General features: G+C 37.2%; 4 protein-coding genes across 5 annotated transcripts in view; 2 read left to right on the top strand and 2 right to left on the bottom strand.

The window, feature by feature from the left end:
* Positions 1 to 4,482, bottom strand: part of LOC140148000 (methylthioribose-1-phosphate isomerase-like) — a 9,671-nt gene extending 5,189 nt beyond the window's left edge. The window contains exons 1-4 of the mRNA XM_072169822.1: positions 4,331 to 4,482; positions 3,002 to 3,237; positions 2,423 to 2,601; positions 115 to 291 (exon numbers count right to left, since the gene is read on the bottom strand). Coding sequence (XP_072025923.1) covers positions 115 to 291; positions 2,423 to 2,601; positions 3,002 to 3,237; positions 4,331 to 4,462 — 724 coding nt within the window. The 5' untranslated portion in view covers positions 4,463 to 4,482. The remainder of the gene's footprint in view (positions 1 to 114; positions 292 to 2,422; positions 2,602 to 3,001; positions 3,238 to 4,330) is intronic.
* Positions 4,483 to 10,802: 6,320 nt separating this feature from the next.
* Positions 10,803 to 27,301, bottom strand: LOC140148001 (transmembrane emp24 domain-containing protein 1-like). 2 transcript variants are annotated; one of them, XM_072169824.1, is made up of 5 exons: positions 27,075 to 27,301; positions 21,145 to 21,242; positions 20,587 to 20,656; positions 19,569 to 19,688; positions 10,803 to 16,540 (listed from the first exon to the last, which is right to left on the bottom strand). In XM_072169824.1, exons 1-5 carry the CDS (start codon positions 27,234 to 27,236, stop codon positions 16,322 to 16,324), a joined length of 669 nt encoding a protein of 222 aa, XP_072025925.1. In that variant the 5' UTR covers positions 27,237 to 27,301; the 3' UTR covers positions 10,803 to 16,321. The 2 variants fall into 2 exon arrangements, with proteins under 2 accessions (XP_072025925.1, XP_072025926.1); XM_072169825.1 differs by lacking the exon at positions 19,569 to 19,688 and adding an exon at positions 19,766 to 19,885.
* A 686-nt stretch (positions 27,302 to 27,987) lies between these two features.
* Positions 27,988 to 54,274, top strand: LOC140147061 (uncharacterized). The gene is given in 15 exon segments (XM_072168833.1): positions 27,988 to 28,034; positions 34,584 to 35,270; positions 36,224 to 36,509; positions 37,448 to 37,616; positions 38,037 to 38,088; positions 38,923 to 39,144; positions 40,321 to 40,481; positions 40,897 to 41,002; positions 42,973 to 43,110; positions 43,801 to 43,989; positions 45,940 to 46,074; positions 46,998 to 48,023; positions 48,826 to 49,002; positions 49,993 to 50,889; positions 50,892 to 54,274. Coding segments are annotated over 14 exon segments (6,474 nt in total). The 5' UTR covers positions 27,988 to 28,034; positions 34,584 to 35,144; the 3' UTR covers positions 53,682 to 54,274.
* LOC140147060 (uncharacterized) lies at positions 33,375 to 33,908 on the top strand. Its single transcript, XM_072168832.1, has one exon. The coding sequence runs from the start codon at positions 33,375 to 33,377 to the stop codon at positions 33,906 to 33,908; it is 534 nt and encodes a 177-aa protein (XP_072024933.1).
* Positions 54,275 to 57,158: the final 2,884 nt, after the last annotated feature.

Below are 57,158 nucleotides of genomic sequence, written 5' to 3' on the forward strand. Positions count from 1 at the left end.
CAATAGGTGTTGGATCGACCAGCTTCCATGTGTATTACTTCCATGGTCTCATGCATGAAAATTGTGCAATTGGCAAGTACTTGTGAAATTTTCAAAATGTTTCCAGACACTCACCGGAAATTTCTTTTTTCTTCATAGCAAAGGACACCATGCTATCCGTGATTAGAGTTGATGGTATCTTCTCATGGACTAGCTCATACGCCGTAAGTCGTGCTCCCTGATTGTATGGTCTTGTTTCTGTGCAGAAGGCATGACTTAGCTGGCCTTTCTCATACATTGCACGGATCACACCTTGAAATGAAGAATGATAGAATAAAAAGGTTTGGTAAGATTAAATCCATTCTTTATGTGAGTTAAAGCAGTGACCCATTGACACGATAAAACTATAACAAGGATTGATATGATTTGGGTTTGACAACCCGAGATATAACAAGAAAACCTCTTGTGAAGCTTATTTCCACTGATCAGTGTCCATTTAACACCCTACTCTTCTCGAAACAGTGAGTTACATATACAGGTATGGCTCTTCTTTACACGGGACAGACGTCTTACCACCCCCTCCAAAGGACAGAATTATCTCATGGTTCATTTACCGAACACTACATGTAAATGCACTAAGGGGAGAGTGGAAGATGTTGCCAATCAAATCCAGACTTTTTTTGCAAGTCAATATCCCAGCAAGATTTTCACTGCCGGGAATCGAAACACCAGACGTCCTCAAGCACCAGATGTGAGAACTCAAACCACTGAACCACCTTTGGACTATCACAGAGCTCTCTAAATGCCAGTTTACAATTCTTACCTAATGCTGTACCATAGCCTGCAGTAGCCAGTGACCCCGTGTTACAGTGAGTCATCAATATATGTTTTCCATCACTCGTAGGTTTACAATTCTTACCTAAAGCTGTACCATAGCCTGCAGTAGCCAGTGACCCCGTGTTACAGTGAGTCATCAATATATGTTTTCCATCACTGTGGGTTTACAATTCTTACCTAAAGCTGTACCATAGCCTGTAGTAGCCAGTGACCCTGTGTTACAGTGAGTCATCAATATATGTTTTCCATCACTTTCGTGGGTTTACAATTCTTACCTAAAGCTGTACCATAGCCTGCAGTAGCCAGTGACCCTGTGTTACAGTGAGTCATCAATATATGTTTTCCATCACTCGTAGGTTTACAATTCTTACCTAATGCTGTACCATAGCCTGCAGTAGCCAGTGACCCCGTATTACAGTGAGTCATCAATATATGTTTTCCATCACTCGTAGGTTTACAATTCTTACCTAATGCTGTACCATAGCCTGCAGTAGCCAGTGACCCTGTGTTACAGTGAGTCATCAATATGTTTTCCATCACTGTGGTTTACAATTCTTACCTAATGCTGTACCATAGCCTGCAGTAGCCAGTGACCCTGTGTTACAGTGAGTCATCAATATATGTTTTCCATCACTCGTAGGTTAACAATTTTTACCTAATGCTGTACCATAGCCTGCAGTAGCCAGTGACCCTGTGTTACAGTGAGTCATCAATATATGTCTTCCATCACTGTAGGTTTACAATTCTTACCTAATGCTGTACCATAGCCTGCAGTAGCCAGTGACCCTGTGTTACAGTGAGTCATCAATATATGTTTCCCCACTCGTAGCGATATAGCTTTTACCTAATGCTGTACCATAGCCTGCAGTAGCCAGTGACCCCGTATTACAGTGAGTCATCAATATATGTTTTCCATCACTCGCTGTTTTACAATTCTTACCTAATGCTGTACCATAGCCTGCAGTAGCCAGTGACCCGTATTACAGTGAGTCATCAATATATGTTTTCCATCACTGTGGGTTTACAATTCTTACCTAATGCTGTACCATAGCCTGCAGTAGCCAGTGACCCTGTGTTACAGTGAGTCATCAATATGTTTTCCATCACTCGTGGGTTTACAATTCTTACCTAATGCTGTACCATAGCCTGCAGTAGCCAGTGACCCTGTGTTACAGTGAGTCATCAATATATGTTTTCCATCACTGTAGGTTAACAATTTTTACCTAATGCTGTACCATAGCCTGCAGTAGCCAGTGACCCTGTGTTACAGTGAGTCATCAATATATGTCTTCCATCACTGTGGGTTTACAATTCTTACCTAATGCTGTACCATAGCCTGCAGTAGCCAGTGACCCTGTGTTACAGTGAGTCATCAATATATGTTTTCCATCACTCGTAGGTTTACAATTCTTACCTAATGCTGTACCATAGCCTGCAGTAGCCAGTGACCCCGTATTACAGTGAGTCATCAATATATGTTTTCCATCCCTCGTAGGTTTACAATTCTTACCTAATGCTGTACCATAGCCTGCAGTAGCCAGTGACCCTGTGTTACAGTGAGTCATCAATATATGTCTTCCATCACTCGTAGGTTTACAATTCTTACCTAATGCTGTACCATAGCCTGCAGTAGCCAGTGACCCTGTGTTACAGTGAGTCATCAATATATGTTTTCCATCACTCGTAGGTTTACAATTCTTAAGGATATGTTCAGCACCAAATGCACCCATGTCCTTGTTGCCTTTGACGTCTTCATCTTGGATAATTTCTGCTTCTTTGATTATCCTGAATAATATTCAATACAAAGTGAACATATAGAATTTAGAACAAATGTGAAATTTTATGATGGCCACAGTATTACGTCTCATCCGAGATGCATCATCATGCCGAATGAGCTGGCCCTGAACTATTGATCCATGGGCTGTGACACAGTTGGAGTGATGCCATGGGAGAGTCGCTGAGGAACTTTTTTGATGGCTGCAAGTTCTTCTTTGCTGCTAAACATCTTGGTAAACATCCTGTGATGTAACAAAAAAAGTTCCTTGTCAACAGTTCAGCGCCAGCCTTTCCACCACATGATGCATCTAGGATGAGACATGATACTGTATCCAGCATAAATAGTAAGTCCAGATGAACAGTTTAAAATATTTAATTACTTTGTCATGGTAACATTTGAATAACCCACCTTTCTTTGATACTCTCCACAGTGCTACCAGAGTCCTCCAACTGATGTTTTAACAGGGCATTAATCCTTATGGCACAATCAGCCATATTCACCCCAGTTGGTCTTGCCGTCTTCAGATACTCCAGACTGTCAGTGATAAACTCTGCAAGTTCTTCTTTGCTGCTAAACGTTCTGTGATGTAACTCTACAGCGAGGGCAAGACTTCCTAGAACACCAATGGCAGGTGCACCACGAATCTGAAGGGGAAAATAATTTTGAATGAGTTAAAACTGACAAATCAGGAAATTTATAGCTGAATACCTGTTCCACCAAACTGAGTGGAAAGTTGCAAATCTTTATGTTTTAGTTATGGCCAGATCTCTGGATCATAAACTTCCAAAATAATTTGACTGGGTTGCGCCCTCTTTAATGTTCAAAAGTCAAAAGCTTAGAGAAGAATTCTTTAGTTTTTTTATTGTTTTTAGCATGTTCAATCAACCATATTTCCATTTCTTCCCTGTCGACTTTCTACTCATTTTGTGATAACAGGTCTCATATTCTAAGCTGGTCCTGTCAGGATCCAAGCGTGTGTCCGCTCAGACCTACAATGTACTAGTAATGTACTAGTTAAACTAACTAGTGAAACAAACAAACTACAAAATGAGTTGTTTACTGCACAGAGTCAATTTCCATTTTACATTTCTTTAAATTAATATGCAACAATATGCTGAAATGGAATACTGTCCCAGAGAGGAAGGGGGCATGTTGAGGACAGATGGATGAATGGAGGCACAAATGGTCAATTTTCATCAGGAGGCAGTTGCCCCATCAGGACCTCCCACTACTGCTGAATAATGACAACTTCTTATAAACATGACTCAAAATAAATTCTTTCAACCTACAACTTAACTTGGTTGATAGCATTGCATTCAGTCAGCCATGTTCTTATCACTGACTGTTGTATGTTGGGGTATGTTATTGGTGGCAAACATTTTCCATGAAGAGAAGCCAAATTGATTCTCTCATAGAATTTTAATCTTTTTCCATCCTGGTCGACAGTGGCAGCACCACATTTTTTTCCTGGGGGGTGGGGAGAGAACAGGGCTTGAAAAAATGTTAATTTCCGGGGAAGAAAGCTAAATTTCCCACACTTTATAGCATGTTTGTATATATGCAAAAAAGATACAATTTCCTCCAAATACCAGAATTTCCCTCCTAACACCAACATTTCCTGGGAATAGGCTTCCCAAATTCCCCACTTTTTCGAGCCTTGGGAGAGAATTTTCCCCATACCCCACCCACCACAGGACCCCACCCCCCTGGCATCTGATCAAGAATCAAGTGTGTTACCTTCATCTCTCTGATAACTCTCCATCCATCCTGGACATTCTTAACAGCTTCATATTGTGATGCTATTGGTAGCTGTAACTGATCCAGTATACTCAGCTCACCACGCTTGTAACGGATGGCTTCCAAAGACATGCTGATACGACTTACTTGACCACCTAATATACACACATAAAAAATTTACAAAATAATCAAAGTTACTATTTTAATGATATGTCACTCAGTAGTTCGAATAATCAGTCCCAGAACAAAATATTAATTTCTGACATGAGTGTTCTGGGTCCGAACTGTTTCCGTTTGAAATCTTGATGGCAAATTGGACAAAAGAAGCACACCCTTACCAAACATTCTGGTTAATTTAGCCTGAATCTAAACAGAAATTATTCTAAGACCAATAAATTAACCAGAATATCAATTTCTGGTTAACAAATTAACCAGAATATCAATTCTGGTTATTTAATAAACAGAAATCATAACCTGAATCCAATTTCAGGCTAAAATCTTAACTTGAAAAGTTTTCTGGCTAAGATATTTAGCCAGATTTTGTATTCTGGTTAAAACATTAACCAGAATCAAAAATATGTCTATATATTAGCCAGATTTGGTATTCTGGCTATATTTTCAGGTTAATTATGGTCACATGATATTAGGTCAGAGGTCACCAACTGTAAGGAAGCAGACTACTGATAAGGCTCAGAAACTGCCACAACTTTTTGAAAAATTAACAGTTTAAAGGGTATTTTAGGGTCTTTTAACATTGTGTAGTTGATGTGGAACATACCAGCTATGTCTGTGGAAGGAAGATCAGCTGTTCGTAAGTTTCAAAGCCTGAATTTTTTCATTCTTTTTCCCCAGGAAACATTGCCTAGAAACCGGTTGTTGAATTCAGCAGACATGCATGCATTATGCATGTATCATTTAATTATGTGGGTATACTGCAGGTTGATGCTGGCTGACCCAGGTGAAATGTGTTACTGATGTTGTTGGGGTGCTAATTATGCTGATGTCTTGGGGAGGTTGTACTTTGAAGCAGGGAGGGTTATTTAGCGAGTTCAAATATGGTGAGTTGTCATTGGGAGAGTTCAAATAAGGTTGTCACATCATAGTGGTATGTTTGTATTGGTTTTAAAGTTGGGATGATTTGGTGGGCAATGTTGATATATTGGGGATATTTCTACTTTGAAGTGGGGGGAGGGTCATTGGAGAGTTTAAATGTGGTGAGTTTTCACCTTCACCAAATTTGAAGTGTTGTATTTGGTAAACTTGGGGTGTGGTGTGTTCTGTTGATGCATAAATTGGGGAGTGTTTGTACTTTGAAGTGGGAGGAGGGTCATTTGGAGAATTCAATGCACCAGGATGAGCAATTTATCACCTACACCGAATTGAAAGAGGTATATCCGGGAGTTAGGCCAAGTAAAAAATAAAACATGTTTCACGTCCGGGTTTTCAAAAAAAGGAGGAAGAGGGGCTTTTTATTTTCTATTTTTATCGCCAAATTGGTGTAAATACCCATACTTGGAGCTGTTTTAGCGTGTACAATAATGCCTGGAAAAAGGAGGCGGCACTTTTTTATTTGTTGTTCTGAGAGTTACACCCCTCTAATGATCACAAAACCTTCCTAAAATGTTTGTTGTATCTTATCAAGGCTATAGAAAGCATCCCAACTTCCTAGACATGTTTTTTGAAAATTTATAACTGAATTTCAAAAATAAAAAAATATTTGAGGAAACCTCAAAAAAGGAAGCGAGAGGGGACGTGAAACATGTTTATTTTTTTATTTGGCCTTATATTTTGTAAAAGTTGCAATGTGGTATGTCATGTTGATGTCTTGGGGATGTTTGTACTTTAATGTGGGGGAAGGGTCATTTGGAGAGTTCAAATATGGTGAGTTGTCACCTTCTGCATATTGGGAGAGTTGTGTAGTACCGTTAGGATGTGCTTTGTAAACATAAACTCTTCCAATATGCTAAAGGTAGCTCTGAACATTTGAACTCTCTAAATTACCCTCCTCACTTCAAAATAGAAACTTCCCATTACATTGACATAGCACACCACATCCCAACTATACAAACAAAACTTTTCCAATATGCTCAAGGTGACAAATTGCCACTTTGGAACTCTCCAAATGACGACTCACCATAGTTGAACTCTGCAATTGACAACTCGCCATATCAGAACTCTCCAAATGACAACTCACCATATTTGAACTCTCCAAATAACCCTTCCCCACTTCATAACACCCCAAGAACATCAGTAACACTTTTCACCTGGGTTAAAGACTGAAAACAAAACTGACAAGGTTGTGACCAACATTTGAGAAAGGAGAGCATTAATTTGTAAAGAGGGTCAAGTGCACAGTATGAATATCAAACTTCTTTCAGGTTTGGAGTTCAAATAAACTGATGTTATCCAGCAAGTTCTGATAACACAATCCTATAAAAGGTGTATTCCAGTGGCGAAGCATGGGTCATCCGATTGGGGGGGCACCAACCATGATTGGGGGCCCCAGGTGTGCTGGGGGGGGGCACAAGCTGTTTTTTGGCAATTTTCCTATCGGATTTTCTAAATTTTGCAATCGATTGGGGGCACATGCCCCCCATGCCCGGCGCCCCTATGATGCTATGCCACTGGTGCATTCTGATCATGGCAATTGTGGGAATTTCAATCTACACATGTATGAGGCTGAAGTTGAGAAGAGTGAAGTCTGGTTAATATTTCTGGCTAATATTCTGTTTAATAATTCTAGCTAAAATTCTGGCTAATTTGTTCTGGCTAAAATTTCAGGCCTTATAAAATTTCTGCCTAATCTCATTTAAATATTTCGGCCCTTTTTCAGGTTAGAATCAGGCCTGATTTAATTTCTGGTTAATATTTCTGGCTAATAATTCTGTTTAATAATTCTAGCTAAAATTCTGGCTAATTTTTTTCTGTATAAATCTTTCTGGCTAAAATTTCAGCCCTAACATTTCTGGCTAATCTCATTTGTTCTAGCTAAAATTTCAGGCCTTATAAAATTTCTGGCTAATCTCATTTAAATATTTCGGCCCTTTTTCAGGTTAGAATCAGGCCTGATTTAATTTCTGGTTAATATTTCTGGCTAATAATTCTGTTTAATAATTCTAGCTAAAATTCTGGCTTATTATTTCTGGTTAAATTTTTCTGGCTAAAATTTCAGGCCTGACATTAAATTTCTGGCTTATCTCATTTAAATATTTCGGCCCTTTTTCAGGTTAGAATCAGGCCTGAATTTAGCCATTATTTCAGGCCTGATTTCTAGCTGAATTCAGGTTTAATTCAGGCCTGACACTTTGGTAATGCATGGTTCTACTTGACAGCTTTTTAATCCCTATTCATGTTACGTGAATCACGCTATTGTGGACCATCCTTCTGATACTTTGAGTGTTTGGTTGGACAAGCGGAACGGTCTTTTGTCTACCTCTCTGTTTGTAAACAGAGAGGTCGGGGGCATACATGTAGGGGGGAATGCCCCCCAGTCAGAACTCTTGCCCCCCAGCAGGGCCGGATTTACCTTTTTGAAGGCCCTGGGCCAAGCCAAAATTTGGAGGCCCCAATCGCACCGTAAGGAAGGCATGTGCACTCAAGTGGCCAAGTTTTTAGATTTTATTAGGACATTTGTGCGCGAAGCGGGCAAAAAAAATTCAATTTTAGACTATTTTAGCCCGAATTGAAGCTGAATATTGCTGTATAAAAGGCCAGTGCGCGCAAAATTTTGCAAGTTTTGTAGGCTATTTTGGTCCAAACGTGGTATTTTTGGCTAAAATGGAAGATGCACACTACACATGGCAAATCTGGGGGCCCTGGGCCTGGACCCATCTGGCCCTATGGTAAATCCGGCCCTGCCCCCCCAGAAAAAAACCAAAATTACAAAAATTTCCACTTTTTGCAGTAATTTTGCACAAAATTTGTTAATTTTGCCCCCCTGAAATTCACTTCTCCCCCCTAATGCCCCCCACAAAAAATTTCCTGGTGCCGCCACTGGATATCACTTGCAAGTGGTGTTCCTTAATAAAGCAGGCAAGCAGTGGTGTAGCATAGCAAATATTTTTTTCAGAAGGGGTCAAACGTGGGTTTAATAGGTCACTAGGGGGTGACAAAATGGCATAACATAAACTCAGTGTCATAGTACACCCATCGTATGTGTGAGTTACGGCTTTCGGCAATTGGACAACAAGCCTTTCAAGATCATAACATGTTAAACTATTAAAGGAGTATTTCGTGATCCTAGCATCATCTATTTATGTTATTTTAAATTAGATATCCACGAAAAAAACCTATTCCCAAAATTTCAGTTGATTCTGATTTTGCGTTCGCGAGTTATGCATGATTATGTGTATAACACTGCTCCATATAGACAATGCGTTGTAATGTAATTTCGTTCTGGTGCACCAGAACGAAATTCAAATTTGACAATATTTTTGCTAAACGAATTAATCTGCAAGAAATATTTTGTACATAAACATTATGTAGCCAGAGGTTTCCAGTGATATAAAAATCTCCACTTTTTTTTGAGAAAAGTGGGGGGATGAGGCTGTGGATCACGAAATGCCCCTTTAAATTATTGCATGACATGGATAAGTTTCCGAATTTGGCTTCCAACAATGACCAAATTCAACTGAGCTACCAAATGATATGTTTATATTGTACTTACCTCAAATGACAACTTATTTGCAAGTGTACTCCTGGGAGATGTCGAGATTATGCATGAATAAAAGACGAATAACTTCAGGTTTATATACAAATAGCAACGTGGATTCGTGAAATCAGAATTGTCCTACGGGCTGGAAATAGCAAGTGGCGCGAAATATACGGGCGAACACCACCAATAGAACGTCCCATTGAAACACAAAACGTTTCTAAAAATTTCTCGTACATGTATTTTACGTGTATTTCAATAGGACGTTTATTATAATAGGGATAACCATCAAAATTTCATGTTGCCCCTATTGCTACAAAAGATCGTTTTCTGGATAGAACTCATCAATAGAAGTATTTTGGTGGTTAAATGGTCAAAATCGGTCAAAAACTTTTCAATTATGAATTTTCAAAGTTTCCCATTCTGACCGGTCATTGGAGCGAAATGAAATGACAAGGTCCAAAAATAGCAATTGGCATAAGCATATATTTACCTTTATATATTTCTTTATTTTAACATATATGCAAACATACATGGTGATTTAATATGTAACTCGAGATCTACTTGTTCAATTTTTTAACCTTTTTACAGAGGGTATGATAGAGGTATTACTGGCAACTCTGCCAAATTACAGCTCAGTAGGCCACATTGTTCACCTGATCTTATTGACATTAATATTTTGTGCCATTCTTGAGCAGTGCTGAACTCAGCCACTGGCAATTAAGCGCACTGTGGCGATGGACCAATTTTGACTCGCACTTACAGGAAAATGAAATAAGTTATGTTGCTGTAATTTGCAAGATAGTTACAAAACATAATTGGCATTAACATCCCCAATTTTTACAGAAAAATCATGAAAAATAAAATAATGAGCTCAATTTAGAAATGTCTGTGCAAGCAGTGCACAGTTGAGCTCCCTGCATGTCTATGGGAGTGTTCTAATCAAGTTGATGGTTCATTGGTCATCCCTAATTATAATGATGTGCTCCCCAAAATATGAGGGAAATTCCCTAATCACTGCAGGGGTCGATGAAGCAGTAGCCCGACACATCATGGCCCTATTGGGTCCTTCCTCGCCATTGGGCCATGACTTCAGTTCTGTAGTATTGTAAGGGCTGTGCAAATAATTATGAGCCCTGGGGGAGGGTAAAATGGGGGAGGGGGGGGCAAGAAATTTTGGCAAGCGAAAGGGGGGGAAAGCAATTTTGGCAAGCGAAAGGGGGCCCATTCTACCCAAGTGATTTTTGGCACTTTCTTGGGGCGCCTTTTAAATAAAACGCTCTAAAAAGGCTTAGGGAAACCGTACGGAAACGCTGAAATATGCAAATTTTCATTGATGTATATTCTTGAGATGACGTCATTACATGACAATTTATATATTCATATTTTAATTTTGTTATTAGTAATAATTGCCAGAAAAGCTTTCTGTTAATTTCAAGCTGAAATAACAGGTGAAAGAAATCCCACTGTTTATTTTGGCCATTTAACATACAGTTCAATTCTATGGGGAACTTTTAAGTTAAAAAGTCATGTGACTTTATATCAAATGCTCTGTTGACCTACAAACACAACAAATTTGGCCGATTCCATTTAGGTGCAAGTTGGGTCATGTGTAAACATTATAAATATGCTAAAATATCAGGTTTTGTTGCAGATGGGATGGGACTATGAAATTAAAATGGTTGCATTTATAGAGCTTTTGATGTTTTCATCTCATACTGGATATTTAAAACCATTGTATTGTTATGACTTCAGCCAGGATTAAAATGCATGAAATAATTTCCACTGAAAAGAATCACACAAACAAAGACATTGCAAATATACAAATGGAACCCAACATTTTATTCAACCCTGTGTTTGCTATTCACAAATAAATTTAAAATAACAGAATGAATTTCAAACACATTTTAAGAGTTAACTTGTTACTTTTTAATGCTGCTAATAAACAATAATGAAATAATAATCAACCCAGAGGTGTGAGGACGGTTCTATAAAAGTATTATCAAACAATGTGTAAATTAATAAAATAAAATACTACATGATCAAACCAGCTGCATAACATGCAGATGTTCAAGTGAAAAAAGTCAGCCTTCTTTAAGAGCATACTGGATAATGTCATTCAGTAAAAACTAAAAGCATAGATTTGAAACAAAATAATAGTTTAAATACCTTTTAAATTCCAAAATCTTCTACTTGACTGAACTTCTATGGCTGCAAGATACCATATTCTAACAAATATGTTTTGGTTATAATCTTGCAACCCTCTTCAGCTAATCAAACAATTTTGCTGGTAACCTTCCCTTTATTTCTGCCCAACAAAAAGGAACCAACTGACATTTTGGCATCAGTTATTACCTTCGGGGTGTTTTTTAAGGCTAGTAATATTTATATCTTGCATGTCCAAGTAAACCAGTTTCTCACCCACAAACCCCACTCAAAATGGGTCTTCCTGTACAAGTCTATGAAGACTAGTCAGTTTGGCATCATCTCAAAACGTCAATACGTCAGTTGGCTCCTTTTGACATGGTGGGGCAAAATTTTGCTATCAATGTTTGAAATCATAAGCAGGGCATAACTAGAAACCTTCGCCTGCCTGGAGCTGCATGCCTAAAACATGCCCAAAATAGGATGAGTTTTCATGCTTTTCGTGTAAGCTGTCAACCAGGGGACTGGTCCACACCCAAAGCCCCCCCCCCTTGGGTATGCAGCTGTATCATACCATGTACCGTAATAAATATCCACTAGGGCATATATGCGACATGAAACACATTGGATTTTAGACATAATCTGAACAAACATGTATCATAAACACACTATCGATGACTCAGCGATACAGCTGATGGCTTAGCTGATGTGTGTACGATTAGCTGTAATATACTTTAGTTCACTCACCCCTACAGACTCGGACATGTACTCATTATACATGATATATAGGACAGACACTACGTAATGAGTGAATTAATGTACACCACATGTCATCATACACACAACAGCTAATGGAGTTGTTTTTATGCCGCTTAGTCATCTGTCTATTCTGCCCTATATTCACACCACCTGTTACCATGTCGAATCCTGACGAACATGTGTCAAACCAAACCATGAATTGTTTCAATTATTAATGTGTAATCAAACTCCCTACATCTAGTTAAAATGATTAAACTTCTGTTTCCCCTTCAGACAGTGCTTCAAAAAGCTAACTTAATAACCATTACTGCCCTGCTACATATAAATTTCACTTGCAATAAATAACACTATGTTTTAAACATTCAATATTTTGTCCCAACAAGGCACTTCCCTCTTTTCGGTAAACTTATAAAATGATAAAAGTCCTGAAATTCAAAGACTCCAGACTACTCCTGATTCCAGACAAAATATTTCCAAAAATTGTTCAAATAATTATTAAAATTTGACTTTTATCATTGCCAGTTCGAACTATGGATAACATTTTATTCATCCCAAAAAATTAGTGCTGGATTTGTTTTGGAATCAGGTATCAACATTGGCCTCAAGACAATTTCATATTATTCATATTATTCATTTTACAAGTAGAATGGAAGTATGTTGTTAGTATTAGATCAAAATTATTCTGACCCATGCTATTTCCAGGGTTCCCGCACCTTGAAGCCTGTAAAATTCAAGGGCTTTCAAGGTCCAAAACCATGATTTTCAAGGACTTACCACAACACAAAATCATGATACGGCTCTCCATGCGGCACATATTAACGAAAGTGACAGCTCCTCTCCACTCCCAAAGTTTTATCAAAATTATACTTACAATTTTCAAGGACTTTCAAGGACCTTGTGCAAATTTCCAGGACTTTCAAGGCCTTGACAAGGTGTTTCCAAATTCAAGGACCGCAGGAACCCTGTATTTCATTTATGGTTTGACATATCAAAATAAAATAATAATACATGTACAAAAACCAGCATTTGTATGCATGTATATAGTCAAATTAATAAACACAGAAACATCTATTTCTAATTTCTGTATAAATCTACAAATTTCTACAAAACCGCCCTAAAGTCAGTAATCAAATTTAGGGTGTACATGTATATGTGATGCGATATATTCAAGCAGAATGACTTCGTCTGCAGCTAAAGGGCTCGGATAGTGATGTTTTCACATATTTTTTTGTAGGACTGTTAAATGTCAAAAAACTATTTTTAATAATTTGCCATAAAATTTGTATTGTATCGCAAATCAGGACATTCCTCGTATTCAGAATGCAATTTTGTGTGTCTGATGTGCTCTCATGTCCCACAAAAATACTGTGCAAAGGTGGGTGACCGACCCCGAAATTAATTTTCACAAATTTCAGTGTATTTTATACTTTCAATATAATTTCAAGGGTCCAATATGAAGAAAAACAATAGAGGTTATCCGTGTTCTATAAGTTGCATATCCTATCAGCGACTGCTATACCTTGTTTAGGACTTTCAAAAGAAGTACCTGCATGTGCAACCATGACTGCTTCAAAATAGCCCGCCAAAGCCATGCAGGCCCGGGCATGCAGGTAACTCCGAAGTCGTGCATTGAATTGGTTTGAATGAGGAATACTACGGGAATCAGCGCCTTTTGTTAGAAGTCAGGCATAAGTAAAGTGGATAACCTCTAACTAATGTAAATCATATCCAAACTTACCGATTCCAGAGATATGTTCATTTTGATGGTGCATTTCAGTACAAGTGATTATTTTTGCATATATATTTTTGGATTTCCAACACAGAAGACTTTTGTGCATGCTAGTATTTTCATGAAATTCATGCCTTACCAATATTATTATATTAAAAAAAAATCATCATATTTTCATGTTGCTACGTTTGAGATATACCCTTTATTCAAGAAATTTGCGAAAATAAAACCCTCGCAAAAATTACCACTTATTATTATAATAGAATGTGATGCTGAACAATTCTTCTTGACTAGGGTTCAAATTAGGCACTTGAAATTGCAAAAGCCCTGGACATACCTAAAATTAATTTGAAAGAGCTCTTAATTTTTACTAACATTTGATTCATTTTGCTTGATCACATCGCATATATACACCGCTGCCATTTTCCATTGTTAACTATTTGTTGTTATAATTAGTAGCAAAATAATAAACCATGTAAAACGGTAAAAAAATGACTAAACAAAAATTGGGTTATTAACCAAAAGATAATATGCCACCATATTAAGTATAAAATCCTTGGGACTACTATATAGATTAAAGTAGTATATACCGGTATAATAGGAAACAAGACTACACAATAGATGAACCTTGCCAAACTCCTAAAACCTCTTATCAATTCCCTAAATATTGTCCGTAAGGCAACGGAAAAAACCCTGTTTTACGGGCAGATGGCCTTTTCAGGTAGGGTCTGTCGGTCAGGATTTTTTTCTCCTTTTTCTGGAGGCTAAAATATCACCACAAACTTAAATAATCTAGCAATAATTTGATGATTTTTTTTTTGCCAACATATTTTGAAAAATGTTCTGAATTTTTTCAAAAATTTCAGTCAAAACCAAAAACAGCAGATTTTACCAAAACTAAAAAAAAATCTCCCAAAATGCAAAATCTGGCTCGTAAAACAGAGATTTTTTTTGTCGCCTAATAATATGAAGAGATCAGATGCAAAATGAGACACGCCATTTTCAAACTTTTTGCGCTAAGGCCACCAATATAGATAATGCTCGCTTTAAATTGACAGCCTACATAAAGAAATTGAACATATACTTATCTTTAATCAAAAACAGCACATCTTTTCTTATAAGGTTCTTTATTAGATGAGTTACATTTGCCTATATCTCAATCAAGAAAAATGGATATGGCTTTTAGCATCTAAACTCTCCATATATACATGGACTTATTCACCTGAAGAGACGCTCAAAGTGCTGTTGTGAAGCGCATTTTATGCAGCTTCAACTTATAAAATATAATTATGGAAAAATAAAAACAAAACGGAACATAACAATAGGAAAGCTGCTTCAAATGCCATAGTGACAGACGATGGTAAAGCAATGAAGCATGCACATTCATTTTCTCCAATATGGAAAAATCAATCCCAGAACAAACAATCAATGTGGTATTCCAGTTTAAATCAATAAACCCTGTATGGAATACATAACCTGAATCTTCCACACAGGGAGCGTGAATTTCAAATGGGATTACCTAAATGGGCGACTCCATTTGAATTCTACACCCCTATGTGGGATAATAAGGTCATTACTTCTATAGGGGGTGGTGTATACCAATTCATTCTCTATAAACAATGCATAGGACCAGTGTAAAATCTACATCCATTTTTGTAAGTTATGTTTTCTTGCCTTGTTATGTAAGTAATGATGTAATTTTGACACCGTTGCTATGAAAGGACATTAATGAACAAATAGTGCATTATGTCATATGTTGGAAAATGATATATGAAGAATTCAGATGCAAAAACCGATATATCGACATTTCTCAATTTGAGATTTTGGCAAATTTAATTGGTCAAATATAAAGAAAATAACAAGCAAATATGCGCTACTTTTCATCACAAATTGACAAATTTGTAAGTAGAGTGTTAATTTTATATGGCACATGTAGTGGATATTGCATTTTGCATCAGTACTCTCCATATTTTACGAGGGGGTTTGCTTTAACCATCAATGTATAGTAATTGGCATTGAACTGATTAAAATAATACCAAAACTGCCACCAGGTTACTTTAACATTGTAAAAATGACACAATTCTTCAAAACCTTATTTCAAACCAGTTTGCTGTTAAAACTGGTTTTGTTTGTCCGACACTCTCCATTTCCACAGCAGCTGAATGGACTATCCCATCATGCATTCTGCTTGATCCACAGCAAATGTACACAAAAATAAGTAAGAGCTGCTTAAATATTTAAAGCTATGGAAAGTTTCACAGGGATAATATTTTTGTAAACAAAAGTCTAAGCACCCCTGATTTAAGTGAGTAATTGAAAGTTTAAGAGAAGGATTTCATTTTGAGTACATTTTCTATTTTGGTACTGCAAAGCGTAATGGGATAGCCCTTTCAGCTGCTGTGCTCTATTTCATAGAATAGGAATTAAGTACAACTATCAAACTTGCTGCCTAAGATACAAGCATCCCTGCTTTAATCTATATACCTTGTGTCGCTTACAGTTTGGTACTAACATCACTGCGTGTTTAAGGTTGACCAAGCATCAAACGAGGGCGCTGTTCTCACAATCATGTTCCCGTGTGAAGGCACCACAATCTGAACGCTCTCTCACATACAGAAGCTACGCATTTTGAAGTCACTACCAAACTGAAAGTGACACAAGGCATAGTGCGTTTATTTGTATTGCATAAACAGTTTAACGGCAAGTGCTATGTTCGCACTTTGCCAGTACCACTAAAAAGACTACGGATCATGAATACTTGAACAATAAATGTTGTTATCATGACCACGCATGTCAGTATTGACCAGAAGGCAACCCGTTCGTAATTACGCTCTGCGACGTAGCGATCACGGAATTCTATATTACGCCACATTCTCTGATGTTGCTGTGCTTTCCTAAGGTGTTCTTTGACTATATCTAGCGAAGTCTGCAAGAATGAAAATAGATGGAACATTATATTAGAATCATTGATCACCAAGTTTACATATGAATGAAAGTTGAACTTTTTGTTCACAATTAACTTTTTTACCCCCAAGTTTTTCAGTTTTACACAATCTTGCCATAGGAATTTGACAACAAGCCATGATAATAGGATAGGATTACGTCTCACACTACCCCAATCCCAATCAGAGATGGGCATTGGGCAGGTACCTGAGAGCCTACCTGAATATCCTTAACCTTAGTCAAATGCCCTTTTTGCATTAACACTGCGAAATCAAATAAATACACATAGTGCCAATACTTGGTCCTATTATTGGAATTGAGCGTCACTTGGAGATGGGAGTGGATGGGTGAAAAGTTATTTATTTGTGCACATCAAACGGCTGCATTTGTCTGCTGCTACATGCATCTCTTTTTACATAATAGCTAGGAATAAGTTATAACTACTTGACTCAACTGAAGTAGAGGTCACTTCAAATCATCCCCAAGTAACATGGTTTATGATTAGTCTACAGATATCATTCCTAAAAACCATATGGTTTGGGGATGAGTTGAAGTGGCCTCCACTTGAGATGCGCCTGGTATTTATTCCTATCTAATTATGTAATAAAAAATTGCTTTAAAAAGGAATTGGGCTGCCCAATGGGAGCTTTGATGTGATGTGCTGAAATAGCTTGAAATGTAACCATTTGGATAACATTTACTTCTTTTAAACAATTGTAACATTAGCATATACCATTTTTTCACCCTGATGTGGCAGTGGCGTCAATGTGCTGAGGCACCTGTTTTGTGTGCGCATCTATGCAGCGTCTTTAAGTGTGTGCGTGTGTAAACCTGCTCTTTGAGCGAATACTAGCAATAAATAGCAGCTGCATCCAATGAAATACGTACTGACATCACTGCCACATCAGGATGGAAAATGGTATAGTGAACAAAGAAAGATTATGAAATATATATAAACTCAACCAATAAAGTATCGAAACGATAATAGATGGTCAGATATATCGGGAACTGAAATATATAGCAAAACCTTATTTAATGTATATAAAGCGCAACTTTCTCCTGCGCATTTTGATACCTCTTTTGTTGCTCTATGATATCATTTGGTCGAGTTATGGGCGCTTGAGTGGCTTCAAGTCGGATTTTGAAAGTTGCACTTTAGCTCCTATTCAAGCCAAATGCGTTCGCCGTGTACACACACACCCCCACACACAATCAAGACAAAGATGTGCTCTGTTTACTTAACCATGAACTTTACTCCTTCGACTTCCAACTTCAATACTTGCTACCCTTTACTTATCTCTGACTTATTTCATGAACTCTTTCTGCTGACATATCAATACTTGGTGTGCCCACCATCACACACACTCATTTGAATTTGGCGGACAAAAGCAATGGGCTTGAATAGGAGCTAAGTGCAACTTTCAAAATCCGACTTGAAGCCACTCAAGCGCCCATAACTCAACCAAATGATATCGTAGAGCAACAAAAGAGGTATCAAAATGCGCAAGAGAAAGCTGTGCTTTATATACATTAAATAGGTGTTGCTATATATTTCATTTTCCGATATATCTGACCATCTATAATCGTTTCGATACTTTATTTGTTGAGTTTATATATATTGCAGTGGGAGATGTGTAAAATGGCACTGCATGGGATGGAAGAGGATTGGTTTCAAATAAAAGGAATAAAGCTCAGGTTACCATTTTGGTTACTATTGTTAGCTGTATGAATTCTAGAAACATGAAAATAATTTCAAAACAAAATTAAGCTTGTAGTAGATACCAGATTTGTTTTTCCCCAGATTATTTTATGTGCTGAATATTCATGAACTAAACGGAATATTCATGAATGAGAAACTCTAACCTCATTGGTCAATTTAGCTCTGCGAAGCATAAAGCAAGCCAAGCTCCACGTTAAGACGGTTTCGGCAGACGATATCAGGCCGACCATAGACGTGTCAGCATGAAAAACATGGTGCTCCTTTGAATGAGGGAATTAAACTACAACAATGGGATTTTGCATGTTTCTATAAATAGCATGGTTAATAGGCGTTAATTTTGTATTTCAAGTGTAAATTCCTGCTGTATATAGAACTTGAATTCACTGCATATTAGTAAACAATTGTAACATCAAAACCAAGCCAATTGTGTTATTTATTCTAAGCACATACTTTAAAAAAAAAAACATGCCAAGAAAATCTAGCAAAACTAAAAAAGGAAGCAAAAAGCAATTCCACGCCAATATTGGAAAAGGCACACATGTAGCAGCTGACAGGTGCATACATTTGATATGGGTATCATAAGGCTTAGAGAAAAAACACAATTTTTTGACCCAAAATGATAGTCAAATACAATGGCCATAACATTGTATGAGCCAACCTGATGCACGGACTGACCAAAAATACAAATATTTTAGTCATAAATCAACTTAAAAGGTCAATATACTGATTGGTTTAAGTAGTAAATATAAAATATCACTTGTATTGTTGCTTGGATAAACCAAAAATGACCCAAATTGCAAATTCAGGATGGAAAATCAGGTCAAACTTAGTAAGTTAAGCTAATCCAGTTGTAATGGCTGTTAAATTCTGCATACATCCAGCACAGAAACATTTTTTGTGGTAAAATTTTTTTTTTTAAAGCAAGAAAAGCACACACACACACACAAAAAAGAGATTCACTGCAAGAAATGTGAGATTGCGTTTTCTCTCTAAGTCTATGTTTCATGTACACATATCGTCAGCCTACTATGCTAATTCGTAATTGCTAACATCATTTTTTGTAATTTTCAGAATAAAGTACAAAATGTGGCTCAAGCAAGTATCATTATGTAATCACCCTAATTATTTCGGATTATTCCCTTTAATTTATATCATTATCATTCTTGTGCAAAGATTAGTGAATAAATATGTTTAAATGCATGCTTGAACCATATTTTGTACTTTGTTCTCAAAATTTTATTTAAAAAAAGACTTTGGCAATTAGCGTAGTAGGCCGATGATATTTGCTTGCCTGGATTTCATCTATTCTGATCTCAAATTCTTGTTGTGCTCCAGCCGTTTCAAACCACGCTGGTGATTTGACTTCCTCATCTTGGTCATCGTAATCTAATGCCAAGTCAAAGTACACAATCTAGAAAAAGAAACAGGGTTGATAGATAGATTTACATAGATAGATTTAATATCCCAAGTTATGTTTGATTTGCTTGCCTGAATTTCATCTATACTGATATCATATTCTTGTAGCGTCCCAGCCATATCAAACCACGCTGGTGAGTTCACTTCTTCGTCCTGGTCGTCATAGTCCAATTCTATGTCAAAATATACAATCTAAAAATAAACAAATACACACATCTGATGAATGATCATGAACCCTTCTGAACCTTCTAAATAATAAACAAATTTGAAAGTGCGCAGAGAAAAGGGCACAGGGGACTACCAAGCCTCCACCAGAAAGAAAGAAGTGTCACTCAAATGTTGGAAGATCTCGGATGGGACTCTGTCACTGTCAGAAAGGAGAGAAATTGTTTAGCCATGTTTTACAAAATGAGATGGTTGGAATCAACAAAGAAGTCTACATTCAAATCCGCCTCCAGATTGGGGAGAGAAGGGGAGAGAAGAACCAGGTTCACAGGACATTGTGCCAGGAGTGAGAAGCCAGGGTGTCCAAACTGGTCCACTAGATATTGAAGCATAGGAATAACAAGGGTGTGAGAGGCCTCAGACCAAAAAAGAGGAACACAGGGTAAAAATGCCAAATATGGGCTGAAAATAAAAGAAATACATTTTGGGAACAAGAGAGGAAAACAGCTGAAAAGAGGGTCTTTCACACCCCTGGGATAAAGAAACATCCACAAGGAGGATACCAGATTGGAGGCATCAAATTTCGAGACAGTTATGCATGACAGAAACCATTGGAAACCGATTGTGGTTTGGTGGAATAGGCAAGTAGAATCTAAGAATATTGTTTTAGAACAATATTTTACACAAATATTACATAACTTTTAAGTGAACTGTTTGTTTTGACCTACCTTTTCTGACATACGACTAAAAGAATTATCAAAGCAAAATAGATACTCCCCCGTTTCTTTGGTGTCATATCTGAAATTATACATATAATAAAATAAATTAAAAATGAATAATAATCATAGCATTTTGAAAACTGATTGAAAGCAAGTAGACTACATTACGGGGTTAAAAACCAAAATATTGGTAGTAAGACAACAGGGGCACATTTTAGGTGAAAATCTAAACATGGTAGGCCTGACTATTTGTTTTTAATCCTTATTAATACCATGAAAACATGTGAAGAGAAAGTAAACTATATTACCAAGAGGAACATGCTTTCGCCTCATTTAAATTATTATGTGATGACCAGTACTGTCAAATTATGACACATTTACAAACATTTGGACAAGAAGCAGGGATCTTTAACTGTAAAGCCTGAAACCTTATCAGCTCAATATTAAAACATATGGCAAGATTTACCTTTAGAAAACAGAACATGCAGTTCTACGGTACATACATTTGTATGAAGGCCCCGGAAAGTCAAAAAAGGCTTAGTCTTACTTTTAAAGACCAGTACTTACGTATAAATGCCTTCTTGTTTCCTAGCTTCTGTTGCCATGGCTCTATTGCTTGGTGTACGTAGAATGAAATTGATGTCCATGTCTCCTCCCTCTATCACCTGTACATTAGAAATATAAAATAGCACATAATTGTAGGCAGTGTCTGAAATAAGGAACAAATTGAGGTTTTCCCGAGGACAACTAAACCATAAATTCTGCTTGGCCTCAAAACATTTCAGTTGTCCTCAATATGTGTCATATTTTTGAGTGCAAAAAAATCAAATTTGTTGGTTGTTTTTTGCTTTGGAAAATCTGTAGCTACAAATTGGTAAACCTGTGCAAGCTTCAAAATCCGCCATTCTGTTCATGAGGATCTTGAGCAATTGGTTAACTCAGTGAAATGGTTAATTAAAAATATTCAGAATATGCTGAATAAGTGGACAGCGTAGCATATAATACTCTGTGCTAGCAGTGGTCCGTATATCTCTCTTAATGATACAAATTGCGATCAAACATGACAAGTCAAAACTTAAATTAAGTTAATGTCAACTTGTATTATTTATTTATAAATCATGATTTTGGAGGTAAAATATAGTGGTTATCCGGGGGACAAGTACATAGCTCATTATGGTTGTCCACAGTGAGTTTTGGACAAGAGGACAAGAGGATAAGTGCTTATTTCGAACACTTATTGTAGGCCAACTGTTTTAAAAGAATAGGACTGGACTAGCAGCAAAGGTCAATTTAAAAGTTTGTGTAGTCTGTTTTGATCTAGTAATCAATATTTTTTCACATTTTTAGCATACAGACTACTAATTTGTTCAATGCAATATCCGCAGTCCATATGCTGCCCAAAAGGCCAGGATGCTCAGTTCCCATATGCTGTATTTTTTTTTAATATCCTATTGCTTTTTGATATGTAGTACTTTTGAATTAGCATTGTGCAATACATACGTATTTTTAAATGTTTGCTGGCAAATAAAATTAAATGAAATTCTGAATATCAATGTATATTTCAGAATACAATAGTCCAGAAAATAAAGCATGTGCCAAAATTATGACAATTGTTGCAACTATTCAACAATTGAAGACTATTTGGAGGTCAAAATTTGAGTAAAAAATCGAAGTAACTTTCATGTTAAAAATGCACAAATCAGAAAGTTTCATAGAATGAATGATACAGGCAATATGTAACACAATCTGGTCCATGGAGGCCAAAGAAGGCGTTTTTGAAAACCGAGTTCATGTATAATTATTACTGCATACAAACATACTGAAAACACAAAATGTCTAGCATACTTTGTTGAAGTTGGTTATGAAGTTTTGTGAGGTCTATTTTCTTATGTATTTTATTGTTTATTACTCCATATTTTATCTCCATCCTTTATTTATCTCAATTTCAAATATTTGCAATTTGACTAGATACTTCACTTGACCCAAATATATAATCTATTTTTGTGATGTGAGAATCGCACATGGAATTTTAGAGGGATTTTAATAGCAGTTCTATAACGAAAAGCTGCTCTATCATGAGACTATGCTGTTTTGTTTTGCAATTGATGCATAAATGCTGGCTGAATGTTTATGACAAAAGTCAATCTTTGATAAGATGTAACTTTGTTATGGTTACGCACTATGGAGTGTGATTGTAAATTATGTAACATTTGGCCAAAAATTAAAATTGTTACAAATTTGTGCATGTGGTGCATAAATAATTATCTCAAAACACCATATTTTACTAATCCAAAAGAAAAAGCACAATTTTGTAATGCATCGCTGATCAATGCACTTGACAACAAGCTGGTTGACCATGGTCGCCGGCACGCACGTAGTAGGCGACCTTGTCAATTCTACGAACGCAATTCACCAGCACGCATTCCGGACGGTGCCGGACCACGAAGTAATACAAAATGGACAATTGCGTATGCATAAACACCTACCACACACGCTTTAGGTAGCGCTGCATTTCCTGTGCATGCAAAATCGATCGCGCTGTCGTGTCATTCCACTAAACTTGCGACCAGGCTTCCCGTTAGTGTGCGTCATTGCGTCCAGACGCATATTTGACAAATTTGGACGCAAGTTCACATGGCTAATCAAGTATTTTGCGTCCATGTCACATGCATGTGGACGCAAACAAAACTTCGAAATTTTATCATTAATTGATGATAAAAGCCAGAGGGTTTCTACACATTTTACACTGCAGGAGACACCATTTCTGAGGGTAAAATTACATTCAAATGGATTAAAAAATAAGGTTATTTTGAGAAAACAAGCCTAGACAACAGCCTTGAAGACTATCTAATATACATGTAATATTCTTCAAGGCTTGTTTTCTCAAAATTATACCATAAAATATGCAAATTAGGTACCTATTAAGCCCAGGCAATTTTAGCAGAATTAGCACCCCAAAAGGCCATTTTTAACATAAAAACCTGTTTTAGACTTTTTTGAAAAAATGCTTCCTTCATCCCAAAAAAGTGGTTTTAAATGTTCAGTTTCCTATACTTTTGTACAATGAGAGACATTCTCCAAAGTATTTTTTTGGCCTAATAACATGGCTGAAATGGATATATATAATGCGCAATATAATAACGATGATTCATCAAATTTTTGACCCCCTCCCCCTATTTTTTTTGTTAAATTTTCAAAAAATATTTTTGGCCAAAAAAGCAAGTTATATGCCCTAAATTACTTGTTATTTAATGTTGGAAACCATAGAATTACTGCTACTTAAAAAAAAAATTGCCAATTTATGTTTACAAAGTTGGATAAAGTTGTACATTTTAATTACTTTTACTTCTACTGAACAGCTAGCAATGTATACTCATTCAATGTGTTCCTGACTGTTCAATAGAAGCAAAAGTAATCAAAATGTACAACTTTATCCAACTAGGCCTGATGAAGCGTCAGAGATATGACGTGATACTGTAGTCAACAAAAAACAGTAAGTCCAGTTGCAAAGATTTATAACCTAATCTAACTTTATCCAACTTTGTAAAATAAAATTGGCAATTTTTTTTAAGTAGCAGTATTTCTATGGTTTCCAACTTTGATTAACAAGTAATTTAGGGCCTATATATTAAACTAAAAATATTTTTTTTATTTTTTTTTAGAAAATCTGATTTTTTTTGGGGAAAATACAAAAAAATCGGAATTCCGATTAAAATCGGAAGATTGGCATCTCTGGATCATTAAATCAATAACTACTTGCCTTGAGCTGCTGAATTTTCAGTGCAGTAGTTGTAGTCCTTGCCCCTATAATATACATATCTTACTTGTCACCAATGTGCTATGATTTTTGAGAAAAATGCAAAAATAGTACCCCCTTAAGATAATAAAAGCCCCAAAATTTTGACCCACCTGCTAAGAATTGAAGTAAATTCTGCAATATTTGTAAATGCAACGTCAGGAAATCATGCACTTTTTGCATGCTTTCCGAACGATCGCTGTTTGATGGGGAAGTCCCAATTGATTTGTTTACAAGCACGTGCGGTTAATGTTTATTTAATTATTTATCACAAGCTGACAATTAAGTTTATTTTCTCATAAATAATCTATGTTTCCTTTATTAGTATTATTGTTACGATGAATAAAAGCAATTTTAAAGACAAAATCCAAATGATATTAAGGGGGTACTACACCCCTGGCCAAATTTGTGCCTATTTTTGCATTTTTCTCAAAAATTATAGCGCATTGGTGACAAGTAAAATATGTATATTATAGGGGCAAGGACTACAAATACTGCTCTGAAAATTCAGCAACTCAAGGCAAGTAGTTATTGATTTATTGATCAAATAGTGGTTTTCCCTCATTTTTGACTGTAACTCCACAGCTGTTGTCTGTGCTGAAATAAAATTTTCAGTGCAGTAGTTGTAGTCCTTGCCCCTACATGTATAATATACATATCTTACTTGTCATCAATACGCAATAATTTTTGAGAAAAATGCAAAAATAGGCACAAAATTGGGCAGGGGTGTAGTACCCCCTTAACCTTTTTTTATTATTTGTGGCAGCGTGTGTTTTAGCTTAGCGGAAGTAAAAGTACGAACAAAAATTTGCTTAAAGGGTTAACAGCACAGCACACGTTTCGGACCAAAACTGACACAGATATAAGAACAATTATCATAGCGAATGGAGATGGAATATCACGGCGAAAATGCACAAGTTTTTATTATTTTTTAACAATCAACATTTGATGAGGGTAGACCTGGGGTACGTGTGTATCGTATATCGTGAATTTCAGATGGACGCACAAAAATCTGTCTGGACGCAAGTTTTTGCAACCTCGTCAGCAAACTTGCGTCACTACAGATGCACATTTTAAAAACCTTAACGGGAACCCTGCTTGCGACATTACGCAGTGCACACAGTACATTCATACTATCATAACTATGAATTAGGTATGCTAGGTGAATTCAAATTTGCCATCAAACTGCATCATTTTACATATCAAATTAAAGCCATTGAGTAAAGAAAGCCAAAACTGAAAACATTTTTTTCATAGCACTTTCGAGCTTTCCGTAACAAAGTTACATCTTGTCAAAGATTGACTTTCATTTAGGGGTGTTTCTAGATCTTAGTCTCATGGCGATAGCAGCTTTTTTTAATGGAACTGCTATCAAACTCCCTCTAAAATTCCATGTGCGACTTGATTAGCACCATAAAAAATCATATATTTGGGTCAAGTGAAGTATAGAAAACATATTTATGTAGGTTTCCTTCACCGGCCTATTCTCGAAAAAAATTCAAATTTCTATGTAAATATGCATTGTGTTTGGGCCCCGGTCTAGGCAAATTTCGCTGACTAGCAAATGTGTTAACTAAGGTTTGCCTGGGATACCTATATATGAATGATCGAGAAATTATTATTTTGGTCATGATAGTTATACTAGTAGCATTCCAAGTAATGATTGAAGTGCATGATTGATAATATTGTACAATAGGCAATAAATCCTAGGCTAGATTAGACTTGAAATGAACACACATTGAATGACAAAATTAGATAAATTGATGATTAATCAATGTTTTTGATGTTGTACAGATTCAATGCAATTGCCATTGCATGCCACTCATACATGCATATACTTAGTCCGAATAATCAGACCCAGAACAAAACATTAATTTCTGACATGATGCGTGTACTGGGTCTGAACTGTTTCCATATGAAATCTTGAGGGCAAATTGGACAATAGAAGCACATGGTTCTACGTGACAGCTTTTTAATCCCTATTCATGTTACGTGAATCACGCTATTGTGGACCATCCTTCTGATACTTGAGTGTTTGGACAAGCGGAACGGTCTTTTGTCTACCTCTCTGTTTGTAAACAAACCAGGAGGTCGAAATCGTCCTCCTCGCCGAATACGAAAGTCAGCGTAATATACTAAAATGCAGCAAACCTTTTACGAGCGCGACTACCGTGATGTTGCAAATTCGGCGCTAACAACGCGTACGGCGCACAGTTCATTCATAAATTTCCACTCAGCAACAATATATCGCCTTAGCAGCCAATCAGAGACAAGTGCGTTCAACGCAGTATATACGCTATGTATCCTTACGATTCGCGCTCGTTTAAGGTTTTCTGCATTTTAGTATAGTACGGCACTAGCATATACTCACCTAGACTGCGGAACTCAGTCCTCAATGATAGTCAGTCATTTATCTTTTGGTCGTTATATGACTATCATTTGAGGGACTGAGTTGTTATAATATATCTTCCGAGGTGCAATTTCAGACAATAGCTGGGGATTAGTGGGGCAGAGGTTATCTATTGAATCCTTTCATGACCACTGAAGCATAGTCAAGTCTGCCAAGGACACTCGGCACAAATTGAAAGAGAATGCATGCATGTCAGGTCATAGACACCAATTTGGTGTTTGTTATGACACCAATTTGGTGTTTGTTATGCACCTCGAAATATGTACCTTAAAGTCTGTGTCTAATACTCACCTGGAATTCGAAGTCGAAGGTTTGGCCTTCCCTAATGTGCTGATTGAAACATTCCCTTCTACCAGCAGGAACAATTATTGTTAAATCATGTTCAATACTTAAACAAAAACCTAATAATAAAGTCAAAATAATGACTATATTTGATATTAATGTAATAACCATGATTTTACGTTTGTCAAGTGGGCATGAAGTTCACTAAACAACACGTCGAGTTCACCAGAAACCGGAAATTCATTGCTCTGAACTTAATCATCACAGGGCTTTGCTTCTCCCAATTAATTAGTAGTCTCATTTCCAGGATTTCCTATTTTGAGGCGATAAAAATATAAGGCCAGGTAAAATAAAAAACATGTTTCACGTCCGGATTTTTGAAAAAAAGGAGGAGGAGGGGGCTTTTTATTTTTTAATTTTTTATCGCAAAATTGGTGTAAATACCCATAATTAGAGCTGTTTTAGCGTACACAATAATGCCTGAAAAAAGGAGGAGGCCTCTTTTTATTTGATGTTCTGAGAGGTAGGCCCCCTTTAATTATCTCAAAACCTTCCAAAAGTGTTTCTTGTATATTATCAAGCCTATAGAAAGCATCTCCACTTCCTAGACATATTTTATGAAATGTTATAACTGAATTTCAAAAAATAAAAAAATAATTGAAGAAACCTCAAAAAAGGAAGCGGGAGGGGACGTGAAACATGTTTATTTTTTTATTTGGCCTAACACGATTTTAATAAAATCATTATCTTTTCCACAAATATACTCATAATAATATTCAAAAAAACGTTTATTTTCTAAAAATACTTGATTTAGATATACAAAGAACTTTTTTTAGAATTCAGGAGTTATTTTTTTACGATGGGTGCTGAAAATAAGACTACGAGATTTGGTGACGATCAAGGAGCTTAGAAGCCTTGTGAAGAACAAATTGATCAAACAATTTTCGATGGCTTTTGTGAGCGAGTTTGGTAGGTAATTTGAACAAGAAAACAACAAATTGTGTTTACATTTTGTAAGTGATTGAATACAAAAATATGCGGAGGAAACTTTCCGCATGTTGTATACAATAAAAGAAGTCCTTTGTGGATGTTTCTCTAGGTGTAAACTATGATTTATATTTGTATTGTCTCACGAATGTAGAAATTACATGGGAGCGCTGTATCTCGCATTTGTTGAATTCAGCTGAAAATCAGCTGTTTACTTCTGTAGCAGTAGACGGACCTGTCGTGCCGAATTCGACAGGCACGATCGCTGGGAATACACCTCTTTTACTTTTTTAATACACCTAAATTTATTGTGTTTGTACTGATGATTTAGTTTGTTGCTGAAAAAGCTTGATAAACATGATAAAAAGTAAAAAACAACTCCCTCTGTGAATTTTGAAAAAAAAAATTAAGTTTCTTATTTTTTTAACTATTGGTGGTGGTCAATACACATGTCACAGTGATACATGATGAAGTAGCATCTATGATAGGGATGATCATCAAATTTTCAAGTAGGATATTTCACATGGAAATTGTTTTATTTAGAAAGGTGATTATTTAAGGTAAAAAAGTGAATCGCACACATGATGATGATCTGATCACACTGTAAGTCTCAAAATTGATGTCGTATTTGCATGTTTACGTCATACTGATGAGCGTGCCCTTTTCCCCTCCAAAAGCGTCTGAGTATAGACTGACCTTAGTTGGTAAATGTTCGCTAATAATACGTACCGTAACACACATTACTACAGGTAAATTTTAAAAGTATATTGGCCAAACTGGAACATGTGTGTTGCGTCCATGTAGCATACACCGTACATGTACTGTTACGCGTGTACGCAATGTAAGGCATGTGTATGCTTTCTTCTGTACCACGCTATGTGCACATTTGTTTTTCGCGGAGCCATTGAGTTAGCGTTCATAGTTTTCGATCTTGGTCAAGAATTACTTAATTTACCTGTACTGTAGCTAATGAAAGTTTCCCGTCACCCATCGGAATTCGGAATTACTTTGTCTTTTTCATTTTGGCCAAAACTTATATTTTCAATCAAAGTCAATTACAGTATTTAAATTTTCATGTATGAAAATTGAGAGGTAATAAACAAAAATTTCATAAAACATTCAAAATGTCAGACTCTCATGCAACATGATGCCCTGCTGATGATTTCAGCAGATTTGTGTTAGATGTAGGGGTGGTGGATGCAAACAAAATGTAAGTACCCTCCTATCCCTGTTCATTAGAAAAATTGCAAATTTTTATTCATCACAATAAAACAAACTCAAATCTTTTCTCAATCTGTTGCAAAATATCAGTATAGATGGTCTAAGATTTGAGTACTGTACTGATCTTAATTCTGCCAAAGTAATGCCCCGGGGTAATGCCTCATTTCAAATGTTTAGTTTTAGTTTTGGTTTTGGTTTTGGTCATATGGTTTCCTATTATCCTGCCTAACCACTTGAATCATAAGATATCGAACTCATTCTTTCTACCTTTTGTTAAAAAGTGAACATTTGTGTCAGTCAGTTTCGGTTTTGGTTTCAGTTTCTTATAAGTGGTGTGAAGAAAAAAATTATTTGGTTCGAAGTTACCTACTCTAAGTATACAAAAGAAATGTTTAAATTTCGCAGTGCAATATTCACGAGGAGAGAAATCGAGCATGGTAATCTACATTGAAAGGCGTGGTTTACAAAATCGAATAAGCCTAGGCTATTTCACCTGTGAAAAATATAGACCATCGAAATATTTGCATTCGACATTACAAAAGGGCCACTATTGTAATTGTATAGGTGCTATAAACAAAATCAATTCATGTCCTTAATCCCATGTACCAGAATCGATGGAAGGCCATTATACGACCTCTAATAACCTAATGACTTTTACTGAAGCAATTTTTACTGCAAAAAGTAGAAGATAGAGGGGAGAAGAGATTGTGTGCAGGGATTGAGTTTTAAATGGTTTTTTTTTTTTTTTTTTTTTTTTTTTAAGTTTTTTTTTTGGATTTTGGAACTTAAGAATGTCCCTGAAATATTTTAAAATTAAAAAAAAAAAATTACAAAAAGATTTAAAAAAATTATAAATTCATGTTCAAAATAGGCAAATTTATATTAATTGATGTTCACATTACAACCTATTTGTGAAGTAAAGAAGCATACAAAACAAATGCATTTTAAAATCATTCATAGATTATTATGTGAACATAAGTTACAAATTTGCCCATTTTAAACAAGAATTTATAATTTTTAAATCTTTTGTAATTTTTTTTTTTTTTAATTTATAAAAAAAATCCAGGGACATTCTAAAGTTCCAGGGACATTCTAGGGACATTCTAAATCCAAAACAAAAAAAACCTTAAAAAAAGAAATAATTAATTACAAATGACACTAGCAATAAGTCCAAAGTCCAGGGACATCTATGCAGTATACACCATTCATTACCCCAGAGCTTAACCATGGCCAGTTAAAAAAGGACATGTATGTTGTCACAAAATTTTGCTAAGTTTTAGCTGAAAATGAAATCATAGTCATACACCAGTTTTGAAAAAAGCACACCTTGGTTTATTTAGGTGTGCGATTTGCAGCACACCTAAAAGCACACCTCGGGTTATCCAGGCGTGCGATTTACAGCACACCTGTCACATTGCAAAACTCAATGTGTGTGGTGTGGGGGGGGAGGGTAAGGGGGGTATGGGCCGGGAGAAAGAGAAACAGATGGGAGATAGCATTGGAAGCAGTATTCGAAATAAGCACTTATCCTCTTGTCCTCTTGTCCAAAAATCACTGGGGACAACCATATTGAGGTATGTACTTATCCTCTGGACAACCACTATATTTTACCTCTTAAATATAGGACACATTTTGGGGACAACCAAAATGTTTTGAGGATAAGCAGAATTTATGCTTTAGTTGTCCTCGGGACAACCTCCATATTTTCCTTATTTCGGTCACTGATTGGAAGTGAAAGAGAAGGGGGAGGAGAGCTCGCGATGAAGATATCGAATGTAGGGGAGGAGGAGGGGGGATAAGGAGTAACTTAGGGAGGAGGTGGTAATATAGGGAGGCCCTCTCTTAAAGAGGTATGGGTTGTGCTTCCCGGGGATAATAAACTAATTCATAATCGAATCATCTCCATGCATCGTTTATGTTTCATACAAACAAACAAAGCCCCCACCCCATCCTTCAATATACGCGCATGTACAGGGTGTCCCAGAATGATCTGTACCGGGAAAGATGGAATTTTTTAGGTATGAAGGGCATGTTGAATGGTCATATTGTTTTGCATTTTAAGTTCTACATATATTTAGCTTTCTCAGATTTTTTAGATTTTAAAAATTGGACGTTTTAGTAGAAGTTATAGAAGATTGCGTAAAATGGTGAATTCTAAGTTTTGACAACGCAACCTATTTTGAAAATCTGTAACATTACTAACCGCTTCAGCACAAAGTTATTTGGAAAAAGTTATGCAGGTATTTTAGTTGTGCCCTGTTCATATTTCCACTAAATAGCGAAATCCATCTATTATTTATGACGTTATTTAATCAATCATTATATGGAATTAAGGATTTGTGGCCTAATCCCATTCTCTCTTTGGCGGTAGTTTTAAATATAGTTATTGTGGTCCATGTCATTTGAAATGCTTGCAGAGATCGAACTGTTTGTGGTACAGAAAAGACGGCTCCTTAATTTACTGTACAGCAGCGTGGATTTCTTTCAAAAACCTACTGGCAAACCGGCAGCTGTTGAGACGCAAAGAAGATTCATTATAGACGATAGTGTATAACGTAAAGAAGTTTGACGAGCACGGAACTGTCAGGAATCGGCAGAGTGAAGCTTCAGGTACTGTAAGACTGTAAGAACTAGAGCGAACATTGCAGCTGTCCGGCAAGCTTTAAGGCGCAACCCCAACAGTAGTCGTCGTCGAAATGCTGTGCCAAACATCCCACGCTCTTCATTTAATCGTATCGTGCCATTTTTCAAAGGTATGCGAGTCGCTTTTCATTGATTTTACATTATTGCATGCCACGCCAAAACAAATGAAGGTAGCGTGCTGAAATTAACAGAATAAGTAGGAGACATGTCCAACATTATAATGCTGATATCAAAAATAGACACACTGCCCGTCTTCTAATTTTAGTTATTTTTGCAAACACGGTACAAATCATTCTGGGACACCCTGTATATGATTTCTATGCCTAGAACTCGTGAGTGTAATATGCAGGGTCTTAGCTAGAAATTGAGGGTTGCCCGTCATTTGAATAAAATTACCTGTCCTAATTTGACCTTTAAAATATTTACCAGACCTCAATAGCCCATTGGGGGTTCAAAGAGTTCAAATAGGTGCTGATATGGCCTTGTTCTACAAATTGGGTCTACTAAAAAGGTCAATGAGCTTCTCAAAACATACATTTTATAATATAACACCTGTCAAAGGCATTAATTTTGCCCGTCCCAGGAGCAAACTCCCCGTCTAGAATGACGGCCTGACGGGTGGCTAGCTAAGACCCTGGTAATATGCCACCTTCGACAGAGAGCATCAACTGTCGTCCATGGGATAGATTTCGATATCAATCATGATAATAATTATGTTAGCACAATAGGCTATTGTATACTTCTGGTTATATACCCTATACTGTGTCCTCCCAGCATAATAGTGTTATGATTGCAGACCAGATCTGCTCTACTTTTTAATCCCTTGATTTTTGGTTTCTGAACAAAAGAGAAACCAAAACTAAAGATTTGAAATGTGGGAATATGAAACTTGGGCTTAATCAAGTTTTGCATGAAAAAAAAATAGCATGGTATTCACAACGCATAAATAAGGACTACTATTCTATTCTTACCTAAAATGAGATTTTTAGCACCTCTCAAAGGTCCAAGCCCACCAAATGGCTCACCTGCATAGTGTTTCAGTCTTTTTCAAAGGCTGTTCACAGGCCTGAATTAAAAGTGCTAATTATTTTCCAAGGTCATCAGGAGCCAAATTACCTAAGATTGTTGCATTTTCATGAAACTTGGTACAAAAATAGTTCACAAAATGTCATCTGAGGTCAACATGAGGTCAGTTTGGACACTTTGGTACAACAGCTTGTTTATGTTACTTGGTGAACGTGAAAGTGCTATACAAAATGTGCCATTTATTACGAGTATTTCAAGGTTATTGAAGAGATTTATCAGGAATACAGTTATCAGATTTCAAAGTTTTCATAGTAAAAATTCCAAGAAAAAACTCACGTTTTCCATACAGTTTCGGCAATCCTGTCTGTTGCCTTTCTCAATTGTATATGCCAATTGATCCCTTGTTGGATGGTATAACGTCATCGGAAGATGATGACGCCCTCAAGATCAATTGGTCATAGACGTGACTCAGTTGGAAGTCTCTCAGTTGATGATGACATGAATTTGCTTGAGTTCATTCTGACAACCACGTATATGACATATCGGGGTCAGTTATACAGCCAAAAATTTGGAGCGGCTATGGCCAGCCCAGTTTCCCTGATTATTGCTAACATTGTCATGGAACACTTAGAACAGATAGCGTTAGTAACGGCTCCCCTTAATTGTAAACCGAGACTGTTCAAAAGATATGTTGATGATATTTTAGAAATCGTCAAGAAAGACACTGAACATCAGTTAACTGAGCATCTGAATAAAGTGGATGATACGGGCAACCTAAAATTCACTTATGAAACGGAGGAAAGCGGATCAATACCATTTTTGGACACGCTCATAGTGCGTAAACCAGGTGGTAGTGTCAAACTTCTGGTATATAGAAAAGCGACGCACACAGATCAGTATCTGAATTTCAATTCCGCCCACCCATTACATCATAAACTAGGGGTTGTGATTGGACAGAAAAGATAAAATTGTAACAGAACAGGAGGACAAGAAAATAGAACAAGACCACATAAAGAAAGCCCTTAACACATGTGGCTACCCTAATTGGGCCATTGATAAGGTTAAAAAGGAAAAAGAACAACCTAAGAAAAACAGTTGAGGACAAAACTAGGGCAAATGTTACGCTCCCTTATATTGAGGGGGTAACTGAACGTGTGCAGCGAATTTTACGCACCCACAACATCGCGTCTTCTATTAATCCACATACTAGTTTAAGACGGCTCTTAGTACATCCGAAGGACAAGGTAGACATGGACGACAAAACCGGCGTCATTTATGAAATCCCTTGTCATAATTGCCCAAAAACTTATGTAGGCGAAACGGGTGTAGGCGAAACCCCCCCACCCTTTGAGGTCAAACATTTGACCCACGCACACCAATCTAAAATGCTAGATTAGCTCAGTTGGTGATCCGAAGGTGTAAAATCCAAATCATGGATGGTCGGTGAAATTTGTCACCGGTTACCATTTATGTACGAGCCTTATGTTAAAACAGTTCCTCATGTATTAAATAGATTAACACCCTTTTTAAAAAGGAACAAGTCTAGTAGTACCCAAAAGGTGAAGAACCATTTGAAGACCACAGAAGTCTGTGTTTCTAAATGATTTAACACATTTGTTTTGCTTGCTTTCTAAACTCTAGATACAGCGTCTGAGGTCATGTACAAGAGTACAACATTCCAAAACCTCTATTGAAGTATAAATATGGGACAGTCACAAATATGGAAGACAGTTTTATGACAACAGCAAACCCAGTGAATCTTGGCAAAGTGCCAGATTCGGAATCTTCAAACGAGATAACCAGTGAAAAGCAATACACCCCTATAAGAACAGAAAGTAGTATTCAGAACCATGTGAGCAAGGGTGAAGTCTCAGAAATGGCTGATGATATCATGTCATCGAATGAAAGAATGCAAGCTGTAAATGGAGAAATGAGTGACCTCCAAACAGATACAATTCAGTCAGAATCTCAACTTGATGTTCATCATGACCAGTCTCATGTCTTAGTTGATAATGCATTTTGCAACAGCTCCAGCAATCAGGGTCAATTTGCTGGAAGGGAGAATATTGAGCAGGATGTATCGGACATCGTGAAACAATCCAATTCATCGATCCAAGGAGATTTAGATGAAGATGAATCTTCCATGGATGTTGATGACTTCAGCACCTCGCCTCTAAAGAAGCACATCCGCTGATCAGGACCATGTATTTTGATGGAAGTGAAACCACAGATAGTAGAGACTCACTGAGTGTAACAGGTGGGATTGAGATAGAAACTGCAATGGATGTAGATGTAGTGACAAGTTTCTCTCAACACAACCATTCCAAGGTAATTGAGTTTACAGATTGAACATTTAACCCCATGAGAACTACCTGCCGATTGGCCAAAATGAATATTGTGTCCAATTTTGAACCAATCAAGGAGGGTATTTCATAAGATCATCTACAAATGCAAGTTTGACCATAGATGGTTTTAAGCCTAGTCATAATTGGCAAACCAATCAGAAAAGCTGACCAGTAGTGTCCAGGGGTCATTTTCCAGTCACTTCCTAGATATTCATTTAAAAATTGCATATTTGCCTGTTATCAATATTAGTTATTATCAATGTAATCTTTTATCAATATTGCAATTTTAAATGAAATTGGCAATGGGCATGTTTTATGTGTGTGTGTTTATCAGGGCTTTGGGTTTGGGTACTGTACTTTCTTAATTTTTCATTTTTTCATTTTTCATTTCTTCACTTTTTTTGATACATAAAATTCTTCTTCTTTTTTTCACTTTTTTTGATACATAAAATTCGTCTTTGTCATAATCAATTATAGTATTAGCATTAGCAAGACATTTACAGATCTCTACGAAGTTGAAAATAAATGACCCGGGTTGTCCAAAAGAGAATTATCATACATGTACACCCTGATCAGTGGAAAGAGATTTCATTGATAATATTTAAATGTATGACATGGATTGGCAGTTCAAATGAGCAATACTCATTGACTGAATTCATCTTTTTGAAGAAATAGGTAAAAAAAAGGCTAGATATAGTTAGTACAGTAACTCAAATAAAAATTGAATAGATTTCAAATGTATGGCAAGTGGTTGAGATGACTTGTGTAAAACCAGACCAGGAAAAATGAGGAATCCAGGAAAAAATTTGGGATTTGGACGGAAATTTTGGAAAAAATGTTTGTTTCCCATGTAAGAAATACAAATTGTGCTATCTTGGAATGAAATTTGCCTTATCTTCCTGGCAATAACATGTCATTTACCTCTCTATTGAACAGATTTCAGATGATACAGACACAATAGCTAGTCTAGACTCACAGCATTCTAGTGAATCAGGCGTCAGATCTGGCTTGATGAAGAGACCACCAAAACCAAAAGCAACCCCATGGATACCGCTGACAAACCTGCCGTATGAGTTAGATCATGGCTATCGGATACTACGTGACATGATGGGTGAGCGGTGCAAATCATTCAACTGGCCTTTCTTGGATCCGGTGGATGTTGAAGCCTTGGGTCTGTGGGATTACCATGACAAGATTAAACAACCAATGTGGTTGAGAAAAAGTAAGTTGGAATGTCATTAAAAGCCTCCATCAATAGTGACAAAGTTATTTCTGGAAGTGGATGAGATGATCACAGAGCAAGGAACTTATTGAGATGTACATGTTTATGTAGTCAATAGTGTAGACTATTCATCCAGTAGTTCAAAACATTGTTTTGTAAATTAAATCTAATACTGGAACTAAATTGTGCGACATTATGTTGTTGGATGCAACATAGCAAAGTTAGTATAAGTTGCACATTTTAGTTCCAGTATTAGATTCAATTTACGAAATTAAATGTAGTCATGATTTACTCTTCTTTTACTGCAAGACCATGTGTCCGAGTTTTTTGTTAGTGTTCTGTAGCTAATGAAGGGTGTATGACAGTCCAACATCTGTTATCTAATATATATCTCTCTTATCCGGCTGTGTGATCTACATCCGGAAAACACATTTTAATGCTTCGACACCTTAATAATTCCATGCTCTGAATCATGTAGAAGGACATCTCTATATGTTGAATACAGCATTCAAATACCATCTTTCAGTGAATGTACCCCATATTGAGTAATTGTTTGCTGTCCCAATGTACGTACAGTAAGCACTGTAGACATTTAATGCAGAATTACCTCTGAATTCACTTATCTGGATTTTCACTTATCCGGTTAAAATTGATATGGTCCCATCATGGCTGCATAAAAGAAGTTAGACTGATTCAAGATTCTATTTGATAAACATTCAGACTACGGTACTACAGTTTGTCCACTCTGAAGTACAAAGTGACAATGCGCGCGTATACAACACGTTAACAATGCGTAGTGCTGTGGCTCTGCTGCAGGTATGCGTGCCTTCAAAGTCGGCACAATGTGTGCGTCCGCATCGGTACTTTGTACTTCAGAGTAGACTGACTGTACACTTCCTTTGCCTAATGTCTAGAAAACTTGCATGTCTACTCCATAGTTCAATTCAAGTTTGTGGATGGTGAATACCAGTCTATCACTGAGTTTGTTGCAGACTTCCGTGTGATGTTGGAGAATTGTTATCGCTACAATGGCATGAAGCACTGGGTGACCAAGCACGCTCAAACGCTGGAATGTACACTGCAACAGAAACTGGGTTTGCTACCAAGGTAATGTTCATCATTAGTATGATAATTAATATTTGTATGCATTGCATGTGGGTGGGTGGTGTGTGGTCTTATCGCTAATGTCCTGCGGGTTTTGGAACAACTTTATGGAGATATTTTCTTTTCCTAGCAGGTGTCAAAGTCGTAATTTGATATATTTGTTCCTTGATGTGACTGGTACAATGATCAGACCTTTTTTTTTTTTTTGGTCGGGGGCACCCATTTTCAAGGCCACTGGGCAAAGACACAGAAGAGCACCAATGCCAACAAGTGACAAGTTGACAAAGATCTGTGTCACCTCTGCCAAAACTAAAAGGGTCAGGCAATGGCCTTGGTAGCCTCCGTGAAGTTCAAGCCATGACAATGATATTGTGAGGTATGTATGTAATTGTAGCTTAATCATATTTTCATAATACATGTTAGTAATTGGTATCAAATGTATTATTTGTCTTTGCAGGGATTGACAAGAGAAAACGTATTTGCATGTAACCTCCAGAGGAAAATATGGAATTGAAGGAGCCTCACTCCGTACTTCATCAGGTCAGTAAATTGATAATGCGTCTTGGCAATATCATCGCTTTAAAAAAATGAGATCGTTCACCCTTGCATAGAATTCACCATCATGCTACCAAAGCAAAGTTCTCCATGCAAACTCATGTGAAATAGTGCATTCAGGGCCTGATTTACCACATGGCACAGCGGGCCTGGGTCCAGAGGCCAACTTTTTAAAAGGAAAAAAATAATAAATACAAAAAAAGTGGGAAGTTGGAATAAATTTAGATATACCCCAATCCAAGCCAAGAATAATTATTGTTGCAAGCGACAAAGCAAAAAGCAGACCATATATTGCACTTCTAATGATATTGAGAGAAACATAGCCAAACTTTTTATCTCCTGATCTAATGTAAGCTGAAGGTTAGCAACTATTTTAAACTGTTGCGATTTTGTGGTTCACAACATCTTGCGATTGGTAGTGAGCTTTGGCAAAAATTGCATTGATCATTTCATAGCGAGCATGTAGAAGAATTCAAATATCACAGATATACTTTTGTAGGTCCTGTGGTTCTTGAGTTATGTTGTAAAGAGGGTGATACAACAACACTTTAGTAAAACGTACATAACTCATTAACAACAAGAAATCAAGCAAGTTTTCAAAGTATATGATTTGTAGAATGAACTTTTGCAAAACATCAAAGTGCTATTTTTCAATATGGATTCAGATAATGAAAATTGATTTTATTTTTGGTTGCTTCGACCAACAATACCTTGTCTACTCTTAAACCCTACATTTTGTCTAATTTGATTTCAGGGCGCCGAAGATTCACTGGCAGGACATCCACAAACACGCCTGACTACAGCCCTCTGGCCACCAGCGTCACGCAAAGACCTAGAGGATATGGACAGAGAGAGCAAACGCCAGCAAATTATAACAAGAAAAGAAGAGATTCAACAGTACTACATAGATTTGATTGACTGGGAGAAAGAACTGATGGAAGTAGATGGGGCCCAATATATGGGTTATCTATGGGAGGTAAGTGTGGTGTTGGTGTCACTGTTACAAACTGTAGGTCAAATAATTAGTACTAGTAGGTTGATATGAAAGCAACAGTTGGGAACTGTAAGCATTGTGTACCTTCTGTTCATTTTAGTTTCATGACTGCATCATTTGCCATCACTAATATCTAAAATTAAAGAAACCATCCTTGCGGTCATTATGGTCACCTTGATTTTAGAAATTGACCCTTACTGTCCGACATATCATAATTTTTCAGATTATGATAATATGTTGGAACGGTCGCAAATCTTAGTCTCCTACGAAGCCGGTTTGCTTACGCTCCCTCCACTTAACCAAACTGGCTGCGAAGGAGATCAACTCTGAGGCCACACTCGGCGTCCTAATCCAAAAAGTGCGAGATATTTCGAGTGATAGAGGTGAAGTTTATGATGTTGTTTCTTTGTAAATTTCCAATGTTTTTCACTTCCAAATGCACTGAGAACTTTCATAATGATTGCATATTACACCCATCGAATGTGTGTCATCAGCCCTCAGATCGGCCCTCAGACACACACACACAGGCATAGAGTTGTGCAGTAGCATGTTTTGTTGACATTTTTTGTCAATGTTTACATCAATGACAGAAGTACTCCCATAATTGAAAACTCAAATACAAAGGACTGAAGGACATCAATCTTAATATTATGCAATCAAGTTTACAACACATCAGTCTTACAATGGGCAGAAAGTCATGAGTCACGCCATTCAAGTGCCAATATTGATTACTTCAAGTGGCCTAGTGGAGTGACCAGATATAACCCTGCATGATTTCCATGTTATTTTGCAATAACAAAACCATGTTTTCCTTGATTTTGGTATGAAATTGAGCAAATAGAATTCAATGTCATGTCAATTTGGAGTTATTAAGGGCAACTAAAACTGATGTGAGGTAAGTTTTATCTGTTTGGAATCTGTATTGACTATTCTGAAGGAATTACTGCAATGTAAACAAACTAACTCATGGCCCATATGAACATTGTGCACTGGTTTTCAGTACCCTGTTTTCCATGGGTGACTGTAGGAACCCATGGATTCGATCCATGTAATTGCATATTAACTATTTTATCATTTTGGAAGAAAAATCTAAAAATTTAAAAAGAGCGTACATTAAGGCTTTAAATATGTTTATCATTTGTTATTCCTGGTCTACAGATTCCCTTTATAGGACACTTCTTGTTCATGTGTCAATCTACACTGTGTTTGGAGGAGGTTTCCTATTATGAGCTGGAGAGAGCATTTGCAGCACCAAAAGAGAGTTCACTACTCAGGAAAATCTACACATCTTTACTAAGTACCCCATATCAAAGGACAAGGTAAATTATTATTAGAGTGCTAATTATGTGACTTATTTTTTCCATTTATAACAGTTTCAAGAATGTTCCTGCTTTCTTTCACAAAACCTGCCACCGCCTGTATGCCCCATTAAAAGGGTCTACTGACTTTGGATCGGGATGTAAACTATGCACCCTTCAAAGTATCTCATTATTGCTAATGCCTGTACTACATGTGACAAACAGACAGTGCAGGCACCAACATTTCTGCAGTATCACCAAGCATGTGCATAAATCAGTCACAGATCTTGTAGCACACAACATAGATATTCATTGATTAGGCCAATACTAATTTCAAAATGGCCTAATCGAAGTAGGCTACAATTTACTTCATAAGTGTTATCATCCGATGTTCTTTGAGTAACAATTTAATATTCTCTATCATCACTTTGTCCAGATTGGAGAGGAAACCAACTATGCCTTACAAGGTGTGGGAAGCCAAACTACGGGTGGAGGTGCGCTACTGGTATACAGTGCTTGAAGATGATGGCAATGTTGAAGAGGTAAGTAGAATTAGTTAGGGTTTTGTCCATACAACTTGTATTTGCACTGTTTTACTTTTGAATGTAGGAGTGAGATTGAGTCCATATAATTCATTTGTTGAGAGAAAATTACCATTAGTACTTTTGAGTAGGTGTGAGAAGGTGTCAATAACTCATTTGTTGAGAGGTAAGTACTATTTGTACTTTTTAGTAGGTGTGAAATCGAGTCAATAGAACTCAGTTTTTGAGAGGAAAGTACCATTTGTACTTTTGAGTATGTGTGTGGTTGAGTCAATAACTCATTTGTTGAGAGGATATTCTTTAATTTGTGGTGTTCTTCCAGCAAATGATTAGACTATGCCATAGTCGATTTTTGATAAATAAAAATATGTTATTAATCATGATGAACGCATTCATTTGAATTCGAAATTATACTGATATTTATTACATCAAAATACTAGTATAAAATGGTTATGAAAAAGTTTATATAATTATATTTGTGGCAGTAAAAGTAAAGTATATGAAGGCTTATATTAGGCCAACAAAAAAAAAGTTGTTTGTTTGTCCTCCACCGCCCGCTCCTCAGATTAAGACCTGACCAATTTTTTTTTTTTTTTTTAAAAATAAGTAAAATTCAATTTTTTTTTCAGATTTGGAGTATCTCTGGACCTAGCTAGATCTAAATACTAAGATCTTTCATGGTTGAAAATTAAAAAAGCCCCACAAAAACATTTTGTGTCTTCAATATGCAAAGTTATAACTTGTGTTCATGTCATAGTCTATTATTTTTAGTGACTTCAAAATACATTGGATTTGAAATCATTAAAAGACTATGACATGAACACCATTATAACTTTAACTGCATATTAAAGAATCAAAATGTTGGTTTTTTTAAGTCACCATGAATGATTGTAGCATTTAGCTCTAGCTAGGTCCAGGAATGCGCCAAATCCGGAAAAAAAAAATTAAAATAAAAAAAAATCCGCCCGCCAGCACGTCCTCTTTCAAAGCTGTGGAGGACAAACAAACAATTTTTTTTTGGCCTTATTGAATGCAACATATCATAATGGCATAACTATAATGGCACTTCAATACTGAACAATTCTAATTTTAGAATCTGCCAGTTTATTATCCGAGTAAAAATCGACTATGGACTTGCATTTTTAAGCAGAACTTTACCCCGGGACTTCGTTCTCTAAAACACTCTGTCAATCATACTTGTTTATCAATCAAATCTAACCACAAGACTAAGCATGGTGGTACAATACGCGCTAGATGCGTACGTTCATCCACCAACTTTTGCGCCAGCACAAAAGCGCCACATTCCATTGATAGTTGTGTCCCATGTATAGTTAATGGTCATGGTACGTGTCGGGAGGATTTAAACAATAACGAGATCTAGGCGACCAATCACAAGCCAGATTCATTTAAAGATGCATTACATCATGACCAATTTTAGTTCTCCATAGAGTCCCGTGTTAAAAATTTTAACCGCAAGTCAAAGTCAGTAGTCCACTTGGGAAGCTAACAAACAGAGGGAGTGCGGTGACTAAAAAGATCAGATGTGAAAATCTAACAATTGTGCACAAATAATTGAATCAGTGTTTTAAGCTTAAATGTAATAGCCAGAGTATGCACAATTGGCAAGTGGACTACGGAGAAGTCTAGCAAATGATAAAAAGATGGAAACAAAGGAAACAATTTCCAGTGCCAGTAATTTCAAAAGTAACTGTTAAACAATATCCATAAGGCGGTTCCAGTTCCATACCATTACCCCCTATGGAAGACATGGTCTTAATCTCCCACACAGGGTTTGTAGATTTCAAATGGATTCACCCATTCAGGTAACTCTGTATGAAATTCTCACTCCTTGTGTGGAAGATTAAGGTTGTGTCTTCCATAGGATTTAAACTGGAATAGCCTAATTAGTAGTTCTTGTATTAACTAATTAATATAAAACTTAATTTTCGTCATGTTTGTTTTGTATACAGGCTTGTAAATTACTAGGCATTCCAGAACAATTCTTTGAGGTGCTTGGAGAGCGATTTCTGTTGGATCATAAACGTTACCATGAGCTTTCATTCTATCAACGAGTGTGGTTGATGAAGGCTTTGTGTGATTATCTCTATGTAAGTATGTAATGCAAAGAAGATGTCCTGAAACTGGACTATTACAATGTAGCAAGAATGTAATAGCTGCCATGAGTAAATATGTAAATAATGGTTGAGGCACACCCAAACCCAATTGTTAATGTTTTGACTATTTATTGCACATTTGGTGTCTACAACAGAAAGCTTTGTTTCTATTCTGTTACCCCAAATAGTGTAATTTTATAGGAAATTTTTTGTGCATATTTAAAAAAATATTTGTTTCCATTGAACGTACCAGCTTATCCACAGTGTGACAGAGAGCATGGCAGGAAACTCCCCAAGGTCCACTCCAGACCAGTGTAAAAGAAGATTTTGATATGTAAGGACAAGGTTATACATTGTTGTGCCTGCCCATCCTAGTATAAAAAATTACTGGTAGTGCGCAAAAACATGTTGGCTACCTCCCTGGCCAGGCTGGCCAACAATCTTTCCACTTTAAGGTGGGCAATTGAACCAAATCAAACAATGTGTATTTGAATAATTGTACTACAACAAGATATTAGAATAATGACATTTTATGAGGTCCATCATCCCTAAAAACTCATGAAATGCCTCTAAAATTTTATTATTATTTGGAAAAAGAGGAATCTTTTCCTGTAATTTGTACTCATGAATAGTACATAACAACAACAAAATTATAAAACTATATATTTCATAATTTTTTCCCAGGAGACGCAGTCAGTTATCAAGAAGACAATAGATGCTCAACCCATTCAGGATCAGAGACAAATGGTTTTGGGTTACGACAGAGACAACAATGCATACATTCACTTCCCTCAGTTTTGTGGCGCAGATCTCAGGATATACCGTCAAGCTGCCTTCCCAGAGCCAGAGATCAAAGTCAAAGCTAAACCACAGGTAATATAGCTGTCTGTTATATTGTTGTTATTATTGACTGTATACTATACACATACATACACACATAAATTTAGCACTCAGCGCTCTACCCCTAGTCTCAAATGGCACTGTTTATGGTGGATATCAGAATCAGTTCACTGACTTCACTCCCTCTGCGAATCATCAGCGCCAACAGGTACTTTCAAATCTGTACTTAGATTGTTAATATCCAAACAGCACCAAGATGGATTGGGATAGGCAGGGGTTAATACTCTTCTCTAACTCTGACTGCTACATATGTGTATGGATATAGTTCTCTGTACATAGGACCGATGGCTTAATGCCCCCTCCGAAGGTCAGAGTACTCTCATAGTTCAATTACCCAATTCCAAATGCACCATGGGGAGAGCGGAAGTCTGATTTTAATCTGCAAATTTTGCTAATTAAATTCCAAAACTTTTTCCCCAAGTCAAATACCCCAGCAAATCGTAATTCTCCATCGCAGGGGATTGAACCCCGAACCTCATGTAGCAAAAGCAAGTACCTTAACCATTAGGCCATGCTATCCCACATCTCAATACACAGATGCAATTGCATTGTAATAATAACTTTCACCTAAAAAAATCATAGAAATGAGCAATTTGGGTGTCGTTTAGAGCTAGAATTCAAAATCAAGGGTCTTGCAGAGTTGCATGGTCCAAAAACAGGTCTTTCAGGGGGATGATACTTTGTCTTTGTTAGAATACTGGCCAACACTCCTGAAGTCAGACAGTCAGGGAGTGTGTGCGCATGTATTCTGCTGATCAGTCTTGTTGTTGCTTGGCTGATTCTTGGATGTAATTGGTTACGGCTTCTTTGAATTGAGGTATGGAAGATATGTTGGTTATATGTTCTGGTAGTGAGTTCCAGTCAATAACTATGCATGGAAAGTATGAATATTTCATACAGTCTTTGTTGGTTGATATTATTGTGAAGGCGTTTGAATGAAGATGTTGTGATTGACGCTGGGCTGTAGGAGTTTTCCTGTTGGCAGGGATAAGTGACCTAAACGTTCTTGTTGTAGGATGGTGAGTATATGTACCTTGCATCTGTCGCTCAGTGATGTCCAGTTCAGGAATTTCAACATGTTGGTGACAACTCCTGGAGACTGACTTATAGTCATTGAAAACAAAACGAGCTGACCTTTTCTGGATCATTTCGATCTTGTTGGAAAGATCTGTAGTGTACGGGTTCCATACGACAGATGAGTATTCTACCAGTGGTCTCACAAGACTTTTAAAGGTGCTTCCTTGGTGGATTGTGGGCACGAATATAAACTTTATGAACCCGAGAGTATGGTTAACTTTGGATGTTATTTGGTTAACATGACTATTCCAGGCGAGTTTGTTTGTGATGTATACGCCCAGATAGGGGTGGCCATCAGCTTCACTCAGTATTGTGTCACCAAGAGTTAGACACATGATGAAACACTTTGACATGTTAAAACATAGGGTGTCTAAGTCTTCTCAGTGTCAAGATTGTTTTGAATTTCATGATGCAAGATGCAAATAGACGAACAGATAAATGCAGGTTGTTGGGCAAATCATTTATGTAAATGAGGAACAGCAAAGGAGTTTATTTAAACTCAAAAGATATGGTATCCATAACAATACAAACAGATGGATCAGTAATTTTCTCAAGCACCGTGCCCTGAGGGATGCCTGAAACAACGTCAGCCCAGGTCGAGTGTTTGCCACCGATGACGACCCTCTGGACATGGCGCTTGAGAAAGTTGCTGATCCATCTGTGTGTATTGTTATGGATACCCATATGATATCCATGTGGTCATTTAATTTGTTCACATCGGTATATGCCACCTCTTTCTTTGTGCTTATGTTGTATAAACCAAGTTTTGAAATACTTGGAACATTATTTTTTCTCTATTCGCTATGTTAATTGGAGTTTTCCTTCTTGTTTCTTTTTCTTTGTTAGGTTGTAGCAAAACCTGAAGAAATTGAACCTCAAGATAGCAAAGTAGACCAAACAAAAAGCAATAAAGAAGAAACAGCACCACCAATACCTGTACCTCCAACACCACCTCGAACAAGACCAAGCAGATTGAGAAAAGTAAGCAACAAATATATACCAAATTACCATGGTTGATTTTTTATAGGAATTTGTTTTTATGTGTGATATTAGAAAGGATCTGTCACTTGAATGAATTTAACTTGGTAACCACAATGAACATAAATTTGACATTGATATCAGAAAATCTTATTATAGGTCATCTTAATGTAATAGTTTGTCTCAAAGCCCTTTCTAAGTTGAAAGCCTGTTTTTTGACATGAATAGACCACCTTTTCATCTGTCAAGGAGGTTTCACTGTGATCAATAAAGAATTTTATTGAGATTTACTATTTAGGCTATTTTGATGTCAGCTGTGAGATTTTTGTGTGGTGGATTTGGAAAAAAAAGAAAACGGTGGAAAAAAGAAAGAAATTTACTCAATCAAGCGGCAATTTTACTATGCTTGTGGATGCGGGAGCTTGGAGAGAACCTTTTAAATTAAGATGGCCTAAAAGGGTGTATATTAATCTAGATTAGGCAGGGGTCGATTTAGCCACTGGCCCGCTGGCCCTGGCCAGTAGTTTTCTCGTCGGGCCAGGAGATTTTCTGTCTGGATGGCCCAGTGGGCCAGTTAGGATTTTGGCATAATTATGAATTTATGACATGTTAAGAAACACAGTCGAATCTGGGCCAGTGGATTTGCCCTTGGACCACCTCGAAACCTTCCCAGATGCCCCAAATGCCAGCTGATTATTACTCCTTATGTCTACCTCTGATTAGGTGGACAATATTGATAACATCCTCTAGATCAGTGACTCTATTAAACAAGATTTTGTTTAAATATCTTTTTTCATTCTGCTCACCTGAATTGTGACTGACTTTCTTGCATTGTGTTTTGTGTAATAATGTGTAAATGTTTTGATAATAAATCTAGTATTATGCATTTCAGTGTAAAAATCAATGTATATTGTATTTGTTTTCAGAAAATCAATCCAGTATTACGTCATGGAATAAACACAGAAGACGAACACAAAGCAGCAGAAGAAGCCAAGAAAGGCGATGAAGATCATATGAATGGTGAAATCAAGGACGCTGCTGATGAGGAAAATTCACTGGAGAGTAAAGATAGTGTAGACAATGATGAAAGTGACAATAAAGCAGAAAATGGTGCAAATACACGTGCAACAGAATCACCAAGTGGAAATAAGGATTCATCTTGCATATCGCAATCTAGCAATGATAATAACAGTAACAGTAGAAGCATTGTTCAAGAGTCGGATATAAGTACTTGTATACAGCAGAGTGTAGACGACAAAGAAATCTCTGCCGACAATAAATATGTTGTTCCTGAACAAACTGATGATGCAAAAGATACCGGTAGTCATAGAGAGGATAATGATGAGAGTTCTGCTGAAAGGAAAGAGCAGTCAAGTTCAGTTGGCAATGATGTAAAAGATGTAAAACCTTCATCAGAAGGAGCATCCTCATCAGAAGGCACATCTTCTGAAGTGAACAAAGACATCACATCTCTTGAAAATCAAAACTCGGTAGGCGATGATTCAGCGGTTGAGACAAAAGTGCATAATACCCAAGAGGTTTCAAGAACTGCAGCTGATGCGACAAGTCAAAAAGAAGAAAAACATGCACCTGAATCTGGCATAGAGGCTGAACACCCAGGTAAACAAGAAGTAGATGGTGTTCAACAGATTAAAACTGAAATGGAATCTGTGGAAGGAACAATATCAGGTGAACAGAAAAAAGAAGTAGAAATCTCCCACATGGATTCAAAAGTGTTGGCGTCACCTACAGCTCCTGCAACTCCCTTGAGAATATGCTGGAGTCCACCACGTCCATCATCCCCGTTGCCGGATAGGGAAGAGGTTCTGCCACCGCTAGATGAGTTTGAACTGGTCTGCGATTCAGTGGAAGATTTGAGAAAATTAGTGAAGAAATTCTCAGGAGAGCCGGAAGAAATTATTATTCCAGCAAAAGGGAAGAAGAAACAAAAGGTAATTAACATACTTATTTTGGATTAAAAGAATATCCTGTTTTACCAAATAAAACACACCCCAATCCTAATCCTTTAGAGAACAATCTAAATGTTTGATGATATCAGTTAGTTTCAACCAAAGGATTGAGCTATAATTTATTTGGCAAAACAGGATAATATTTTTTTAATCCTAAAAATTTAGTGCTAACTGTATTTTTCTGGAATTAGGAGTAAGTGCCCCTTAATTAGCAATTACAAAGTATCTCAATATATAAAATAACAATATTAATACAAAAATACATAAGGTAGCCTTTGGATATATTGTATTTTGCATCTGACATTGTTAATTTGTGAGTAGAGTACATGCAACTCCCTAGTTGAGTAACCGTTTTTGTAACCTTGGCTACAAATGAATGCCTGCTTCATGGTAAGATGCATGCAAAAATTGCCAAATTGATGCTCTCAATTTACTCTAAATATGTGACATGATCAAGGGGAATGAGTCGGATGTCGCTAATAATCGTTTTTAAGATTTTGGCAAAAACAGTGTTCAAATTCTTTTGTTTTATATTGTTTACAGCCATTGATAAATTGCTCATAACTCAGTAATGAGATGTCCGATTCTGATGGGGTTTGCATCAAAATAAAGTATTTGTAAACTGCAAGAAAATGATGTAAAAAACTTCTCATTGAAATTTGCCGACATGCGACTCATTTCCCTTGATCATGTCACATATGTATTTGCATTAAATATCTTAGAGGTATAATGTAGGCATGACATTATAATACATTGCAATTTGCTTTAATATGTTTCATCCCAGACAATACTCAGCAAACCAGTAAGACGAAAACGTTGTGAGATTGAACTGTATGACAGGCTGGCTGTCCTGTTGTTTGAATTGGAACCATGGGAGGGCAAACTGACTAAAGCAGCAACAAGAACTAGGGAGAAATTGAACAAGGAGGTGATTTATCATCAACCACCAGATCATAACAAGGTTTGTGTTATTTATTGATGTGCAGAGGACAGAAAAATTACATTCTAAATTTCTAATACATATAAATTAGGCACTTTAGAAGTACACAATAAAGATAATAATGCCTCTTGATTGTTGTAAGACTGACCATACTAAATGTTTCAACCCAAAAATTTCTTTTTTTGTAATTTTCATCTTCTGCAATTATGAAGAACATGATGCCAATTAAGCTACTTGCACGGTTCCGCCATTATGCACTATGTGCGGGAGAGCCTCGAACTGGCAGCATACATGAAAGGAAGAATTATGTAACCTTACACAGAACGTTATGACTAGTTCAATTCCCATTCATGTATGCTGCCAGTTCGAGGCGATCCCCGCACATAGTGCATAATGACGGAACCGTGCAAGTAGCGAATGACATCTTAAACTTTGCTCATAACGTGTAAAACTGTAAATTAAAATTTTAAAAATGGTTTACATGTACTTTAGCTTATAGAAATTCAAAATATTTTGGACAAAGGGCATTAGTAGTAAAGTGCAAAATATTTGATTTAATTGTGACATTGTAAAATTACGTCATACTGTACAACATTTTATGCAGTATATATGATTTGTAGTATGATTTATTTTCCTACAGCCAGTTTACAGCAGTATTGAGTAATAGTGTAAAATTTAATATGTATAATTTAATATGAAGTTATCTTGTCTAGGTGCACCCCTCCCAAGAAAAAACGTCTATTCTACCGACCCAGTTGATCAATATTTTGCTTAATTTTGGAGATAGCTTTTGACACATCTTGCTGTGATTTTTTAGGGTCATTTTAGCCTCTTCTGGAAAAATAAATTCCCAATCCTACTTGGCAAGTCCATCCACCCGTAGAACAGGGCTTTTATTTGTCAACCTTTTGGGGGAGTAATTAGCAATTGGGGTAGTTTTAGGTGCCTAGTGGAGAATCACAAAGATTATAAAAAATAATGCATACATTGTAATTCTTTGTGTTCTTTCAGATCATCAAAGATGTTTGGGCATCAGAAGAGGAAATCTCATCTGAATCAGAGAGCAGCAATTCAGAGAGCACATCAGATTCAGACAGCGATTCAAGTGATGAGGAAATGGAAGACATCAAACCAAAGATAGCATCAGCTGCTCAAGCAGAACTCGCCAAGAAGGCAGAACTCGCCAAAAAGCCAGAACTTGTTGAAAACCCAGAACCCGGCAAAAAGCCAGAGGAACCAGACTCCACCATTGCCATCGTGGATAGTGTCTTAGAGCATGAAATCCCAGCAAGAAGGACCAGGTTGGCTAGAAAACGGCTGTTGAAGTCGGCAAAGAAAGCTGCTAAAGCCGCAGTTGTTGCAGCAGCAAACGGCGGAAGCACCAATAATGACACCAGCACCGCAAACCCAACAGGTGGAATACCAAGCAAGAAGCCAAGAATTTCAATACAACAAACCAAACCAACTAGCCAACCTGTTCATGTCACACTTGGTAATGGACCAGGTAGTCTTTCAGCAAGCCTCCCTATGTATTCTATATTAAAATCATCTAATGTACTGAACACTGGTACTAATATGTTACAACCAGGCTCTGTCAGAATGCCTACCACTCAGATGCAAGTGACAAGCGGGGCATCATCACAGAATCCTACTGTTAAACCATCTCCAGCTGCTTTCATTATACAGCAGCCGGGAGTTAGAACTTCACAACCATCCGCAGTAGCAACAGGACAGAATCCTACCGGTGCAGCGGCTATACTTACAAAGACGTCAACCGGTAACAGTGTCCGGTATATAAGTCTGGCTGATTTAGCACGGATCAATCCAGCTTTGGCACAGACTATCTCTAGTATGAGTGCGCATAAAGCCAGCAGCAGCAGAGACAGGTGGCTGCTAGTGGTAGTACTACCAAAGTAGGGTCCCCACCTCCTACTCAAGGATTAGGTGCAGTGCCTGGTATCACATGCATCATGAAATCTCCCGGTAAGCCTAGTACATCTCAAGTTCAACAAGGAAGTGACATCGCAGGTGATCCACATCCTTTAAGTGCAACCGGTAGTGCTATTCCACAACTTCCAACTGTTGGCAGTGTAGCAGCAGCCAATGTCACAACTTCTGTTACTCAGGCATCACAAATTGGAAATGTCGCTGCAATGCAAGGTCTTGTTGGAACAGGTCTTCAACAAGTGGTGAAGACCAGTTCTGGTAGCAATATATCAAGTCTTGGTCAAGCAGTTACAACAATTGGGAACATCAATGCTCTTTCTGGTGTAGGGCAAACAATAAGGACAACACCAACAATTCTCGGTGCCAGAAATCCACAATTACAAACTGTTCAGTTACCTCATGCAGTCGGACAAAGTCAGCCCACAAGTATACCTCCCCCAGCTTATAAAGCAGCAACTCAAATTGTAAGCGCAAATCAGCCAGTCCCTGCAACCTTGAATAGTATAGCTGGGACTGCTCAGCAAGGTATGCCTCAAACAGCAACAACCATTACTAGTGGGACACCTATGCAAGTAGCTCCTCAAGCAAGTACCTCTGGAATCAATGCAGCTGCACAGCCTAGTGTCCAAAATTCTCAAGTGGCTAGTGGCGGTGTTCCTCCCACTGGTGTCACCCAGCCGCCAGTAGCAAAGACTACTTACACAATCACTGTGGATGCAAAAATGTGGAAGCAGCTACAAGGCAAACCTCAACTTCAGCAGCAAGTTATTCTCAACCACATTCGACAACAGCAACTTCAGCAGCAGCTGCTACAACAGCAGAGTAAAACCATCTCAAATCCAACAAAAACATCAATTCCAAACCAATTATTGCAGCAACAACAACCTGTTCTGCAAAATAAATTACCCACAAGCCCTGTGAAGACAGTGATTCAAGCAAATAGCCAGCAACAGCAGTTAGTTCAACAGCAACAGCAGTTAGTTCAACAGCAGTTACTACAACAGTCACTGTTACAGCAACAACAGCAAGCACAGGTGACATCGAGCCCAGTGAACACTATGACCCAGCCCAATACTCAACCACAGCAAGTTGTACAGCAACAGGTTACGCAACAGTCACTGTTACAGCAACAGATGACATCGAACCCAGTGAACACTATGACCCAGCCCAATACTCAACCACAGCAAGTTGTACAGCACCAGGTTACGCAACAGTCACTGTTACAGCAACAGATGACATCGAACCCAGTGAACACTATGATCCAGCCCAATACTCAACCACAGCAATTTCTACAGCAACAGGTTAAACAACAGTCACTGTTACAGCAACAGCAGAACACTATGACTCAACCACAAGTTCTGCAGCAACAGGTTAAACAAATACAGCAGCCATATCTACCAGCCCAACAGATCATTAGGATGAGCCCAACAAAGAATCCTGCTGTACAAGGTCACCAGCAGCTGACAGCACAGCATCAAACAGGTGTTGCTGGTGCTGGCACTATCCAACTTACTCACACCCAGCAAACACAGCAACAGCAGCAAAGTAACCTATCTGTAGTGTCACAACCAGGACAAGTATTATCATCTCCACTCAGAATAACCCTTCCAGTTCAGCAGAAACCAGCAGCTGGACAAATACAGCTAACAGCAGCTCAGTCAGCGAGTATACAACAGCAGTTGCTACGTTTACAGCAGCCACCGCAATTGCAAGGAAGAACTTTGACATTGTCACCATCAAAAGGTGTCGCCACGCAACAGCCATCAGTACTCGTAAATCAACATCCTACAAACCCAGGCTTGGCTCCAACATCAGCAGCAACATCCGTCAGTATTCAAACTCCAGCAGCGCGTAGCATATCACTTACGCTGTCACCAACCAAGCAAGTTCCATCAGTGCAAAGACTTGTTGGAAGTAGTCCTGGCAAACCTAACATGATTACAGTACCACTGGCAGCACTTTTGAATCAACAAATTAAACAGGTGCAACAGCCAGGAAAACCACCATCATATGTGTACGTCTTGCCGTCGACTTCTTCAGTTCCGACTGCCGCATCTCAGGGATCACAAGGGGTTGTACTACAAGGAGTACGGCCAATGTCGCAGACTGGCCAAGGAACACAAAATGTTGTTATGATGCCGACTGCCACATCTAATCCACCTGTGCAAAGGTTGGCTTCTGTGGGTAGTCCAAACACAGTAACATTATCACAGCCTACCCACGGAACGCAAAGCACTGCAATACAAAATATATCGCTGTTAAACCAGGCTGTGCAGGGGCAACAACAGCAAACATTACTATCAACTCAAACCAGAAATGTAGTTCAACTTCTCCAGCAAGCGAGAGGTCAACAAAATGCAAGCATTCTCTTGAGCGCGTTACAGAATCAAGCCTCCCAAGCAACGACCCAAGGATCAGCTAGCACTGTGTTACCACAAGCTACTGCGCCGGCTACAGTGAGATCACAAGTCATGCTTCCAGCTACCCAAACAGGTGTGTCAAATCAATATGTGACTATGATGCCTAATGTGACGACAGGTGGACAACACCTGCAACAGAACTTGATTACCTCATTGAGTGGTATACAAGCAGGTCAGAGTATAATGTCAACGTCAGTTGGACAACCTGGAGGTGTAACAGTGCCACCTCAAATAGTACCAGGAAGTGCACCAAATGTCATGGCAACAGGTTTGGAGCAATCCAAGCCAGGTTTGAGTGCTCAGGATAAGTGTGCACAACAGACATTCCAGTAATTTGTTTTAGACCAATTCAGTGGCATGGCCAGGACTTTTTTCAGAGGGGGGGGGCAGCTTTCAAGGAGGGCAGAAGATGATGAAAATGGCCAAATATTGGCTAAAAAGTATTAAAAAAGGCATAAAAATCTTAAATATCAGGGCCACCATACCACAGGGGGCAAAAGGGGTCAAAACTTCTCAAAAGGGGGACAGCTGACCCCCTTTGCCCTCTGGCTATGCCACTGGACCAATTATATACTAAATGAATGAAATGAATTGATTGTACACTTGATCTCCATTTGCAGTTGATTATAAATTACAAAAACTTGAAGAAAAGAGTGTAAAAACAAAGTAACAAATGCTATGTTTGAAAAGGAGTGACCAGATCAACAGCCTCATCCAGATTTTGATATATGAAGAAAGTTCATATTTTTCTCATTATCCTGGTAATATGTTATGTTGGAGAGATGTTTTATTTAGATGCTGTGAACAAAAACATAAACAGGTAAAAAGTGGTGCCCACCACCCTATTCTATGGGGCATTGTTATACATGTTTTTGCTTCTATTATCAAAACTGCTGGAGTGAAATAACAAAAAAATTTGAAAATAAAATCTGGGCACCCATCTTTATGTCGGGTAATATGCAGTATAATATGAGCCTTTCAAGGACATTCAGGAAACAGGAATGAATCAAGTGTGCAAGTTTCAATCAATTGGACTTATATTGCAGGATTATAATGTTACAAATGAAAAAAAATCCATGATTAGCAGTGACGCTAATCATTAATAATCTATTTTCAATAAAATTATTAGAAACTGTGTAAAATAATAGATATATTTTAAATACACATTTGAAATTTATGATTTCAAAATACTGTATGGTAGCACCAGCAAAATTCAATAGCAGAGGTGGACTCTACTAGCGACTAGTAGCGAGTTTCATGTTGCTGATAGAAATACAGGGTGTCCGAGAATGATTTATAGCGATGCATACCACAATATCTTTAAAGATATCCCCAGTAACAAAATATAGTTGATTTTATTGTCTCCATTTTGCCTCCAGTATTGTCTCTGTTATCATTAAACACCTTTTTCTTTGAAACATATTTTGTCCTTCATGTATGCCACTATGTGTTGCAGCCGACGATATGATCTAAATGCAGTTTGCTGTACTTTATTCTTCTCTCTAAGGAACTTATCCTTTGGAGTTTGCTACAATGCTTAAAGGGTATTTGGTTATTTTAGCGTCCTCTTGTTAGGGTATGATAATAAATATCCACACAAATAAAGGTTATTTTTCTCAATTTTAGTTGATTCGGACAATGAATTTGCGAGTTATATATAAATACATGTACTTGGCAAGCCCGTCTGCTTTGGCATAGAACAGGATTTTTTGTCGCCTATAATATCTTACAATTTAAAAGAGATGGAAAGATTGATTTCAAAGTATTCCAAAATGCATAAATCAGTATTTTTTTGAATGGCTAATAATGCCCATATCATTGTAGCAGAACTTAACAGTTACCAAATCTGTATTTTTTTAAATGACTAATAGATATGGTAGTAGCAGTTGCAGTGACTGAGAGACAACTGGAATGGGCTATTCCACTTGAAATCCATACACCCCTTACGGAAGATATGACCTTAATCTTCCTTATAATCTACACCGGTACCCCCCCCCCTCGTATGGGAGATTAAGGTTATGTCTTCCATAGGGGTGTATGGATTTGGATTTTAACTGGAATAACCCAATGCCAGGGAACCTGATTAATATTATGATCTAGTGGTATTTCCAATAAAGTAACCTGGTCTAAATACAAAATACACCACCAGTCTCATTGGGACTGCTTGATACGATACCAGCAGTCAGTGTTACCAAATCCGCGATTCCGCTACTTTTGAAGAGTGACTTTTCAGAATTTCCTATCCCATAGAAACCAATACTTATAGAAAATTAAAAAATTGGGTGACTTTTTAACATTGACTCCATGACTTTAGTAGTTTCCTTTCCCATAGAAACTAATGGTTGATTGGGCAAATGTCAATTATTTGATCCGGTATTCGGGCTGAATTTTTTTGGAACCCTGGAAGCAGTAATACCAAGCAACTTTTTTGTATTCCCCTTGCTATCTCCTCCCTAAATGAAATTGGTGAAACTATTTGTATTTATTCTACCCCTACATATTGTAATATTATATGTTAGAAAAGTTTGGAACACTACTGTACAGAAATGTTTAAAGAAAGAGTATTTTAAGTTAAAAAGAGATTTGTTTTCTATTTATTATATAATTGATTTATTTACTTAAGTTGAGTCTAAAATCCTAAAAGAAATGAGTTAAGATTGATTTCCTAATTAATTGAAGATCTATACATATTTTTTTTCCATTTGACTTTCAATTTCTATCCATTTGGTAAAGATAGAAGAGGGTAGCACAAGGGTCAGGGCCATATGATCTAATCCAGTCAGACCAAAAATTATACAAATTTATTAACATTTCTAACTTGCTCAGTACCTATGCTTTCTGATGTTGAACTCCTCACATCCATGCATCCCTGGCATACAAGGTTAAAAAGTTATGAACTTTTTATATGTTTATTTTCACATGTTTTTTAGTGTATTTTTTCCTTATATTTTCATTTCTATATCACCGTCTTTGGTTTGATTGGATTGTATCATGTCCCTTTTTCTTGGTTCTGTGTTTTCTTCTGATTCTTCCTGATTCTCCAAATACATTCTAAAGTCGTGTTTGTCTCAACAGCGAACATACTAGCATTAAAAAGAACTTAGGAGAGGTATTCTGATTGAATTTTAAGGCATGGAATATTGTGCTACCGTATTCAACCTATTAGCACCCTGGGTGCTTAAAGCAGTAATTTCCAAGCGCCACTTTTTAAAATTGTGAAATAAAAGTTACAAATGGGAATTTGCATGCATAAACATTCAAAGTACAGCGTGTCTGAAATCAAAATACTAAACTGGAAGATTTAGAAGATAATTTTATTCAGACATTTGTTGGAATTGATTCAGTGGCGTAGTGCGAGTTATCCTATGGGGAGGGGACTGATTATGATTGGGGGCACCAGGCCTGATTGGGGGAGGAGGGGCACAAGCCATTTTTCAGCAATTTTCCAGTGGGATTTTTAAATTTTCGATTGAGGGCACATGCACGGTGATGCACCTCCCTGTGCCCCTATGATGCCACTGAATTATTGATTTGTACAGATGCATTAGCATGTGGGCACTTAGAATAGCTGTTACTCAAAACAATTCTGTTGGAGCACTTATTAGGAGAGGGGAGCTAATTAGGTCGAATACAGTATTCTCGCATAATACTTCTGCTTTCTAATAGTGGATGCAGCTCTGAGCTAAGGGGGTGGGGACATTTTGCATTTTGGTTGGTACTTCATGATTACTCAAGCAAATAATGAAGAAACATGCACTTTAAAAATTGTTGAATGTATTGCGGTGCGTGAGATATGTGTCGAAATATCTC

This window comes from Amphiura filiformis, chromosome 3 (genome assembly GCF_039555335.1).
Source record: "Amphiura filiformis chromosome 3, Afil_fr2py, whole genome shotgun sequence".
Taxonomy (NCBI): domain Eukaryota; kingdom Metazoa; phylum Echinodermata; class Ophiuroidea; order Amphilepidida; family Amphiuridae; genus Amphiura; species Amphiura filiformis.

Bases quoted from the DNA above. Each gene is read 5' to 3' on its own strand.
- LOC140148001 (XM_072169824.1), bottom strand. From the start codon at position 27,236: ATGGTTATTACATTAATATCAAATATAGTCATTATTTTGACTTTATTA. The intron at 20,657-21,144 runs GTAAGTACTGGT...GTATAATTTCAG, and splicing joins AAACAAGAAGGCATTTATAC to ATATGACACCAAAGAAACGG. The intron at 16,541-19,568 runs GCAAGCAAATAT...TCATTCTTGCAG, and splicing joins TCAGAATAGATGAAATCCAG to ACTTCGCTAGATATAGTCAA.
- LOC140147060 (XM_072168832.1), top strand. From the start codon at position 33,375: ATGACGCCCTCAAGATCAATTGGTCATAGACGTGACTCAGTTGGAAGT.